A 72089-nucleotide genomic window follows, 5' to 3' on the forward strand; every position below is an offset into this window, starting at 1 on the left:
CGCGAACTGTTGATGCTTTTGAGAGATTTCTTGATAACGACACTAGGAAGACAGATGCCTATTATTATTGTAATTTTCCTTGTAGCGACCATTTTTACGTAATCGCCTAATTATATTTCTCTTTAGTAGTTGCCCAGATATTTTCATATCGTTTAATTATTTTACAACTTTCACTTTCCCACGTCATTAAGGATTCGACCTTGCGTTCTTATTCATTTTAGCTAGGGTTTTTCCTGGGACGTCCCAGCTCACGATGCTAGTCATCGTAGTCGGTGGCCGGTTAGAAACTCTCCTCTATTTTCAAAGTGGACCGCGCTCACCTGTCAAAGGTGACGTGTGGGTCTCGGGAAGGGGGAATCCAGGGAATACTTGTGGTCAGAGGTATCCTTAGTTCCCCTCCGTGGTTTTCATCTTTACCGTTCTCTCGCTTTTGGGTTTAGCGAGTTCCCAATTTCGCAAACCCTTTTACTCCCCTGCTTTTATTACCAGCCCGAATTGAGGATTGCCAATAACCAAGTTCGGAGAATTTACCTATTGTTAAGCATTGTTTAAAGTGACTTATTTTTAGTGTTATATACGACTGACCCTTTGAGGTGCCCTGCCTGTGGGACCCTTATTAAAAAGTGAACGTCACGACACGTTAGATTTTCATTGGTTGGGATCCAGCGAAAATTATCCGGGCCCAATTAATGGTTGGAGAAATTACTTTTCCTGCCAAGAACCGGATCACATGACCCGCGAGAGAACAAAACCGCGGACTTGTGGCAAAACGGGTCACTCTTTCCTGGACGCACTTCCTCGACTGGTCTCGCAGGACCCGAGGGACCAATGCCACGATAATGGCTACAGCTCGGGCCAAGTTACGAGATAACTAAGAGTCGGTAACGATATAACCACCGCCGTTCATCTAACAAACCCGGGTAATCGCGAAAAGTGCGGTTTGTGCCAACCACGGTTAGCGGCGTGAAAGATGTGCGTGTGCCCCCGTAAAGCGAGCAGCCTGGGAAGAAACAGATGGACTCCCGAACTCATGGACAAACAATAAGTACTATCTTATATATATATATGACCATTTAGTCATTGGCTTTCAGCCGTTATGAGTCGTAGTACTCGGGCCCTCGTAATGATCGGATTAAGGGACGAGAGTGGTCTCGTTGTAAATTGAAAATCACGTGTTATGTTTTTTAGTATGTCGTTACCAGTCAAGGTGCAGTGTAGTGTATTAATTATTTCCCAATGTCTAGTGTAGTGTATTAATTATTTCCCAATGTGTAGTGTAGTGTATTAATTATTTTTCCAATGCATAGTGTAGTGTGTTAATTATTTCTCAATGTGTAGTGTATTAAACTTTAATCTTATTTCTTTGACTTGGCAATCCTCAATTCAGTAACTTAAGCAATTTACCCCTAGACACCCTAATTAATCTCGCTAACCCCAAATGACAAAGTAACGCGTGAAGGGAAGACCATTGAAACTAATGTAGGCTGGGTCGCGAAGGTTCCTTTAGGCTAGGAATAGCGACTTTGAAAAGGGTTAAGAAAACCCCTTCATTTTGGGGACTCCGTTCGGGATCTAATTTGAATGTTGGGTCGAGTTTTGATGACGTATCTAGGTAATTTTTAGGCTTTTTTTTTAATGCTAAAAACAAGTCTTGATATTGGTTGTTTATGTATATCCCTTTCCTGTTTTATAACTTTTGTATTTACTCGCCAGTGTCAAGTTACGTTGACCATTGCCTTTTGGTACTTCGTAGCGGTATAGGCTCAGGGTTATTAGCAAAATTGTTTTTAACACAATTGGTTTTTTTTACTTTAACGATCTTTCTGTGTATTTTAACTGTCCATTTATGAATCGAACAGGTGACTCATCTTACGTTACTCATTGCGCTACTGGTAGAGAAATCCGCTATGCCAAACGCGTTGCTTTTCAAGAGGCTCGTGACCTTAGCGCGATCACTTGTAGCACCATGAGCCCTCCGAATCTCCCTGGTGGTTCTGGTCCGACTCAGGATAATACTGGCGGCGGAAACTCTAACTCTCTCCTTAGTCGCTAACAAACATTTCTACACCAAATTCACTAAATACTCCTCAAATCATTCGTAATTGTGTTCTGTCCCCAAATGCCACAGTGGCTGTCCCTCATGATGTCTTGGCTAATATAAATTTTCAGAGTTACCTTCTTAATTATTCTGCAAAGAATCGAATGCACAAACTTAGGCTAAAGTCATCTAGTGACTTTTAACGCTTAAAACAGGTGGCCGGGTTACAATGCGTAGGAGGATGGTGGCAAGCCCTTTCATGCCACGCGAGCCAATAGCTTCCTACACTTACTATTACCGTTAAACTCTACAAGATTTTACGAAAAAGAGAAGCCGAAAAAATCCCCTTGAGATAACTTGCCACCCAGTGCCAAAAGCAGGGATCGAACCCAGCTCTTCTTGCTGCGATTCGAAAGTGCGGACCATCTAAAAAATTCATGTGCTTAACTTCAGTTACAATGGTAACACTGACAATCGCCCTTTGAGGATCAATCGAACCAAAAGGGAAGATTGGGCAGTGGCGAATAAGGTCGCCACGCATTCCAGACTTATATGGGCTGTAAAGTAATTTAAACCCTATAAGTCCCCGGGACCGGATGGGATTTTTCCTATCCTCTTACAGGAGGGCATTGATATTCTATGCCCTATGCTGCTGAGAATCTACAGGGCTTGTATTGCTCTAGGGCATTTACCTAGCACCTGGAAGCTTTCTTAAGCCTGGTAAATCTGATTAACTGGAAGCTAAGGCATTTAGGCCAATTAGTCTTACCTCTTTTCTCCTAAACATTCTGGAGAAAATGGTGGACAACTACATTAGGGAGGAGGTTCTTTGCAACTCTCCTCTGTCGGCTGCGCAGCATGCTTACCAGAAGGGCAGGTCTACTGAGACCGCCCTGCATGGTATCAGCAGCTGCCTGGAAAAAGCAATTGAGCACAAGGAAATTGCGTTAGCAGTTTTTCTTGATATTGAGGGAGCCTTTGATAAGTTATACTTAAGGCTGCGAAAAGGTTTGGTATCAATGACATATTGTGCCTTTGGATAAAATCTATGTTAACTGACCGAAAAGTGGTATCCTCCTTGCTGGGTGACTCCCTTATGGTCTCCACCAGTCATGGTTGCCCACAGAGGGGCGTTCTTTCTCCCCTTCTGTGGTGCCTGGTGGTGGATGAACTCTTTCGGAGGTTGAACAGGGGAGGATGCCGCTGTTTCGGTTACGCCGATGATATTGCTATCATCATTACTGGGAAATTCCTGGCAACAGTGAAGGACGTAATGAGGAGGGCCCTATCATCAGTTGAGAGCTGGTGCAGGGAGGTCAACCTCATGGTTAATCCTAATAAAACTGTCTTGGTTCCTTTTACTCGTAGAAGGATAGAAGGTATGTTTGAGGGTATTTCCTTATTTGGAAAGGACCTAGTGGAGAGCACCGAGGTGAAGTACCTCGGGGTCATCCTGGATAGCAAACTAACATGGAAACCACACCTTGACTACATAGTCAAGAGGGGCAAAATGTTATTTTGGAGAACTAGAAGTGCAGTTAGCAAGACCTGGGGCTTAAGCCCCAGGGCAGTGTACTGGCTGTACACCATGATCATCAGACCTATCCTGTCTTATGCAGCTGTGGTCTGGCGGCCAAGGGTTACTTTAAGGACTGTGCAGTTTGATCTGCGCACTCTGCAAAGGCTGGCTTGTGTCGGCATTACAGAAGCCATGAGAACAGCCCCAAGCGCTTCTCTGGAAATACTCCTGAATATGCTTCCTCTGCACCTTTTTATTGAGGAAGCTGCCCTTTTAGGTGCCTATAGGCTTAACCAAATGGCTGGTGGAAGGCTATTAATTGGGAGCATAGCCACACCAAGCTCCTCCGAGATATGTCCAATCAGTTGCCGATTTTAACAATGGACTCTGATCTGATGGTTACTAAACTCCACTTTAGTAAACCTTTTGAGGTCAACTTCCCTAGCCATGCGGAGTGGAGTCACTTGACCCTCGGTACCAGAGGAGAGATCGTCTGGTTCACTGATGGGTCTAAGACACACTATGGCACTGGTGCGGGGATGTATTGCCTTACTAATAATTTTGGCTTTTATGAAAGCCTAGGGATACACACTAGTGTATTCCAGGCTGAAATTTTTGCCATTTGCTCCTGTGTTGCTCACTGTTTACCTCAGGGGTATCATGGGAAGGTTATCCAGATTTATTCAGATAGCCAGGCTGCTCTTAGAGCTCTCAGCCAGTATAGTATTCTTTCTAAACTGGTTTTTAGCTGCTTAGATCTCCTCTGCACTCTTGGGTTGCACAATAAAGTTCAACTTTGTTAGGTACCTGGGCATAAGGGGCATCTTGGGAACGAAAGGGCCGATGCCTTGGCCAAGGAAGGTGCGAGGGCTGGGTTCATTGGTCCAGAACCTGCTCTCCCCATCTCCCGAGGACTTGTACGCGGCTTAATCTCCAAGTTTATGTCGGATCGTTAACTCAGACAATGGTCTGAAATTGAGGGTCAAAGGCAGGCCAAAGAGTTCACTCTTAGCCCATCTAGGGAGAGAGCTAGAGAATTACTCTCGCTCTCTAGGTCCCGTATTAGGATTGTTACTGGCCTACTTACAGGCCACTGCCATCTTAACAGACATTAAACGCTTATTGGGGTCAGTGATGACCCGATTTGCAGATCTTGTCTAGCTGAGGAGGAAACTGCCTCACATGTACTCTGTAGCTGCGATTACTATGCAGCCCAGAGGTTTGAGCATTTGGGTATGCACCGGTTGGAGACGTATGACGTCTCTAATATCACGGCCGGGCAGATTTTAAGCTTTATGTCGGCAATAGGACTTATTTAAGTCACCCAGTTTGGGGATGCTTAATGGACCTTAGGTCGAAGTGTTTGGCTTGCCACCCCACTCAATAATAGTAACCAATATCTGCAGGTACTTTTTGAAGCAAGAACACGATTCCTTGTCCAAAATACACCTAGAAAACAAATTTTAGATAGTTTAAAGGTATTTCGCTGGAAGATATCGCCAAAAATGTTGATTTTTGGGTCGGCGGAGCCTTTGGTGTGGGTAAATTTCAATTGTTCATAAAATGGCCAATTTTATCGATAGAGGGCCAAAATTTTGGAAATTGTCATTATTTCAAGGCTACTTACGCACCAAAATTTGATGTACAAATCGGTGAGGTAGTGCCTCCCAACCTCTCGATTTGACATGGACTGACCCTATATCTAGCCCTCATTACTTCGTAAGACGACGTGGCTGATGACAGAAAGTGAAGGTTGTTTCGTTTTGAAATAAAACATGCAAAGTATTATATTCTGCATTTTTTATTTGAAATAAATAGTATGAAATGAATTTAATCGTTTTCGACGATTTGAAACTCGATTATATTTATATTTTAGTCAATATAGACGTTTTTCGAGTTATTTATCGATCTTACCTATAAAACCTAAAAGCGGGAAACACGTTTTTCAAGCCTTAAAAAGAATCACAAAAGCCTTGGTACTTCTCCTAGTACACCAGAGTGCTGCGGGTGGAACACTTCAACAGGCGCTGCTTCGGCCATTTAATTCGTTATTAAGAATAGCCGGTAGGCCATTCTTATTTAAGGGGTCAGCACGATTTCCTATGGCTAAAAATAATACAGCCAAGCGCAGGAGAATCAATAGTCTGGTCGCTAAAAATTTTAAGACTTTATTTTAAGCGATTTTCATGCCCAAGATTCAGTATTGTGGATCCCTAGCGGGATTATACTTACTGTCAACAATTATTGTCTGGCAGTACTACAGTTAATTTTAATGTATCAGCGACAAACGTATTAGAATCCCGTCATTTAACGAAAGTTAGTCGACTGTAGATAAGAAGCTTCGTACTGTTATGAGTTAGTGTACCATTTTTGACATGGAAGGCCAACTGATCAGCTCTTAGCCAGTTTCCCGGAAATATGCAAAAATAAAATTTGTCCGTCTTCGAGTTAACGTTGATTTTCGCACTTTACTCAAGAAATAATAAACCATTTCGTATGGGAACTTTATTTAAATCTCATTATTTATACGTAATTAAGTATTTTTTAAGTAACAATTATCATTTTCGTAATTTATTTAATTTCAATTTAATAGTAGTTAACATTTAACCGTTAAGCCTTGCTTCGTAGGGGAAATGAGCCTGTAGAACCCGATCATATATTCTAGGTTAAAACTAGCGTATTTAGTAGTACCAGAAATAGTTTTGTGGAAAGTTAAATTTAGTTTGAAGTTAATTTTGTTTTATCTTTTACATATTTTTTTTTTACCCAGCTAATTTTTTCAGAGTTAAAAAAAATAATCATTGAATTTTGATTTAGGTGTATCCATTTAGCATTGTGAAAATAATTTTGAGAATTTTAATTACAGTAATGAAGTATGGTAAATATTTGAATAATTTTTCATAACAATAAACGTTTTAGGCATTCAAACTTAATTCTCTATGTAAAAGCGTCTTAATTATTCAAAAGCTTAAAGAGAAATTATTGTTATACCTTACAACTTATCAAAGGCTCCCTCAATATCAAGAAAAACTGCTAACGCAATTTCCTTGTGCTCAATTGCTTTTTCCAGGCAGCTGCTGATACCATGCAGGGCGGTCTCAGTAGACCTGCCCTTCTGGTAAGCATGCTGCGCAGCCGACAGAGGAGAGTTGCAAAGAACCTCCTCCCTAATGTAGTTGTCCACCATTTTCTCCAGAATGTTTAGGAGAAAAGAGGTAAGACTAATTGGCCTAAATGCCTTAGCTTCCAGTTAATCAGATTTACCAGGCTTAAGAAAGCTTCCAGGTGCTAGGTAAATGCCCTAGAGCAATACAAGCCCTGTAGATTCTCAGCAGCATAGGGCATAGAATATCAATGCCCTCCTGTAAGAGGATAGGAAAAATCCCATCCGGTCCCGGGGACTTATAGGGTTTAAATTACTTTACAGCCCATATAAGTCTGGAATGCGTGGCGACCTTATTCGCCACTGCCCAATCTTCCCTTTTGGTTCGATTGATCCTCAAAGGGCGATTGTCAGTGTTACCATTGCTAGTGAGCTTAGAGTCCGGAAAGTGTACATCTATCATATGTGTCAGAGTGTCCTTACCGGACGTGGAAAAACTACCATCTTTCAACTTAATGGTGTCAAGATGCTTCGTATTATCGTGTGCCAAAATTTTCATTAATTTGGCCGTACTGGGAACATCCGCTATGTTCTCACAGAAGGTGGTGAGGGTGCGTTTATAGGCATCCCAATCACCCCCCTTCTTTGCCCTATTAAAGAGCCTACGAGTTCCCTTGCGCAGCCTGCCAATCTCGTTGTTCCACCAAGGCACTAGCCTTGGCCGGTTGGCAGGCTTTGCCGGACAGTTGCGCTGATAGGAGTCGATAATGGACTGTTGAACGCGTTCAACAGCCAAATCAAAATCCAACACCGATGACAGCCGTGGCTTATCACCCTTTAGGAAGAAATTTAAGTCTTACCTGTAACCGGACCAATCTGTGCCCCTAGGGTTACGAATAGTGGTACAAGCCTATACAGGTTTGACCAGAATATTGAAGCAAATGTGTCTGTGATCCGACAAAGACGGTTCGTTAGACACATGCCAGTTCTTGATTTTATCTGCGACATTCACTGTTTTCGTGGTGCGCATTAGCATCGCAACCGATGACTAGCCTCCTCCCCGAACCCTCACAGTAGCTGACAAATCTGGTCACCCCCTGCGAGGGAGGGGGGAGAGCATCGTCGTATGGTAGGTATGCCGATGCCATAGTAACCTCCCCACCTTTTATGATGAGCTTTACCGTGGCAATATCCCTGGAGGTGTGCACTGAGAGCGGAAGGGTATGAATGCCCTTGCGTGTCAGTGCACAAGCCCTGGGTGTAGCAGAGTTATAATCATAGAATATATTACCTGCATTTTGGACACCAAGTATCTTTCCATTGGTAGTCCATGGCTCCTGTATGAGAGCGACGTTGAAGCTCTCCTTTGCGAACCTCCTACAGAGAACTGCAGTGGCTGCCTTGCAGTGGTGCAAATTAATTTGCAGCACCTTTACACTCATCTTGGTTTAAGGTGAGCTCGGTTGCAGGCCTTTGATGTCTATTCACACACTGTGGTGGTTTTGTTTGTGAAAACCCCAACACACCCACCGGTCTGACTTACATCCCTAGCCTGCCCCCCTGTTGCACCCTCCAGTGGTACAACCTCTTTGATCTCGTCGGTGTCCGACAAAGGAAAGGCCTTTAGCTCCTCCACGAGATTATCTTCCATTGGAATGTCCTCTCCGGAGTCCCCGCCAGCCAGAGCCTCATCTTCCATCCTTGAGATCTCCAAGGCAGAGGGTTCGACTGAACCACCCTCCTTTACAGGATCCACCGGAGATGTCGGTCAGGTTCATGAAGTATCTTAAAGATACCACTGTCCCGACCCGTTAAGGCTCGGTTTCATTTACTTGACATTATTAGCTTTAGAATTATTGACCCTTAAGTGCGTCTTCTTGGACCATGTCTGTTTAACATAAATTGAACAATGTTCAATGTAAAGAGTTTATTTCGAAATTATATTAACTCTAAATGAATAATGTCTATGACCAAACACTTCAGGTATAATAAGTCTGAAACTAAAAGTGCCATATAATTCAAACTTTCAGGGCACATTAACCATTTAAATGGCCTAGCGATAAAGTAAATTTTGATGACCTTCAACACCTTTTTCAAGGTCATTCACAAATTATCTCTTTTATCAACAGAATCAAAAATTCAATTCGAACTAGAATTTTTCTTATAAATTTTTAACCAAACATTTCTCATTGTTGAAACATTAAATGTGTGCTTCTTTGGTCAATAGCTAAAAATATGAAAAATTAAAAAAATCAAAGGTGACGTCATTTCAATTTTTTTGGGGGTTTCTTAGACCCCCCGAAAACGTTAATATCTTCCAAACCAATATATTCAGGTAATTTTTGAAGCAAGAATACGATTCCTTGTCAAAAATACATCTAGAAAACAAATTTTCGATAGTTTAAAGGTATTTCGCTGGAAGATATGGCCAAAAATGTTGATTTTTGGGTCGGGGGAAATGGTGTGGGATAATTTCAATTGTTCATAAAATGGCCAATTTTATCGATAGAGGGCCAAAATTTTAGAAATTGTCATTATTTCAAGGCTACTTACGCACCAAAATTTGATGTACAAATCGGTGAGGTAGTGCCTCCCAACCTCTCGATTTGACATGGACTGACCCTATATCTAGCCCTCATTACTTCGTAAGACGACGTAGCTGATGACAGAAAGTGAAGGTTAAGTTTTAGTTTCGTTTTGAAATAAAACATGCAAAGTATTATATTCTGCATTTTTTATTTGAAATAAATAGTATGAAATGAATTTAATCGTTTTCGACGATTAAATTATATTTATATTTTAGTCAATATAGACGTTTTTCGCCTTATTTATCGATCTTACCTATAAAACCTAAAAGCGGGAAACACGTTCTTCAGGCCTTAAAAAGAATCACAAAAGCCTTGGTACTTCTCCTAGTACACCAGAGTGCTACTTACGCACCAAAATTTGATGTACAAATCGGTGAGGTAGTGCCTCCCAACCTCTCGATTTGACATGGACTGACCCTATAAGCAATTGCGTGATCTTAAAATTAATTTTGCACGTGAAAATACGCCGCCATGTTAGGGTATAAAAGCAGGTAAATAAGGCCGCTATGCCTCACAATGTAAAGGTACTGTCACGCGCAAAAACGTTATTTTTAAATCGATCAATTTGACCATTTTTGAAGTAATAGGGGCTAGATATAAACAATTTGAGCATTTTTTTTATTCGTCGTTTTAACCGGTTTTAAACATACGGGATTTAAACTCGCTCCGAGAGAAAACTTTTCACATATAAGACTACAATCACGCATACATACAGGTTGATTCGGGGAAAGAAGATATTGTAAGTGCGTAGGTTTGATCAAGTTAAAATACTTTTAGTGGTAACTGATAATGGTAAATAGCTGTATCCATCTTGCCGTTTTTGTATCAGAATATTTTGAAAGGTGTTGATCATGCCGCTGGGCCCCCACTCAAATCTTAATTTTTTTTAGGAAAAATAGGATTATATTTCTAAAAATATAGGACTTTATAGGACAATTTTTCAAAATTATAGGATTTTCTAGGATTCACTAACTTTATGCATTTAAAATACAAATCTATATTTAGTTAAATAAATCTTTGGTGTTCACTTAAAAAATAGAAACTATTTAACCATTTTACCACAAAAATATACTAGTAGTTAACCGTGTTAACAATAACCTAAGTATAGACAAGAATGACTTTGTATCAGAATTTATCCTAGCAATATAACTGACGACGTGAGTGGCGGAATTTGAAATGGGCAAAATATCAAAATTATATGATTTTATAGGACTTTTTGTAGATTTTTCTAAAAATAAAGGATGTTATAGGACATTTTTGAAAATATAGGATTTTATAGGAATTAAAGGACCTCTGGGGGGCCTACATTGACATGGATCGAGGGTCTTTATAGGTTAAATTAAATTATTTATATTTTACGATTGAAATGGTTATGGAGGTAAAATAAATAGCAGTAGCTTCTCAATTTTTACACCAATGAAAATAAATAAATGAAAATCACAATTCTAATAGCTTCTTGTACATAAAACTAGTCTAATACTAAATTTTCAGTAAGCATTAATCTATAAATTGTCAATTTTTCCCCCTTCTGCATTTCAAACGTTTTATTTTATTTTAAATATTTTTAAGTCCTTTGGCAGGATTTTCTGACTTCTTGTAATGTTGCAGAGAGAGTACGGCAATGGTCTTCGTCGGATCGATGCTAATTAAACCCCAGAAGGGACTCAATTACTAAACTTCGAATACCGCAAACCCATATTCGAACTCTCACGTTTTCAAATGCGATAAGTGATTGAGTTCAACACCGTAAATAAAAATTTGAGAAAAGTATGTTAAGCTTTGTTGACTATTGGGACAGAGAAGGAACCTCAATAAACTGTACGTCCTGGTGTATAATTTTGTAAACATAAATTTAAGGAACAAATGTAGATAGTATTTAGTTCTAAAAAATTAAAAATAAGATTGCTGCTTTCGTGTTTTATTGAAATAGATCAGAAATTTCTGGGTGATGCTACATTAATTTCAAGTTGTTGCTTTAGTTGTGGTGGCTGCTGCGGTAGTAGGCTTGTTTGAGTATTGGCCACTTTGGCACGTGAAGCCGGAAGCGCTCTAAAAAAGTAATACAAAACAATGAGTTCATTGATTGGGTTTAAAGAGTAACACTGATTTCGAAGAATTAACGAGTGTCTGAGGGCATTTCCCAATTAGCCGTAGCAAAAGCGTTTAATATATCTACTAAAAGAGAAATGTTCATCTCTTTATATCGCGCTAATGGTTTTCGCTTGAAACATGCTTCTTTGCAGACGTCCAAAAGATCTGTCGGTAAAAAATGAGTGTTGGGCAAACATAACAAACTTTATAAAACTTTCTTTATCGATAAAATAGGTTTTTGATATAAATATTCCTAAGGAGTGTGATTTTGGCATTTCACAAGGGGATAATTTTAAGCCTTAATGCTGTGTACACCTAATGTAAAGTGCGTAGAGTCTGCAAAGAAACTTCTTTAATTTTAAAGACCTAGCTGGATACTAAGCAAGTAAGAGATATCTTATCAAGTTATGGGGATTTAAAAAATGTTTGAGATGGACTTTGCAGAGAGGACTATTTCTTAGTTCCTCGAATACGTCACCACGTCGAAACTAAGACATTCCTTGGCAGATTAACCAATAAGTTTATGCCTTGCAACTTGGAACTTGGAACTTGCCAAGAGAAAGGGGGTTCCGAAACAAGGCCAGTTTAAGGTCAAGGGGAATTAATACAGCTCAAGACAAGGGCAGGGGGATAGTTAATTCGCCACTGGATACATTCATACACGACGATCTGCTTCCGGTGGAACACTTACTTTAGTATTGCACGGGGTGCCTTCGGCGAGATTGGGCTTTCCGCAAGTTTTCTGAGCGTCGACACCCTTGATGGTGCATTTGGCCTTGCAGTTAGTGGGGGCGGTAGAATCTGGCTCGCCTATAACGGGTGAACCGCTGTACAGAGTTTTGCAAGCCTTCACGGCGACATCGTCTGTCGCCACGCATTTTCCCTTCAAGCAACCCTGCGTTTTTCTCAATTAGAAGGGCTACTTATTCGACTCGTTTGGACTCGCATACCTGTCCACCTTCGCAAGCATCAAAGTCGTCCCTCGGCAAGTTATCAATCTTGGTCTTCTTGTTCTTCTTTTCATCCGTAATCAAACAGTCGATTTTACACTGGTCTAGATCTGACTGTTGGATGTTAAAATGGTTAAGTTCAAAATCACCTTTGTCCTAACACGCTCGTATTTGTTATTTCAGCAAATCTACAAGGAAAGATTTATCAAGGTTATTCAATATTTTTAGGTTTTATTACGCAAGCTTTTAAATAGTTTCTCATAAGTCAGATCCCAGTCTCTTTTATATCTATTGACTGAGATGCCCTATAGGTTTCCTAGTTAAAACTTTTTTTTATTACTTTTATTTTACATTTTTACTGAAAACATGTAGCTATTTTCAAAGTTATAAAAGTAAACAAATTTGTTAATTCATTTTTATACCCATTCGTCCCTACTATTGTTTTCTTATATTTTTCACGATATTCTGTTTATCCGCAATAGATATTGCTGCTGACAAATCAACATAAAATCCCCCTAATTCACCCAAGCGAGGAAAATTATATTTGACTTTTATCTCTTACTGGAATAGCGTCGTAATCTAGCCTCCTAAAAGTCGAATAACCCTGTCATTTATGCATAAGTATGAAAAAGCTAATTATATTTACCACATCTCCCTCAATTTTCATCCCTTGCACGACTGCGGTTCTAAGGGCCCCGTTTGTGCTTCTCTTGCACTGTTCAGCAATTTCAGGCTTGTTGGTCAATTTAAGGACTGGTGATTTTGGTCCAACTATATTTCAAAGGTTGTTACGCGTGTATTACCAGGAATAAATTACCGTGAAGTGAGAATATAAGGCACCACCCTGTTCACCTCGTGATTTCCCGAAGAAAACCCACGACTCTTTACTTTCCGGAGCTGAAGGGTTGAAGACCCACCGCTCCTCTCGTAGGAGCAGGCTCTCCCTTCCCGCCGTTGGCGGATACTATCATGAAAGTAGCGCCTGCGTATTCTCAGTTACGGTGAATTAAGTACCGTTCAGACTATGCAATTTTATTGGTGTCATATTAGTTGTTGATATCGGATGTACCAGTTAATTGGAAATTGTACGCTGTTCACATCTTTCCACCAATAAAGGCCTTATATTCAATTTTTGTGGATCGCAATAGCACGACAATTGCTAACGATTTGGGTTCCACCAATGAATATCAGTATTTTTTATTATCGTCTGCTATGATTTCAATGGTCGAGTCTTTATTTTTATGTTTTACTGTATTCTGTTCTGTATGAAAATTATAATTTAGAGCCTGTCATGTCCGCTTTTTCGATAATAGCGATCATAAAAGCCGACGATTGGTCGAAGTTTCATGACGTCCTGGACAACCTTAACTTTATTGGATCATTTTCAAATAGTTGTAAATCCAAACATATCATGCACCCAAAAATTGGTCACCTACCCGAAACCAATTGGCCGTTGTGGTTCGCCAACAACTATGCTATTCGCATTACTGAATTCACTGCCAAGTAGTTGTACAATTTTGGTGGCGAAATAATTGGTCCCTAAAAGAGTATAGTCTGAACGCCCCTTAACTGTTTAAAATTCAAAGAGACTTACCTCCTCCTGTGGCCAGCACAGATACTACGGCCAGCAATACAGCGACACTGATCATCATGATTGTGGATTTTGCAAAGATATCTTCTAATACCTCTTGCTTTCCAAATGCTTGGATGAGATAAGCAAACTCGGCCGTCCCTTTATATAGCAATTTTATACAAGGTCAATTTATTTCAAATGAATTGTTTCAAATAGTGTTGGACATATTTTCCAATTTAACGTATAATAGTCGAATCATATTTATTGACAGTGACCGATTTTCCATTATCCTTTATGTGTCCACTATGCTCTATAATTCTGAACGATAAAGAATATTTTTCTTTGTTGGAGGGAAATAAAAGTGAATTAAACATTTTCGTTGAATCGCTGTCACGTATACTTGTCATTGCAGTTTAACCCTATTCTGCTTTTTAGATTTCCATTTAAGAGGCGTTCAGTCTTTACAACTTTTAAGAGCCATTTAGTTTGGCCAAAAACGTTTCCAACTAATTGCCACTAGATTATTCGTATTTTTAAAACCAAATTAATTCTTATTGCAATAGTGTTTTAGTTTTATTTTCGTCTTAAATCAAGTCATAGATGAAACGACTTTCTGTGGGGTGACGGAGTGGTTAGCACTTTCGCCTTGCAGCAAGAGGAGCCGGGTTCGATCCCAACTTGTAGCACTGCTGGCTGAAAAACTCGGAACAACTCTTTCTGCGTTGAGTTTGCAGGTTCTCTCCCCACTGGCTAGATGGTTTTCCCTCTAGTTCTTCGGTTTCCCCTTCCAAAAAACTTGTTGAGGTTAACGGTAATAGTAAGTGAAGGGCTTGCCACCACCCTCCTACGCATTGTAACCCGGCCACCTGAATTAATGGCTTTAAAAGTCGCTTGATGACTTAGTCCTAAGGTGGTGCCAAGGGTATTAACCTAGCTGATTATTGTTTATATTATTATTGTTGTTGTTGTTATTGTTATATTAGTATTTAAACTTCCAAATTCTATTGGTTACATGAATTTCTTCATATTTCTTGTCGTGGAAAAGCAACGACACGGTAAATGGAGCTGCGAAAAATAAATGATATAAATTAATTTATTAATTTATTTTTTATGAATTTGCCTAAACTACCCAAATGTTTGATATAAATTTCCTAAAATAAACACATTTGAATCCCAGTTTAAGAATTTCTTTAAATCATATTTCCACTAATTTCAATAATTTAAAAGAATTATGTTCGTCGTGTTTTGCTTACCTATCTCACCTTTGATACTTTCCGTCTATCTAACGATATCCAGAGGGTGGGCGGTGCGCACTCTTTAACACAGATTGGTAAATTATATATCAAACAATAGGAAATCACATGGGCTCAACAGCTTTTATATTAGTTTGCCCACCCGGGTCTCCTGATGGTGGCGGGATCCACTCTTTAACTTAGGGTGGCAATTTATATATCAAACGATAATAAATCACGTAGTCTCAACAGCTTTTGTATTAGTTTACCTACCTTTGTCTACTAAGGGTTTATGGGTTTGCCCACTCGAATACACTGATGTGGAACTAATATTACGGTGTGGGCCGAATTGTTATAATTTTGACAATGACTTTGGTTCCAAGAATCGATTTTTTAACATCAACCAAATTACTTAAACCTAGGAGCAACAAACACAGCACCTGACACAAAGAGAACGCAACACGTCAAAAGTCGTGCATTTTCTTGTCATTGGTTAAACGCTTTAGCGCCTGCTGCCGTCGGAAGGGGAAAATTCGGAAATTGTCTTCCCCCTTTCCGTAAAACGTTCAGCGTAAAGGTTCATCCAATAAAATTGGTACACAACACTGCGTTAGCGTGTTTAAAGGCTAGCTGAGTTCTCCTTGTGTTTGCTGCTCCTAGCGGTCACTGTCGGCCATTTCGTCTCAAATGAAGTCTAACGACGGTTTTACCGTTGATTTACAGGCTGTTTTTTGCTTGAAAACGTTATTTGTTTTTATACTATGCTTTCTAGAACGTTGAAATTTTTATGGTACGTAATACCTGCCGTAGGACACTAGCTAACAAAATTTAATCGATTTCACGTTTTTCCAAAACGTAATTTTTCACCTCTAGGTGCTGGAATTAATTTGTCAATGGAAAACTTGTAGAGCGTCATCGAAAACATAAGAATATCGTTGGTTTGAAAAAATGAAACGAATTTTTTTTGAAAATTTGAACCTTTTTTTCCATAGCCTCACAGCTTAGTGAAACAATTTCCCAGATCGAGCAATTTTGGACAGCCGAGATTTTGGATCGGATAGTCAGCGTAAAACAAAGATACTTACAACGCCATTTTAGCTGCAAGTCATGGAGCACCCCTCGTTCCCATTCAATGAGGTTGTTAAGATATACGAAAATTTTTAAAAATAAATTTAAACCCTTTAAAATACTTGAACTTTAACGTACGACCTCCTTTTATAATTAAACTGTGCTTGGTGGACCATAGCCGTTTTGATTCCAGAAGGGGATAGTCTATCATGGGAAAATGCGATGAGACATCGTAAAATTAATAAAAATAGAAGAAAAGTCCACCTAAGCCGGAGTCAGTATCTAAACAAATACGAAGTGTTGTTAAGCTCAAATAAACGGATCTGTTTGTTGGATACGAAGTAGTTAGCTTAACAGTTAAAAGGAATAGATTTCCTACGATTGGTGTCAATAGAAAGTTAAATCGAACATCATTAATTGGCGTATTTTATAATAAAATTTTTAATTGAACCCAACAAGCGATTCAACACATTTTCCTGGTCGAACACCAGTGGAAAACGATAGCCGAAGTAAAAGCGGATTTGTATTTCCACGTCTTCTTACAACGCAATTAAGCAGAATCGTAATGCAGGAGCGTAAACGAAATCCGATTGTCATTTTCCCGTTTCGGTTTAGAAAAACATTTCCGCTAAAAGGGTAATAATGGTCTTTTAGTTGTAGTGACACGATGATCTAGTGTTGAGCTGGATTCATAACAACGTGAAAATAAATGGAAGAAAATTCTTAAAGGTGTAAATATCACGTGCCATTATTGGCCAATGGCAATTTTTTTTTGATATCATGACAGTCATGTGATGTTTTTATAAAGATCTACTTGTTTGCCATGAGGGCTCATCGTTTATATATCTAATGTAATTTTTTACCTGTTGTTTTGTTTGTTTTTTGAAAATAATTTTTAATGGCTTTGTATTCTTGTTCTGGTGTCGTCGATGTCCCGTATTCGTAATTGATATTATGGACGTGTGTACGTGAAGGTATACAGTTATTGTTACTTGGAAATCTATTAATCAATTTCTATGCAGATTTTGTTCTTATTTTAAGTTTTTCGAGGTTTTTTTTATTGATTTATAAGTTACAATGTTACACGGAGCAATGGAAACTATCCGCAGAATCTGACATAACGCTTCAATTATAAGGCTTAGAAGGGTCATTGATATGTCAATCGATAGAAAAAAAATCAGATCCTCAATAGAGCCCAATATTAATTTTTGCCATAAGTTGGTAATTTGCTCATATAATAATTTTAGAAGATTTTCGAATTGAAATGTATAAAAACCATTTAAGTTAGATTTCTGGCCAACTCGCAGTAAACATCATTCAACTTACGCACAATTGTGATATTTGAATTTTGGTACCAATTAATACAGGCACCATCTAACTCCAAGAACAGTTCGCATTTCGCTAAAATATTTCCAAAGCCACTTAACTCCAAAAATTCGGTTTGCGTGAAAAATAATTTAAATTTCAGTGTTCACCTTTCGCTACCTTATTTCTAAAACCAGGTAACTCAAATTAATCAATTTCGATAAAATTCCTCTTGGATTTATTAAGTACAGGATGATTGAAAATTAGTTCAAAATTAAATTTAATATTTAAAATATATCTAATACATTGGGCGATTGTGTGTATTAAAATGTCCGTGACATCTTGTTCATTTTTGTGAACCTTGTCGTCAATAACTTACTAAGCACCTGGTTCCGAAGCATTGTCCTCTTTTCGTCTGCAAAAACGGAAAGAAAGCGAGTCAGTGGTAGGAAACGATCTAAGGACACTTTTGTTATTGAAGGGGTATTCCACTTCAGTTTAGTAATAGACGAACCTACGCAGATGCGCTGTAAATCAGGTTCGAAGCGCCATATGTCAAAATGCGAACATAGAATGACCCACTCGAAAGTAAGATTGGAAACTTATCAACTAGATAAGAGGTGGGACTCATTTGTTATTGAAAGGGTCATTCCAAATCAGTTTAGACGAACCTACGCAGATGCGCTATAATCAGGTTGAAATATGTTCAAATTCGAAAGTATAAAGACCCACTCGAAAGTAAAATTAGAAACTTATCAACTGGATAAGAGGTGGGAGCCTGCGAGGCGAAGCTAAATGAGCGTAGTCATTGAAAAATAAGTTAAATATTTAAGTAAACAAGTCAGGGCAACTATAACGCCTTAAAATTTTTATCAGTGACCCTTTAAATTGAGCGAAAACCCAATGGGACAGAAACGACTTTCCAGCAGTTGGTTGTAACCACATGCCTGGCTCCATTTTGATTCGGAAACTTAAAATCCTAAACAAAAATTTCGCGTCGGCAGACGCGTATTCGCTACAGACTCCGTCCATAATTGAAGACTGCTGTTGGGGTGATGTCTTACCCCTTGTAAACAGGCGGATCCTTGTTTGTTCGGCACCTCCAGAATTGAGCCTTTGGTCCGAGTTTCCGGCATGCACAGGATAGTGCATTGTTGATTTGGTTTCTGCATTAAAGACTTAACGGCTTAGTGCTTACAACAACAAAATTACGCAGTGGACAAACAAACTATCTAACTCAAATTAGATTCCGCGTTTGGTTCTTTTACAGAAGTGTCACCGTAGATTGTAGACCATTGGACCGAAATCCCATTCGTCCGAATGTACCATTCAACCGAATTCCAATCGACCGAAAACCGCGTTTTGCGCGGTTTTCATTCAATATACCGTTAGTGATACATATTTATATATCGTAGGTTACGTGACGATAGTATATCTAATTTTGTTGAAGATAAAAAGCGTTATCGGCTTTTCTCGTTTAGTTTTTTTAATAGGTTAAAAATGTTTATTGTAAATAAGATATATTTTTAATCACTAATCTTATCTTACTATTTTTTAACCTTAAGTGTATATATATTCGCTTACAGCGTTTATTTTTACCGTCACTCCTAATATGTCGTTCATCTTGTAAAGTACTCATTCTTAATAAACGTTTGTTTTTTTAAATCACTACGTTATGATTTCTCACTAGTTTCATTAATTAGTTAGTGTAGTGTAGCTTTTCTGATTAACATTGGATTTAAAACTCCAATAGGTTATGGGCCCAGCATGCTCCCACTGCGCAACAGCAACACTGATGAACAAGTCTACTGCTTGCTGAATCCGGTATCCTGGTCCCAGTTACCATCACAGTAATCCGTATCCTGGTCAACAGTTCCCGAAAGCCACCATGGATAGCCTACTTCGCCAAGACGTTGAAAAGCTGTCTGGTCCGGAGAACTGGAGGAGTTGGAAACGACAAATAGTCGACATCCTCACCGTACGAGACGTTTACGAGATATTGACTGGTGAATGGGTTGAACCCGCGGGGCCGTTATTATCAGCAACAGCAGAAGAGAAGTCTGAATACACCTTAAACAAGAAAAAATACAGAGTGGCATTCAGTACAGTCCGTGGCATCATCTGGTCAACCTTATCCAAAAAGGTCCAAAACATGATCACAAATTGCGAGACACCAAAGGAGATGTGGGACAAACTACTTGAAATTTTCGAGCAGAAGTCGTCCAACCGTCTGCGTAAGCTTCTGGCGCAACTTATGCGAACTACGAAGTCACCAGACGTCGACATGGCCACCCACATTGCCCAGATGTGTTCTCTCTGGACAGATATCTTGTCAACGGCACAGACAGAGAAGAACGTAACATTCGACGACTGCATCCTGATTGCCTGCATCTTCGAGTCCCTACCTCAGGATGAGTATCGAGAATTCGGTATGCTCTGGGACACGCTGCCAACAGAGAAACAGACTGTCGCAGAATTAGAACGTCTGTTAATCGGCCGTGCAACTCGAGAGGGCGACGCGTTTGGAGATTCCTCTGGTCTTATGGTAAAACGCAGTAACGGAAGTTACTCTGGCACCTCAAATGAGAAAAAAACCGTAAGACGTAAGCCAAAATGTACCAATTGCCGAAAGTTTGGTCACATAGCAGAAGACTGCCGAGGACAAAGGAAAACTCCTAGAAGGACGAGCGTTGACGAAAGTAATCGCACCAGCATTGGGGGTCTGATCGCAGCAAACGGTCTCGTTGCTTGCTCATCGTCTGAAGCAGCATGGTACTTTGACTCTGGTGCTACACAGCATATTACGAACGACGCCACAAAGTTCCTAAACTTCCGCAAGTTCGCTACTCCAGCGACTCTTCATATTGGAAACAAGACGCAGATGACAGCGGATGGTGAAGGAGACATAAGGATTCAGTTCCGGATCGGAAAGAAACTCTATCAAGAGGTAGTCCACAATGTCTGGCACATCCATGACTTTGCCTGCAATGTTTTCTCGCTAAAAAGCGCAATGAAGAGAAACAAGAATCTGGAGTTCAAGGTCACAGCAAATTCTTGCGGTCTCTATGAAGTTGTCGGAGGCAAAAGGAACCTTTGTGTACCTGGCAAGGTCGAGAGTCTGTATCGTCTGGATATCAAAGTCATGCAGCCATCATGCTCCGCTCACATCGCAGCAGATCCGAGAAATGACCGGAAAGCAGATCTCCAAGTCTGGCATGAACGCATGGGTCATCAGGATAAACGGCATGTAGCAGCGACGTTACGGAGACTCGGATACGAAGTTCTAAACCAGACGTCTGACAAGCTCTGTGAAGGGTGCGTCTACGGCAAGATGACTAGGCACAGTTTCGGCACTCGTTTGGAGAAGGCTACGAAACCAGGTGAAAGGATCCATTCAGATCTCTGGGGACCATCACCAACACCGTCCATGAAAGGGAAGAAATACTACCTCCTATTCAAAGACGAGTATTCCAGTGTTCGAGCCGTATATTTCCTAACGAAGAAATCCGAAGTAGTCAATTGTTTCAAAGATTTCCTTGCCTTTTGCCGAACCCGCAATCACACAGTACAAGAGCTGGTCACGGATAATGGGAATGAATATGTCAATGAAGAGTTCCGTCAATGGACGTCTCAAGAAGGGCTACATCACCGCAAGTCCATGCCATACACGCCTGAACAGAACGGGGTCGCTGAACGAGAAAATCGTACGATCATGGAGTCTGTAAGGGCCATGTTGCATTCCAGATCGGACTTACCACCGAAACTCTGGGCTGAAGCGGTGAACACAGCCGTCTATGTCCTGAACCGAACAGCACCTACATGCATTGCTGGGAAGACGCCGTTTGAATTGTGGACAGGGAAGACAAACCCATCGATCCAGCATCTGCGTGTCTTTGGCACTGAGTGCTTTGTCCACATACCAAAAGAGAAGCGAAAGAAGCTGTCTCGGAAGGCGTATAAAGGTTTCCTGGTTGGCTATGAAGACAATGCAGACGGATATCGAGTTTATGTTCCAGAGCTGGACGACGTACTAAGATCTCGAGATGTCAAATTCAATCCCGAGACGTGCGTTCCTGATTCCTGGATTCCTGTCTCTGGGGAGTCCTCCAGCCAGGGCGAGCAATTGACCGACGATTTCGTTTGCGAAAACTGGCCTACCAGAGCCACCAACTCATCAAAAGACGGACCAGCCAGAGCCACTAATGCACCATCGGGCATGCCAACCAGAGCTGCCGACTACTCAAACGACGAGACAACCAAATCCGTCGAAGCGTCGGAAGACGTGGCTATCGGACATAATGAGGCAACAGTGTCTCTTCCTGACAATGTCCAGGACAATCAACCTGAGAAGAGCGGTCCAGTCCTTAGAGATCGTTCAACACTAAGGAAAGTCCAACCATGTCAGAGCTGCCAGCTAGCAAATAAAGCATTCCTCATCTGCGACATGTTACCACAAACGGCACGAGAAGCACGTTCAAGCAACGAATCCGCCGAGTGGGAGAAAGCGATGGTAGATGAACTTTCGGCAATGAAAAGACACGACGTCTACGAAATGGTTGATCCTCCACCTGGTCGCAAGATAATCGGAAATCGTCGGGTCTTTCGTACAAAGAATGATGAAGATGGGACGATCGTCAAGCACAAAGCCCGGCTTGTCGCAAAAGGTTTTACGCAACGAGAGGGAATCGACTTCAATGAGACTTTCGCTCCAGTTGCCCGATTCGAGACACTACGAATCTTTCTCAACCTAGTTGCCCAGAAAAATCTCAACCTCAGGTAATTCGACGTAAAGACCGCATTCCTTCATGGGAAGCTATCCGAAGAAATTTATCTGCGTCAACCTGAAGGTTTCGACAATAGTAGTGGACAAGTCTGGAAGTTAAAGAAAAGTCTCTACGGTCTTAAACAGTCTCCACGATGTTGGAATGAACGAATTGACAAATCGCTTCAGAACCATGGCTTCAAGAGTGCTGATGGAGATCACTGTCTATATATTTACTCAACCAATGACGCTTTCTTGGTCTTGATCCTCTACGTCGATGATGGATTGGTTGCCGGCAGTACCATCAAAGCAGTTGATGACTTTCTTCACGACTTCAGCGATGAATTCGAAATCATAACCGGAAAAGCGTCAACGTATCTTGGACTGAAAATCGTTCAGTTAAGCGACGGCTCCGTATTCTTACACCAAAGCGCCTACATCGAGAAGGTTCTTGAAAGGTTCAACATGGAAGACTGTAAACCAGTGAGCACTCCTATCGGCAGTCCAGACACGACCAACCAAAAGTCAGGAGAGTTTCGAGTCAACGACCATATATGCCTCGGCCATTGGAAGTCTCAGATACGCAGCGACAGGAACACGACCTGATATAGAGTACGCTGTTAATCGAGCGTCACAAGCTATGGCCAACCCCACAGTCGCCGACTGGAACTGGGTGAAAAGGATCTTTCGATATCTTAGAGGGACCTCTACACTTGGTCTCCTATTCAAGTCCGAGAATTCCATGACAACCATCCCCTACAGCGACGCTGATTACGGTGGTTGTGAGAAAACAAGACGTTCAACGTCTGGGATCGTATGCCTAATTGGCTCAACTCCAGTTACTTGGGCGAGCAGAAAGCAACAATCCGTTGCCCTATCAACCACAGAGGCTGAACTGGTAGCTGCCACTGAAGCGGCGAAAGATGTCGTCTGGATTGAACGAATCAAGTCTTTCCTGGGTCTCAACGTAGACGATGATGTACCCGTACTCCGAGTCGACAATGCAGGGGCCATTAAACTCATCAGAAATCCTGAGTTTCATCGCCGAACGAAACATATCAGTATTCGTCAGTACTACATTCGTGAACTGGTCGAAGAGGGCGTCATCGACGTTATGTATGTCCCGAGTGAAGAACAGCTGGCCGACATTTTCACAAAGCCACTACCTAAAGAAGTCTTCACCCGCCACCGTCAGAATCTCAGTTTACGGCAGTACGAGAAAGTCGTCAACGAGGGCGAGTGTTGAAGATAAAAAGCGTTATCGGCTTTTCTCGTTTAGTTTTTTTAATAGGTTAAAAATGTTTATTGTAAATAAGGTATATTTTTAATCACTAATCTTATCTTACTATTTTTTAACCATAAGTGTATATATATTCGCTTACAGCGTTTATTATTACCGTCACTCCTAATATGTCGTTCATCTTGTAAAGTACTCATTCTTAATAAACGTTTGTTTTTTTAAATCACTACGTTATGATTTCTCACTAGTTTCATTAATTAGTTAGTGTAGTGTAGCTTTGCTGATTAACATTGGATTTAAAACTCCAATAAATTTGGACTAAGCTATGTCTTAAATATTTATTATTTCGTACCGACGTGTATTTTTAGACCTTTTTCCCTTGAAATTTGATATTTTCCGGGTTTAATATTGGAAAATAACCTTGATAAGACCCGACGTGAAATAGTTGCCTAACATATCTAACCAAACCTAACCCAACCCAACCTGAACTAACCTACCCGAAGTGAAAACGAACCAGATTTAAATTTCCCATTCAACTGAATCCCGCCATGTTGGGTTATAAACGAAAATACTTTTCGGTTCAATGGGATTCGGTCGAACGGGATTCGGTTCAATTGTATACAACCGTCACCGTGTTCGATATTGGAAAAAATTCCACTCAAATATTGAATACGTGCGTAATATACTAAGCGAACAAAGTTAGGTCTAATATCTTTAAGATTGACATTTAAAATTTTTACTCACACGCGTTGAATTTGATAGAAGTGCTGGTGGGCAATGCAATTCCAATAATTGAGTTTATTAGTTTAAATGTCCAAGACGACACTTCCTTACCGCAACAGGCCATTTCAGACCCAGGAACCAGCAGACCTTTCCTTGGTCCGAATTTTCATCATCAAATCTCCTTAGACATTTACCGTGGTAACAAAACTGAAATATACGCAATTTTTTTAATAATAATAATCAGCTAGCGACTTTAATTGCCTTTCATTTAGGTGGTCGGGTTAAATTGCGAGGTAGGGTGGTGGTAAGCCCTTCATGCCACGTGAACTAACAGCTCCCTACACTAACTACCGTTAACTTCTACAGCTTTTATGGAAAGATTAAACCGAAGAACTCGGGGGAAAACCCCTTTATCCAGCGTTGAGAGAGCATGTAAACTTAACGCCGTAGAGGTTCCGTGTTTTCACCCAGTGCCACAACCTGGGATCGAACTCGGCTCCTCTTGCTGCGAGACGAAAGAGCTAGCCACTCCACTACCTTACTTTTCTGATCTGATAATATCGAAACTTATAAACAGGTAGTCTGATATCTAATTTGTCATAATTACAAGCACACATCAGACAAGACTAAGCATTCATTTTAAAGGGAGTATAAAGTGTTTTTAAGATTAGGGATAATAATTGGCGCACAGTGACTTAGAATACGAATCCGCATTTCACACTCTCCGTTACTCGCACTCTGTACAATATGACAGGAGTTTTGGACCATTGATCCATCTTTGAAAACTCTACTTAAAGACTAGACCTTCAAAAAGTTTCCTTTTTTATCCGACGAAACAATTCCTTAACCCTTTAGCCTTTTCAATTTAAATAGAGCAACGAGATATTCGTAAACTGTAGTTATTTTGTCTGCCAGACAGATGCTTTGGGTTTTGTAATCACAAATCGTGTTTGCACTTCTTTGTTGGTTCTATGTTAACTGAAAAGACTTAAGCAGCGTTCAGACTATGTGAAAATATTACGTAAGCATCGGTCGTGTCGTTTCGGTTATGTTGGTCGCGTCGGTTCGCTCATTTCACTGTTCAGAAAGGAACCAACCTTGCACGGAGATTAACATAAAGAGTGATTGTTCATCCAATCAGATCTCAGTAATAACGGCGGAAAATTTGAAATAATTTTTTATCCACCTCTGATTGGTTATAGTATTTCGATGGTTCTAAAGGTCGCCACTACCTAGAGTCAGTGCTGATGAGGCATAAGGCTAATTATCTGCTATGAACCTTTTGATCGCAACGAAATGCAAAAATGTAAACGATGACTGCATTCTGGTTGCTTGCATTTTCGAGTCCTTGCCGCATGATGAATACCGAGAGTTCAGCATGTTGTGGGATACACTGCCGGACGAAAAGCAGACTGTCGCTGAGGTTGAGCGCCTTCTAATTGGACGCGCAACACGAGATGACAACGCTTCAGCAGATTCATCCGGGCTTATAGCTCGTCGAGAAGGCAACGGAAACTCCGGACAGGCAACGAACCGGAATCCTCGGAAGAAATTGCCAAGATGCTACAACTGTAATCAGCCAGGTCATTTTTCAAAAGATTGCAAGAAGCCCAGGAAACCTGTCAGAGGCAGCCGCAACACCTCAGAGGTCAATAGTAACGACGGTTACCTAGCAGCCTGGGTCATCCACCGAAAGAAGCTGGTACTTTGACTCAGGAGCAACACAGCATGTTACGAATGATGCGACCAAGTATGTCACTTCCGACCTTTCGATAGCCCAGCTACGCTGCAAGTTGGTAACAAGGCGCACAGGATAGCAGACGGAGAAGGGGACATCCGAATACGTTACAAAGTCGGCAATACCGTTCATTGCGACGTTATCCATGACGTCTGGTATATTAGTGACTTTGCATGCACCGTCTTCTCACTCAAGGCTGCCATAAGAAGTAATCCGAAGCTGGAGTTCTGAGCGTCATCAACTACCTGTGGGCTATACAACGAGAAGAGAGGCAAGCGTCAACTATGTCTTCCTGGGAAAGTCGAATCTTTGAACCGCTTGGATGTCACGGTAGACCAGCCGCCAACTCGGGTCTACCTTGCCGCAGATCCAAGGAACGACAAGAAAGCTGATCTCCAAGTTTGACATGAACGCTTGGGTCACCAAGACAAACGCCATGTTGCTGCTACGTTGAAAAAGCTTGGATGTGAAGTCACTGATTCGAAAAAGGATACGCTATGCGAGGGCTGCGTCTATGGGAAGATGTCTCGTCAAAATTTCGGTACCCGTATTGACAAGGCCACGAAACCTGGAGAAAAAGTCCATTCAGATCTCTGGGGGCCATCACCGAGGCCATCGCTGGGAGGAAAGCACTATTACCTCCTCTTCAAAGACGAGTATTCCGGTTTACGAATGACATATTTCCTGTCGAAGAAATCTGAAGTGGTTGACTATCTCAAGGAGTTTCTCGCTGGCTGCAAGAATTACGAACATATTGTCCGCGAACTGATCACCGATAATGGGACTGAATATGTCAACGACGAATTCCACCGTATCACTATTGAAGAGGTTGGCCTTACTCATCGAAGGTCAATGCCATACACTCCGGAGCAAAATGGCGTCGCTGAAAGAGAAAACCGGACGATCATGGAATCCGTAACAGCAATGCTCCATTCCAGACCTGATCTGCCGCCGAATCTCTGGGCCGAGGCTGTTAACACGACGGTTTACATTCTCAACCGATCAGCACCGACTCGTATCGCTGGGAAGACTCCGCTTGAATTATGGTCTGGGAAAACTACCCCGTCAATCAAGCATCTGAGAGTTTTCGGAGCCGACTGCTTTGTCCATATCCCGAGGGTGAATCGCAAGAAACTATCCAAGAAGGCTAACAAGGGTTTTCTGGTTGGATATGAAGGAGATGCAGATGGATACCGGATCTACGTTCCAGAGCTAAGTAAAATTATCTGGTCCCGAGACGTAAAATTCAACCCCGAGCAATGTTCCATCGAAACTTTTATTCCTGCATGTGATGTTGCCACCAGACAGGGCGACCACTTGTCCGAAGATTGGGATTGCGGAGACGAGACCACCAGATCCGTCAATGCCCAAGAAGACGAGACTTTGAGATTCGTTGATGCCCAAAAAGACGAGACATCCAAATCGGTATCCCGAGACGTGGCCTCCACACCCGTCTGAACGCACACTGAAGTCACTGGTCCTGTCCTTCGAGATCGATCGACACTGAAGACAAGGAAGAATGTCTGCTGTACCTGTACACCAGTGGGCAAGGTCTTTCTTTTCTGCGATGAACTTCCGAAGACTGCAGAAGAGGCACGTTCCAGTCACGACTCTGAAGAATGGAAGCAAGCTATGGACGAAGAGCTATCAGCCATGGCGGAGCACGAAGTCTACGATTTGGTTGATCCACCACTGAATAAAAGCATCATTGGGAATCGCTGGGTTTTCCGTACGAAGAATGATGCAGATGGTACGGTCATCAGACACAAAGCTCGTCTTGTAGCAAAGGGTTCAGCGTGAAGGGCTTGATTACGATGAGACTTTCTTGCCTGTTGCCCGCTATGAAACGATCCGTATCTTCTTGAATATAGTCGCTCAGAAGAATCTCAAGATAAAGCAGTTTGACGTAAAGACTGCATTCCTATATGGAGATCTGACTGAAGAACTCTATTTGCGTCAACCGGAGGGTTTCGACGACGGTAGTGGGAAGGTCTGGAGACCAGGGCCGTCTTTAGATGATTGGGGGCCCCAGGGCAAAGCGATAAGCGAGGCCCCTAATAATTCCAGACAATTTCTTAACCTCCAATGCGAAGCCCATCGTTGCCCTAATCTACAAATATTGGTTCAAATAAAAAATATCACGAAAAGACATGTTTTAGATAGTTAAATAATTTTAATAATTTGCCTTACAAAAGTTGAAAATGGGGCCCTCCAGAATCTTGGGGCCCTCCAGAATCTTGGGGCCCTCCAGAATCTTGGGGCCCTAGGGCAGTGCCCTATTTGCCCAATGGGAAAGACGGCACTGCTGGAGACTTCGCAAGGGAATATATGGTTTACAGCAATCACCACGTTGCTGGAATCAACAAATTGATCAAGTATTACGAGACTATGGTTTCAGTCAAGCAGACGGTGATCGTTGTCTATACGTCCTATCGACTGGAGATTAATACCTTATCCTGGTTCTCTATTATGATGATGGTTTGATTGCTGGAGGGTCCGACGAAGGCATTGATGCTTTCCTGGAGTCTTTCAAAGACGAGTTGATAATTGATAATTTCAGACAATTTAACAAGGGAAAATCACACCACATATCTAATGACACCCACTGTGCAGATTCATATTATTATAACCAGTATCAAAATTATAACAAATCCCACAGAGAATGGCTTATTTCATATAGATGGAAAATTTGCAAATTACTAATAAACCTCCTAAGCCAATTATAGTTCAATGCATAATTAACGGAACACTGGTCGTCATGGAAATAGACAGAGGCACCGGACACTCCATGATCTCGACGAATCAAATGGATACCACAATGAATTCTCACCTACAACTGCTAGATTATGGTCTATTATTTATTGGTCATCCGATCGAAATATTAGAACAAATTCGCAAACCTCATCATTGTCATTACTAATATTTAAAGGTCCGGGAGCAAACCTGTGTGGTTGAACATGGATTCTCAACCACCATAATAGTTAACCACAAATAACACCTAAAGCTAGTGCAATAAATTTAAAAGTTCCCAGTGAGCTCTTACCTTAATAAACTCAACAACGTATTCAGCTCAAAGACTGAGTGTCTGAAAGACGTGACAGTGCACTTATATGTAAAATACAAAGCGCATTGTACAAGCAGAGAACAATTCCATATGCAATGGCGGTAATTGGTAATTGTCAGGATTGGAAGCTGAAAATATTATAACTCGTAATGCACTCTCTGGATATGCTGCACACTTACTGACACCTAATGATAATGCGATAATTTGTGGTGACTCCAAACTCCCTGCTAGCTAGGAGCAACAAACACAAGGAGAACGCAGCTAGCCTTTAAACACGCCAACGCAGTGTTGTCTACAAATTTCATTGGACGAGCCTTTATGGTGAATGTTTCACGGGCGGGGGGGGGGGGGGGGGTAAGACGATTTCCGAATTGTACAGTTCCCATGGCCGCAGGCGCTAAAGCGTCTAACCAATGAAAACTGTACACAAGAAAATGCACGACTTCTGACGGGTTGCGTTCTCCTTGTGTGGGGTGCTGTGTTTGTTGCTCCTAGCTGCTAATAGGGTTAAAATCGTAGAGAAGTATCCAAGAACCGACGACATGTTTGCCAAGTAAGCAGGCAGCGTAGTATTTCAAGGCTATATTTACGGGAATCATACAGCCCACTTTGTTTACACGATGAATCTAAGAAGAGTGTAGTAGTGAACACCACCCAGGGTTTTTATCAGTTGAACCGACTAACGTTTGGTATTGCATCGGCGCGGCATCCGTAGTTTTTCAGAGGCAAATGGAGACCCTATTTCGAGACCAAAAGCATATATCTCTATTTTAAGATTATTAGGAGGGTCTTCTGTTGAAAAATATTTGAAAATTTTGGACAAGCCTCAAACTAAATAAGGACAAATGTCAATTTTTAAATCCGGTGATTTATTTTTCGGGTCATATCAATTGGACGTTAGAGTATTACGTCCGCAGGATGGAAACTTTAAAGCAATTAAAAGCCGCTCCTTCGCTTAAACAGTTGAGATCCTTTTTTGGGACTATTTAATTATTATGACAAGTTCTAATCAAATAATGCAACTTTGTTCGAACCACTTCATTAATTTCTAAGCAAATCACAGCCATGGAATTGGACTTCTGTACTTGAACAAACTTTTCAGAAGGACGTGTTCGTGACAGAATACCAAAAAGAATTGACGACGGTCCAAAAATACTGAACTTATTTATTTAATTTTAAAAGATAATTTACAAGGTTGAACTGTTTGATTATAACAATCCTATAGGGTTTATATACAGTTCTTAAAACATCTTATTGAATGTTTAGACAAAAAGACCTTATATAGGCAGGTTGATAAGCGTTAGATATTGTTATAACAAATTTCAAAAAACAACTAAGACTGAACATTCCGGCAAAGTTACAATGTCGGATTTTAACTTGAGCGTACAGCTTATTACGAGTTTCAAGGTAATTTTCAAAGTTTGGTGACATGTCATTTCAGCTCCTTGTTTTTACTGTGACGACGCGTACTAGTTGATTTTCGCCAGGATGTACTTGGGTGATTCTGGGCATTTTCCATTTGGTTGGAGGTAGCTCTTCTTTAAGTAGAACTAACGTCGTAAGTCACCGACTTGTAGGTTACGAGTATTTTTAGTCCATTTCAGTCGTTGTTGGAGTCGAGAGAGGAAATCTTGATTGCCAGCGTCGCCAAAAGTGTTGAAGTAGTTGTTGTCCGAATTGCCACCGAGAAAGACCGTTGATTTTGATGGACGTGAGGTTGGGTTCTGGAATGGCTTTCAAGGAATCCCCGATCAGGAAATGTCCAGGAGTCAATTCTGCTAGGTCGGTTGGATCTGACGTCATCGGAGTGAGTGGAAGAGAATTCAGGCAGGCTTTGACATGAGATAGAAGGGTCTGCATCTCTTCGAAGGGTAGTCGTGTCTCACCGAGGACTCTCTTTAGTGGTATTTGACAGATTTTACACCTGCCTCCCAAAGTCCACCAAAATGAGGAACGATTCCTTCGTCACTCATCCAGCGTACTATGGTCTGGTCCTTCGAGTTGGTTGTGACTATTTTGATAAATTCCTTAAGTTCTTTGTTGGCGCGAACGAAATTTGTCCCACGGTCACTGTAGACGTCTGTGCATTTGCCTCGACGGGAGACGAAGCGCTTGAAGGCGGCCAGGAACGCAGCAGTTGACATGTCACAGACAAGTTCGAGGTGCAACGCACGTGTTGTGAAATATGCAAATATGGCGATGTAGTCCTTGAAAGATCAGCATCCTCGGCCCTTTATAACCTTGAGACTGAAAAGCCCCGCATAATCGACTCCGCCCATGAGTTGAGTGAATCAGTGCTTCAACATGTGGGGAATTTTTTCCGTTTCCGGGATTTTTAAACCTTCCAAAATGCTAAAAGGGATTAATGCAATTTAAGAGGGAAAACGGGAAAAGTGAGGGAAAACCGCCTATTGTGGAAATGAGGGAAATCTGTTCTTTGAACGGGAAGACAGGGATTTTTTAGCTTATGATAACATTGTCTTTTCTAGTATACTCTAATTATACATTTAGTCCATGGATATGTTATGAGTTACAGATGTTAAGAAACATTTTTAATACGTTCCTAAAATGCTTGTCATCTTGATAGTAATGAAAGTCATGATATAAATATCCATTTGCGGCTTTTGAGGATATATTTTTACAAAATTATTAAAATGTAAGTAATAAAACCTTATATGTGGACTACTTTTCAGAATTAAATTTAATATTTATATACAATAGTCAAAAAAGGGAAAAAAGGGATTTTTAGTTCAACGAAATTATCGCAAGAGGGAAATTTTAGGTATCAAATGTGGAAGCCCTGGAATGACTGTCTTCGCCTGTTGTCAAACACCTAGCAAGCACCTTCGGACGGCATTACGGAGTCCTATGATCCTGAATTTTGACTGTAGCAACTAAGCGACCTTTACCAAAAAAGGACTCTTATTTAAGGATAAAATAGTACGAAGTCTTTTTGAGGTAAGCTTTTAGTCTGATTTAAAAATACACAGAAAATAGACTTTATAAACTGTAAATAAAACTTATTTGTACCTTAAATATGTCTCATATAAAGCATGTATTGTAAGACTTAATTTAACACCCAATTAAGACTTATTTTACTCTTTAATAGCGCTATTCCTTTCAGTCTCGTTTTCGATTAAATTGACACTTAAATAACACTAAATAAGACCAAAATGAGTCTTAAATACCGTTTAAAGTTTAGAACTTATTACTCCTAGGTGTACATTTAAAATGCAGTTTTGAATATTCTATATTTAACCTTAATATAGTCTTAAATAAAGCTTGACAATACTGACTTTTGAATATAAATGCTACACTAAAATAAGACTTAATAAGGTCTTAAATGCTTCTGTTTATTTTAGCTGCAGTTAAAGTTAGATTATTTGTTTAAATAATTAAAGCATATAAAACAATACTTCTAATTAAAATTCGTAGAAGGGGAGTTGTGTGAAAGAAAGGACTTCTAGAAGGGGAGGTTTAGTTGGGATTTTGAAGTAGTTCAGGACTTTTTACGTTTTTGCTACGCGTGTTGCATTTTTGCTACAGCGTTTATCTTTCTTACGTACAAAACAGACCTAATCCATTAAAACTAAGATCCCGGGCGAAGCCGGGTATTAAAGCTAGTATCTTATAATTCTTCCCTTTCGTTGTAAGTTTCGTACAAAAGTTATAAACTTTTGACTCTAGATTCATATTTTCCATAAACGATGGAATATGCAATAAAATGTTAATTGCATTTGCAATCTGACTAAGACAAAATTTAACACTGTCCCTTTAATATCTTCATAAGAAAAACAAGAAGTGGCCCATAATGGTCCTAAATAATAAACAGAATCTGCGATATGCTACAATTGGTGAACGTTGGCCGTCATAAATTGGCTACCATAGAGCTTTTCAAAATCCATTATGTACTGCACCAGTTGTGCACAATAGGGGTGCGGGAATACATGGGAGATTTAATATCCAGCAATGGGAATTTCGACTTTCGAACATTGGCAACACTGAATTCTGGAGTAGTAGAGATGTAGACTCTTGGAGAACGAAAGACAGAAAGGGCACGCGGAATACTTTTCTTGAGTTCTAAATTAAATCTAATTATGTTTTATTAAGACTAAAGAACAAGTCAGAGGTTTATTAGAGAGTAATTCGAACCCTTGTGATGCAGAGGCTACGCATGTGCTAATTTTTTGCGGAAAAAACAAAGCAATAAACTGCTATGCCTTAGTGCCTATAAGACATGTAAAGGTTAAAGACCGAAAAGTTGGAATAAAAGCGTTAATCCAATGGAGAAACAGCCGATGTAAGGGAACAATATACGAATTAGGTCCAGATATGTATCTATTTCTTTTTCACATTATAATTGCATTGAGAAGAACAATAATCGATAATATCATTTGTTATTATTTTATTTTTTAATAGTAAATTTATGATAATTAGTTATATATAATTCGGAAAAAAAGTATATCTCAAATTCTATTAACCAACCTAGAAACTCGATTCTGGTCGATTCTGGACCAGAAAGCAAAAACAATTCAAATTTGAAATTTAACAAGAGTTCCTCATTTCAAGTACCAAAATATCCCTTAAAATATTGTATTTCCTCTCAAAAAGCATGAATCATCCTTAAAATAGAGCTGATGTTTTAACCATTACGTTGCAAATCCGTTAGCATTAAAAATTTCCTCATAAAATATAATAGATTTTTGGCTGTAATTTGTTTTCGGCGCCAATGTACAGTAGGATACGCGACGAAAGGTAAAAGCTCTTCGAACTATTCTATATTTATAAACAGATTTGGTGTAAACAGAATTTGCATCTACCCGGTTTGCATCTACTCGGTTCACATCTACTCGGTTCACATCTACTCGGTTCGCATCTACTCTGTTCGCATCTACTCTGTTCGCATCTACTCTGTTCGGATCTACTATAGTCTAGAAGTACTTTATTGTCATCCACTTAAAGTTGATGTAAATAAACTTTTCCACCGCTTAGGGTGATGGATAAAAATACACTTTTCTCTTGAAAAATAATGCCTGTTCCTAAAAAACCTAATTTCGACCCTTAATAGAATGGATTTTTCTCCCCGACCAAATCCCCTATTATTAACCCAGGTCCCACTTAGATTTTTGGATAAAATAACCCTTTTATATCTTAAGCGCCATCTATTGAAGGATATGTACAAAGCTATAAATAATTACTCACAGTGTAAATAGTGAATAAATAATATTAATATGAACGCGTTTTTCACTCGATCCCGATAATTAATTTTGTGGAAGCAACGTAATTTTTATATGTATTTTATTAGAGAAAGAAATGATATCAAAAGAAGCGAAATATGTAGAAGACCTGATGTTACAAATGACCCCATTACCCCAAAAACCTCAGAGCAAAGCTTTGACAAAAGCGAAAATTGCTGCAAGAAGTGACAGTTCAGTACTGAATATTAATACAATCCGTGATATGTGGCAAAGCCCAAGCCAATTGGACTTAAATATGATTTCCCTGCCGGAAAATGTTGAATGTCATTACAGTAAAGTACTGTCAGAAGCTATCGTTGACCCAGCGATTCTGGTAGCTAGTGCTAACAATGAAATTCAAAATATTGGAAATTCTGAAGTACAGATATAATTTAAAATCACTTTCAATTGTACAATTATTTCCAAATACGTAATATATCATATAAAAAGAAATTTTAAACGATGATAATCCAAAACAGTTAGACGCCGTTCCAGAAGTTTGTACTAAGTACATGGTTTTAGTTTCATATTTCATAGATAAATTGATATTTTTAGGTTTTTAAGAGGAATAACTCTTCATTAGTCAGCTAGCCAACTCCAGCCTGATTCAATAAGGAGAGATACTGAAACTGTTTTCGAACCAAGGACAAGTTATTACGATTTAGATTCGAGCCACTCGAGCGGAAAAAAATCTAGTGAAATATCAGTATCGAATAATACGGAATTATCACCAATAAATAGGTATTCATGGATAAAGGTAGGGTTTCATTAAAAAAATTATTTACTCTAATATATCATTTAGAAATTGCTCCTCTGTTGAAGAAGAAATAAAATTTATCGTCAGTACTGGTATGATATATTTAAAAACTTTTATTAAAACCAAAGTCATTAAAACATCATTTCACAATAACTCCGGAAAACATATGGAAAGGTTTTTGTCAGTTTTAAAAATGGGATTGGGAGGCGAATCTAATCTCTCACAACTATCGTCTCCGATCGTTGTAAAAGATTTCGTTAAAGAGAAAAAACAATTGTTCAAAATCAACCTTAAAATCTCTCCTATAAAAAATTTCGAATTTTTATCTGCTGAATTAGGTTCCTCTTGTTCCAGGATATAACGTATTCATTTCGGAAGGTCAAAAACAGACTACAGAAATATTAGGAGTTAAAGACGAAGGGAAAATGATGAGACTCATTTTGGATGCACTTTTTCCTTTCTCACAACTTGCAGAATTTTACTCAGAGGGAAAACGGGGGACAAAGGCAGGTACTAAATGCGATTAAAGGTAAAAGTTGCTGTCATCCGTATCAAATAACCAGTGGCGGCTTAAGATGGCTGGATCCCCTTTATCGGCCATGTTTCGTCCACCCCTGCCTAGCTATGGTCCGCCACCCTACCGAGCTTTTTGACAGGCAAATGGCACCCCTAGCTACCCTGCCACCCGGGCCGGACCACCCCCATCGCCCCCCATACGCCGCCACTGCAAATAATCGATGACAATACTAAACTCATTTTAATTATTTTCAGTATATATTAAAACCACAATTGGCAAATTTGAAATTAGTAAGAGTGAGTTCAATAGAATAGTTAACAATAAATGTGGAGCGGTAAAACGGAAGAACAAAGACGCCTCACAAATTGAATGCCCGTCCAAAAAGATAAATTTATCGTCTAGTTAATAAGTGACTGATGAATAAAATTGTCATTGTTTGAAATATTTCCTTTTTTATAATTAATGAAATAAATTTTCTTAAAAATTCCTATTTCAATTATTCCCTTTATTATATACATTTATAAATCGTTAGTTACTGATTAGTTTTCACTCTAATTAAACCAAAGTCTGTAGATTGAAATGTTTAAAGCTCGGCATATTTAAATTATAGGTCCAAATAAGACAACTATATGCCGATTTCATTGGGACTAAAATATAAAATTTTGCAGTTCATTTTCAGATTAAAACAAACCCTATTTTAAATTGATAAAATTGTTCTTTTTAATATGTACATACGTGCTCCTAAGACCACACCTGATGATGCCTCCGAAGTGAGTGCGAAACTAGTCGTCTCTTTTAATTAATTTTTTGTTAATTAAAATTTTATTGCGTAAACAAAGTGGTTATTTCATTCTTAAATCATTAAACCCTATTTTTGTAGATTATATTCAGATTAAATTATCACCTAAATTCTCAGCTTAAACTCGGACTTAATCTAACCTTATTTTGTAATTTAGATTAAGACTAAATTAACACTTAATCTTAAATTAGGGGTTTAAATTGAGACTAAAAACACTCTCATAGTTACAGCTCATATCAAGGCTTATTCAGGATTGCCACGGTACCTGGAAAACCTGGAATTCCTTGAAAAGTCAGGGAATTTGAATGTGGGTATGAAAATCAGGAAGAAGTCAGGGAATTTTAAAAATTAGTTTAAAAATCACGGAAAAGTCAGGAAATTTTAAAAATTAGTCCATAAATCAGGGAAAAGTCAGGGAATTTTAAAAATTAGTTCAAAAATCAGGGAAAAGTCAGGGAATTTGAAAAATTAGTCCAAAAATCAGGAAAAAGTCAGGGAATTTTAAAAATTAGTTCAAAAATCAGGGAAAAGTCAGGGAATTTTAAAAATTAGTCCAAAAATCAGGAAAATGTCAGGGAAGTTTTACTAAATTTTGGGTTTAAAATTTAAATACAATATCTTGGCGCAAAATAAGTCAGGGAAAACCTGGAAAAGACAGGGAATTTGATAGTTAAAAAAACTGTGTCTACCCTGTTATTTGAATATATAAATTGAAGCGATCTTCTCTTTTAGATAAAGATCTGGAGCTCGGGCTCGCGATTTTCTTTCTAAGAGCTGCAGCTCGCACCCTTCTTTCCTTAATCCTTCCTGCAATTTGTCAACGTGACCTCACCTGTTAGTCCATCATTGCCTAAGTGCCAAGTTTCCCGCTAAATTGTCAGTTTGCCCCACAAAACTAATTGGACAGAATCGTCAAACACTAGAATTGTACCGTCCTCGTCGCGGGCTACGAGTATTATACTTCTCCTACACGCAGCGTAATGAGTGGCGCCCTCTGCCAGAGACCCACCGAGTCGGGGAATTCACGTTAAGAAAAAACCACTTGATTCGTGAACGAAGCGTTTTTAAAACTTCGCTGTCTTTTGTTCGTAGATATTTTCTTATCTCTCGGGCAGCTGAAGCCTTCGCATGCGATCTCCTGAGTCTTATCTGTATTTTCCAGTGACTGAGCTCACGCTATAAAATAACCCTGGGGCTCTTTCAAAAGAAGAGCTCACTCATCTAGGTCCGGATGTAGTCAACGAAGGGGCTAATGATATACTTCTGATAATATAATAAATAAAATGGTTTAAGGACCGACTCAAAACTTAAATTTTACACGTAGATGTATAGTAGTAATTATTTGGAGCTCTATCACTCAAAACCGATTTTAATTTTATTAGCAACATTGGTTTAAAAAATCTTGAAACCATTCTCAGATGTTAAAAATAAAATTTTAAATCCCGTTATTTAGGAAATGTCCGACAACGAGATTCGTGAATTAAATTAAATATAAAACATACCCAAAAGAAGAGTTGATGTGATTGTAGAATGTACTTCACCGAGTATACAGGATGTCCACTAAAAACGATACAGAGCCTAAAAATAATTTGAATTACGGTGTTCGCGTTTCGTTACCTTATTTCAAAGTACAGGTAACTCAAAAAATCATATTTCGATAAAATTCCTCTTGGGTTTATTAAGTACAAGATGATTGAAAATCGGTTCAAAATTAAATATAATAATTCAAATATATTTAATACATCGGGGGATTGTGTTTTTAAATGTCTATAACATCTTGTTCTTTTTTGTGAAACGAGTCGTTAACCAATTGAAGAGCACTTGCCTCCGAGGCATTGTCCTCTTTTCGTCTGCAAAAACGGAAAGAAAGTAAGTCAGTGGTAGGAAACGATCTAAGAACACTTTTGTTATTGAATGGGTATTCCACTTTAGTTAAGTCATAGACGAACCTACGCAGATGCGCTGTAAATCAGGTTCAATTTTAGAACCATAAAAATTACGATTAACTGTATATCCATAGATATTATCCATGGCTATATAGCAATTTAACATGTAAAATAATCGGATTTTTTTGGATAATTTTCGTTTGTGGATAAAAAGAAACCAAGTGATTATTTCTTATCTAAACGCCGAGCTCTAGGTTCAAATATGTTCAAATTCGAACGTATGAAGACCCACTCGAAAGTAAGATTAAGAAACTTATCAACTGGATTAGAGGTGGGAGCCTGCAAGGCGAAACTAAATGAGCGTAATCAATGAACATTGAGTTAAATGTATAAATCAACAAGTCAGGACTACTATGACGCCTTAAAAATGTTATCGGTGACCCTTTAAATTGACCGAAAAAAGTAGCTCCCTTTAGATTCGTAAATTTAAAATTTTTACAGAAAGATTTCGCGTTGGTAAACGCGTATCCGCTATAGATTCCGTCCAAAATTGAACACTGCTTTCTTAACAAACTGCTGTTGGGGCTGATGTCTTACCCCTAGGAAACAGGCTTCTCCTTGTTTGTTCGGCACCTCCAGAATTGAGCCTTTGGTCCGAGTTTCCGGCATGCACAGGATAGTGCACGGTTGATTTGGTTTCTGAATTAAAGACTTAGTTTAGTGCTTGCAGCAACGAAATTACGCAGTGGACAAAGAAACTATTTAACTCAAAATTAGATTGCGCGTTTGGTTCTTTAAAAGAAGTGCCACCGTGCCCGATATTGGAAAGATGACCACTCAAATATTGAATCCGGGCGTGGTATACTAAGCGAAGGAAGTTAGGTCTAATATCTTTTAGATTGACATTTTACTCACGCGCTTTGAATTTGATAGAAGTGCTGGTGGGCAATGCGATTCCAATAATTGAGTTTATTAGTTTAAATGTCCAAGACGACAATTCCTTACCGCAATAGGCCATTTCAGTCCCAGGAACCAGCAGACCTTTCCTTGGTCCGAATTTTCATCAGAAAATCTCCTTAGACATTGACCGTTGAAACAAAACTGAAATATACGCCATTTTTTTAATAATAATAATCAGCTAGGCTAATACTCAAATCATCTAGCGACATTTATGGCCTTTAATTCAGGTGGTCAGGTTACAATGCGTAGGAGGGTGGTAGTAAGCCCTTCATGCCACGCGAGCCAACAGCTCCCTACACTTACTATTATCGTTAACCTCTGCAAGCTTTTATAGAAAGAGGAAAACAAGGACTCGATCTAAAACACCTTCATCCAGCGGTGAGATAACTTGCAAACTTAACGCAGAAAGAGTTTTTCCGTGCTTTCACCCAGTGCCACAATCTGCGATCGAACCCAGCTCCTCTTGTTGCGTGGCGAAAGAGCTAGCCACTCCACCACCCTACTTTTGTGATCTGATATTTTCTGAACTTAAATACAGGTAGTCTGATATCTGATTTGTCATAATTATAAGCTCAGGTCGTAACTGTCTTCCTAAAATCAGTTGGAAGATCCAAGTCGTTAAGACTAATCACCGTTTTCAAAATCCCTATCGTAAGAACAGCAACCGTTACAAAAGGAAACAGATTTCAAACGACTTCCGTCGAAAGTACATCGTCGCGTTATCATTTCTTCCCCCTCGAAAATGCGCATTGGACGACGCTACGAAATGCACGCTTTTACTGTAGAATGATATATCTGATTTGACAATATCGTATATTAGATCTGATTTGTCATAATTATTAGCTCAGATCAGACAACACAACGTTTCTCTAAGAATTAGTTGGAAGTACTATACTAGCGGCCGAAGTTTATTGGAAGACTTAGCATTCATTTTAATGGGAGTATAAAGTAATTTTAAGATTAGGGATAATAATTGGGGGAGAGTGACTTAAAATGCTAATCCCCGTTTCGCACTCCCCGTAACATGCACTCCGTACAGTATGACAGGAGTTTTGGACCATTGATCCATCTTTGAAAACTCTACTATACATTCCCTTTAAAGACTAGACCTTCAAAAGGTATAATTTTTTATCCGACGAAACCATTCCTTCACCCTTTAGCCTTTTCAATTTAAATAGAGCCACGAGTAAACTGCAGGTATTTTGTCAGCTAGACAGGTACTTTGTGTTTTGTAATCACAAATCGTGTTTGCACTTCTTTGGTGGTTCTATGTTAACTGAAACGACTAAGAAGTTTGTAGAAGGGCACCATGAATATGTCACGTCAATTCGGTTCTTACCGAGGTGGGGGCATTGTTGGTACGTTCGCAGTATTCCCCGTCCGGTTGGTTGGTCGTGGTTTGCCTGGCACCGCTCAGGCAGGTAATCTTGCAAGGGTTGGCTGGACTCTGTAACGATACGAAGTTTTAAAAGAACGAAATAAGAAGTACTTTTTCTTTGGGTTTTTCAATAGATCCGGAGTTTCAGAATTAAAATTTTTTATTATATATGTTGATTTTTGTTTTTTCGGGTTTCTTGAATTTATGAACTTTATTTGACTGGATTCGTCAAAGATTCCGTCAAACATTTTGGGAATTGTTAACTGTTTGGCTTGTTTCGTTGAATATTGGATTTAAAACGAGGTTAAGCATGAGCTAGAAAACGAGTTGAGGATTGTACAGGAGTGAAAACTATAACTGCTTTCCACTCTGACTTTTTATAGCAAGATCAGGTTGAGGGACGTTCTTGTGAAGTTTAGTCGATTATCTTGACCCTAATATTATTTTCCCGTCATTATTTTATTTATATAAAATTAGATTAATTTCAGTTTATTTCAGAATAATTGCATAATATCGTTTTCATAATTTGACCATAATAACTATTTTAATTTTCTTGTTTCACTCAGCTACCCTAAATACATACTTATTGGAACTGAACGCAAATAAAGTAAAAAGTTATCTACCAAATTTCCTACAGCCGAATCGTCTTGCGTTCTTTCCCGGCACAATTTGTTTATGTCATCGGCTGAATCCGTGGGTGCCACGTACAAGTGCTGAGCCCGTACTTGTTGAATAACTGCTATGAAACCTTAGGAAATATAATTCACGTATAATTTTAGAAGGATAAATAACGTCTGATATTAAAGAATTAAATAAAAATTAAATTTAATACAGAATTATCAAAACGAGTGGTTCGGATACTTGCCTTGTTCCGTACGAGATTTATAATTTTTTAAATAGTTTTTTAAAGTTCTTTTAATTTAAAAAATTTTAAATCTTATTTTTAAGATAATTCCCAAATTTAAGGATTTTTAAGAAACAATACAAACTCCAAGGATTTTAATTTAATCCGGAAATTTAACGAAATGTTCGACCTCACGGTTTGAAAAATGGTTTAATTACTTTCTATAATAATGTATCAGAGTTGAACTCCTAGTTTAAAAGGGGATCAGAATAAGTGGGGTGGAGGAGTGGTTAGCGCTTTCGTCTCGCAGCACTTGTGGCACTGGGTGAAAACTCGCAACTACTCCTTCTGCGTTGAGTTGGCAAGTTCTCTCCCCATTGGATAAAGGGGTTTTCCCCTTCCATAAAAACTTGTCGAGGTTAACGGTAATAGTTAGTGTAGGGAGCTGTTGCCTCGCGTTGCATGAAGGGCTTGCCACCACCCTCCTACGCATTGTAACCCGGCTACCTGTTTAAAGGCATTATAAGTCGCTAGATCACTTGGGCCTAAGGTGGTGCCTTGGGTATTAGCCTAGCCGATTATAATAGTTTTTAATTTAACCATGGCTGCGTTCAGCGATAAACCGCTCCGCACCGTTTGGTTCGTTGGGAAACCGAACTGAGAATGTACCGGAACTGAACTGAGCGAACCTGCTTTTAATTTTGATCTCTTCGGTGCGTACCGGGCACGGACCGGACTTTAGGAACCGAAAGTTAAAAAAGTCGTTCAACGGCGTACCGAACTTTTCATTACCTTCCGTACAGCTCCGGTGCTTCGGCTGAACGCAGGCCATAAGCAGAAGATTAAATTCCTAGGTTAGAAATGGCGTAGGGACTAAAGAAAGTTCTTCACGAGGACCGATGATCAACACTGGCGTAATATGGTCTTTGTTGACTTTGGATTTCGTGATTTCGCAGTCATTGCCTACTGGAATTGTGTAGTATCGCACGCGTTGAGAAAATAGAAAACGAGCGTTTATCAACGCACTAAGGTTTAACCATTTTTCGGACTTTTCAGGTTGTGCACATACGCTAGCTATACCTTTTTCCTTCAACATTCATTTTTAACAATGGTTGAACAAAGCTTTTAAAAAATTTTAAACGGACAAAGGTGGCTTAAAAACCAACTAAATATCAGTCGAAAATAATTTCAAACTAAATATCGACCCAAAATCTATAAATCCTGCTTATAAATATCAAAACCCTTAATCGTAGTTTAAAACTGTAAACGTATTTTAAAATATCAAAATATCAAAAAAAACTATGTTAAAAACATACCCAAAAGAAGAGCTGGTGCGATTATAGCTTTCATTTCTGCTTTTCTGTTGAATTTCGTTTGAACGTCGTAAAAGTTTACGTAAGAAATGTATTTTCTCGTTTCAGGCGCTTTGCTGAGTATATATAGGAAAAATTTCCTTCCATTGTAACGGGGAACTATAGCAGTTATTTGCCCTCACGTCAAGCAAATCAGTTCGATCTAATAATAATTAATCCGCCATGTAGGAAATAGCAGCTTGTTGGAGAACCGAACGGAGTCAGACAATTAGAAAGTAGGATGTTTATTAAAATCGATGAGAGATTCGTCATTTGGCTGTTTTAGGATTTGGTGTAGTTCTGGTATCACGAGTATCTCCTTGAATAGGAGATAATTTCATTTATTCACAATATTGGCGAACTGGGCGTAAGTCGCTTTTTATACTTTTTAAATATTGTATTCAATAAATACAGTAGTTTGAGTTTGGCACAAGAAGCCAAACATAATTTATCGTTTTTTTTATACCATAGTACTCTATACACACTTAACCGTAACACCCTGTATATATGGAAATCTTAATATAGTACAAAGAGTTAATATATATTGGGTAAAATGACACCTGCTTAATTCGAGATTAGCCTGTTTACTTCTTAAAGCGCCAAAATGAACTTTTGCCACTCTTTATTAATTTTATCGTTTCACTGATAAAAAAACAACTGCTCATTTTATGAAACAGTTCCGGGAAAAATAAATGTTATTAGTCTCAAGGCTGTCTACTGGTTTTGGAGGTCGTTTTTTGAAGCACTATCTCCGGAACATTTTCACTTTCTGAAAATGAAAGGAGGAGATTACGCTGGAGGAAAACTCTACAGTTTCTGACGATTTTAATTACCGATGGCGATTGAGTATTGAATGTAGATGATATTTAAGGGTCAGTACCTTTCGGAGAGTGGCACACAAATTCTAATTATTGGTAGCAAATATAATGTTTGTGCTATTGCTTTCTGGCAATGGAAACTCATTGTTGAAAATGTACCCGTTCGTTTAAAGATAAGAAAATTTTAATGTGACATTGAAATATCTTAACACTTTTACTGTTTTGGCTTTATTTGACATAAGATATAAACGTAGAGTTGAAAGCGTTGATGTTAACCGGTTTCAACTGGGTGACGCTTACGATGCTTTAGTTGACGTTTCCGTAACTTCAAATGACCCTAAATATAAAACTGAAGCAACTGGTTTAGCCACGGTTTATAAGTCTTCGCCGAGTAATGTCGCCTGACGGCGACGCGCACTCACTTCGCTCGAGCGCCGGGGACGCACGGCACCCTCCAACCCCATACTAAAAAATGCTACGGGCCATCTATAACGCAACCTAGAGGACAGTACCAAGCCTTACGCACCAGGTAAAGTCGGGCGTGGAATGTATTTATCCCTACGAATCTCGACAAAAAGAGCTATGCCTGATACAAAACAACAACGCCTTATAAATAGTGATTCCGCTCCTTGATTTACTTGCTATAGTAGCAACGTTTACGGTAGTAAATCGACCTATGCCGGAACTATGCCAACTATGTCACCTATGCATTTTAGTGAGTAGCAGGAGGGTCCATTACTCGCTACTCTTGGGTTTAGAAAATTGAAATCAGACTATGGTGCCGGAAGCGCCATCTGGCGGAAACTAGTGATACAATTCCACTAAATTATTTCGGGACTCCGACTCCGGTGGTTTATTATTCGTGCGAAGATATTCTGAATTTTATATTTAACTAAAGTAAATATTAAAGGAAAAGTCCAGGTTCGGTAAAACTTGGGTCTATTTGAAAGATCATGTCTAAATATATTCAAAAATATCAGTCGTAAAATTGTATCTTTTTTTAATGACAAGAAATTAATTTTTAAACGATTGAAATCTACCCGCCAAGCGAGCTGCCATTTTCTTCCGTCTTCCCTCCGCAGACCGCACGCGGAGCAAGCGCGCGCAGGGAACAGAGCGCTGGTATAGCGCGAACAGCGCGTGATTAAAGTCCTAAAAGTCACCGCGAAAGAAAATGGTAGATCGCTTGCCATAATAATGAATTAATTCGTCAATTAATTAATTAATACTTGAAGTTATTCAAATAATTATTCATTAATTAATATTAATTGTATGAGAGGGGGCTAAAGTTTTTTTTTCGCCCCGGGTGACCATAGGTTTAGTTACGCCACTGTATAAGGATTATCGTGTACTAGTTTCACGTTTCGAAAACCCTCTTCACCATTGTTAGTTATTTTGAAATCGGACATACAGAAGACAGAAGTTTAAGCGGAAAAATTTTCGCTCCTCTCTTTCCCCTCTTTTTTCAGCGGTAAAATTTTCGCTCCTCTCTTCCCGCTCTTTTTTTGAGCGGTAAAATTGGCGCTCCTCTCATTTTTGTTTTACGCTCTTTTAAAAAGATATTTTACCGCTCATTTTCGCTCATAATAACAAATCCGCTCACAATGAGATGAGCGGTGCCCAACACTGCACATGTGGATTGTTTTTATCTATAATCCTAATTACTTTGTTTTTAATTAGGATGTATTTCTCAGTTTTTAAATGTCCTTCTGGAAATATATAAATTAAATAAAAAAAGGTGAAACTTTGTTGTATTTAGATTTCAAATTATTTTTAACCAATTTATTTATATATGAAATAAATTAGTTATCTTTATAACAGACAGGAGGGGCATATATAGCTTAGTCTGGAACAGGGTTGGCAGGCAGTAAAAAATAAGGAGATCTAATCGCTAGCAAGTACGAAGGAACAGGGAGCTTCCAGCCTGTGTAGATTCTATAAACCATAGCCTCCTTTATTTATCAAGGCCCGTGCGTGCAATTTTTAAAATTTTCAGAAGCGACATTTTATTTCGTGTCGTTTGGCCGCAACACGGCGGTCGTTTTCATTCGAATTACGTCATTCAACACTTGCCTGTGACGTTTTCCATCGATTTGGTAGCAGACGGGCTCAAGCGAAGAAATCAAGCTAGAAACATTTTGTTTGTCGTTTTCATGATTTCAAAAGCTTTTATTGGGTATATTGTGTGAGTCAAAAAATAAAATGTAAAATTTTTGCAGACTTTGCTTATGACCCTAGTCTTAGTGAGGTAAAAGATATATATGCCAAATTTCAAGAAGATTGGATAATATTTAGGGGTTGCACACTTTGATCAGTTTTATAAAAGTAGGCAAAAAATACTATTTTTCAATGTGAATTACTTTTATTTGGAAAACTAGAAATCACAAACTTAAAAAAATATTAAAACTAGACACTAAGATTAATAGATAGTATGATAGGCAAAAATGTGTTATATTAATCAAAGTGAATATGAACCACCAGTGGCGTAGCGTGCATTTATTCCACCCGGGGCCAACCCTAAATTCGCCGGCCGTTTTCTTTGCAACTACATGTCGGCAAAAATTCGGTCAAAATTCTGTGAGACTCTGTTGATCCGTTAATTGCCCAAACGATTTAAGTCGTTTTAAAATTAAAAATTTATTCTGCGTGTTTTTTTTGCAACGCGAACTATTTAATGTAATGGTCAATAGTAATTTTTACCTCTTGTTCTAAGCCGGCTGGGGCCACGGCCCCTATGGCCCTATTGCAACCCCACCCCACCCCACGCTACGCCACTGCGAACCACCGATGGACTTAAATTTGGTATAACAAGACGTCAAATTATAAAAAGTCCATCAAAAAAGAGGACAAGAAAGCTAAACCCTAACAAATTTGGAAACATTAAAAAACTAGGCGAAATACTCGGGCCGATAGGTCTGCAAGCAAAAATCAAAAGCGTGAAACTCGGATCACATAGGCCTTCAAAGTGAAAAACTATAAAAAAATACTTAAAATGCCAGAAAATCCAACCGTAGACCGGTTTCGCCCTAGTTGGGGCTCATCAGTGCTGTGTATCTGATGAACGACTTACAAACCGATCTTGAAGTTAAGCCTAACATTAAACAAATTTCAAAACACGCGCCGAAGCAACAGATAGTCGAAAGAAGGAGGGGGTGTAGATGAGAATATAGGATAGTAAAAGTGAATACTAACCACCGATGGACTGATATTTATTTAATATTAGGCTAAGCTTCAAGATCGGGATGTAAGTCGCTCTCAAGATACCTACACAATACTGATGAGAGAGATAACTGAGTGGGTATACCGATTTATGAGTCCCTTTGGGGAGAAGCAGTCCCCCCTCCGACAGCCCCCCATTTGCGAACATTTTCGGCAGGTCAATAGGTCAACTATGGATAGCTGGGGGGCACCACATTTTGACGTTATGTAAACAGCTATAAACCCGAGTAGGTCAATAGGTCCCTCAACAACTTGTCATGTCCCCCTAGGGCACCTGTCTTTCGTGTCGAGCCTTTGATGTTCCCGCCGGGCAAACCATTATTTTCAAACACTTTCGCGCAAAGCTGTCCGTCATGTCACCCCTAGGGCATCTGTCAAACACTTTCTCCACGTGCGGGTGGTGGTAATAAATAGTTCAATGGGTTTTTCGCCGACAAACCATTATTTTCAAACACTTTCGCTGTCTTACGGCCCCCTAAGGGGTAAAGGGTAGCTTGCCCCATAAAATAGCCACAGCGGGTGCCCTAGCTAAAAATGGTGTGAAAAAAAGAGCCGAGTGTATACAAATTATAAGGTTTTATTGATATATTTTTCAAGTACAGGTTGTATAATACGATTTACATTGAAAATACGTCTTTGGAAATGTATTTTATTTATATCATGGTAATTACGTCGATCTTCGTAGTGTATATAGCGAAGTTCACTCAAAGGGGCGAAACGAACCATCTGAAATGAGTGTTTTTACGAGCATTTTCATTAAATGTTCTACCTCGAGGCGTTTGACGGTAAGAGTTACGATTTCGTCACCGTGATCCTCGGCAGGGCTGGTTGTGGGTCCGCCCGAGATGTATTTTTCGGTTGGCGGGATATCTTGGCCCTCCAAAGCGGCGGGTGACGGACAGTTGGGATAAAATTTGTCGTGTTCCGCTTGGGGTACGTCGCCGGCTTCCCAGCTGCCTAACTGCCCGTGGCAGAGATAGCATTCGACTATGCCTTCCGAATCTACGGCGAAAAGTAGACTTCGTTAAAAGGACACGGTTGTCGGGTGTTTAAAGTCTGATGTCTGAATAGACATTTTACTGGCGGTGGCGTGTCAATAGTCGCAGCTCGGGGACAATCAAAAGTTTCCAAATCGTATATGGTGGTCTCCGTATAATCGGATAAAAATTTACACTTTACGTCTCCTTTTGTAAAAATCATATCCGCACTCGATACAGCAGATATAAGGCAGGCTGGTAACTTATAATAGGGCAGATAACCCGCGGTCCAACCAATCCCGTGAAGGTTCCTAGACACCCAGCCGTTTTGTCTTTTAATGGCGTTCGGAAGTTGATGTAGGGGATAGGGTTGTTCGAAAGTCCAAGCTTGAACGGCGGGTGGTGTCGAGACTGTTGATATAGCTAGTTCCTTCACGACAATGTCGGTTGCCTCTCCGCCGGAGCGCGAGGCGGATTTTCCGAGTAGAAAGTCAAATTCGACAACGGCCATTCTCGCCATGCCACCGACCCGATACTGAGGGTTTAGTTAGGAATAAAACGGGGTATAGTCGCGCGACGGGAATTTATACTCCGTTTATGATGACGTAACAGGTTGTTAAATTTTCTCGTGGTCATTATATCATTTTTGACGTATCTTCGTGAAAAACCCTTAAGGAAGCTTTGGTGGCTTCTACGTTTTGATCGGTGACGTATATAAATCACGCAATAATGTCCGCAAATGACGCTCGTTGTCGATTCCCCAGTAGCAAAAAACAGTCGGGCCGACTGATAAAAAAGGAGTCGGGTGGCCTGCTTTTTTGAAAAGTCGGCCGGCCTTACTCGATGTCCGAGGCAACGGCTAGCCGATGGACAGTCGGTAAAGATGACTGTTGGACTGTTAGCCGACTCTAAAACGGAAACTGATAAGGCGGTCGGCTGAGAGACTATTCAGAAGTCTTGTCGACTTCGAGCCGACTCTAAAACGGACACCGATAAAGCAGTCGGCTACGTGACTGTTAAGAGCCCTTGTCGAATTCGAGCCGACTCTAAAACGGACACTGATAAAGCAGCCGGCTGAGATACTGTTCCGAAGCCTGGTCGACTTTGACCCGACGTTTAAACGGATACTGATTAAACGGACGCTTTAGTGACTTTTAGATGACTTTCCGACTTCGAGCCGACTTAAAAAGTATATTCATTTATTGCTCTGCCTAAAAGCGGCTTAAAAGTTTACCAAGTTCAAACTTACTCTAGAAACGAATTTACCCACTGCTCTTAAGAACGCAAGCCAACTTTTAAATTGTAATATAAGTTAGAAATAGACAAAAATTCAAAACAAAATTTCTTTATTTTTTATTTATTTCCAGCAAATTTGAGATTAGCCGACTATTGTGCACTTCTTCCTTCCGCCATTTCTGTCCTTAGAGTGCTTTACCCAATCCTTAATCAGTTGCTCTATTTCGTTGTCGGTTGCACGAAGACATTTGTGGTTAGAACGTACAGCGTCTACAAAAAAGTTTATTTAGTTTCAATTCTGTGTATGATTGCGATAAAAGTTAAAAATAAAAGATACATTATGGGTGAATTAAAATGATTAAATTAAATATTATTCCCTCTATTTTAGACTAGAATAATCTTAATATATTTAGTATGTTTTTATTATAATCATACCAGAAATATCAACTAACACTCAAAATTATATTTAGACTTGTTTAAATACACTATTCTTAACAATCTAAATTTGTAATTTTTTCATTTAAAATTTAAATAAATGGAGTTTTTACATTAAAATATGTTTGCTACTAGCTTTCTCAGTTACAGACTGATATATCAGACTAGAAATATGATAGTTTACCCTTAAAATTTGATTGTGGCATGATGAAGTAGACTGAATCTTGGAAAATTTTCAATTTTGGTGTCCGACGGAGGATTTAACAAACTAAAGTTTTCAAATTTGGAGAATACAAATTAAATTAATTCTAACACATAGTGCTATTAGCTTTCTCAGTTACAGAGTGATATATCAGACCAGAAATATCAACTCTAACCCTCAAAATTATATTTGGACTTGTTTAAATACACTATTCTTAACAATCTAAATTTGTCATTTTTTCATTAAAAATTTAAATAAATTGAGTTATTACATTAAAATATGTTAGGTTTCTCAGTTACAGACTGATATATCAGACCAGAAATATAAAAGTCCCTTAAAATTTGATTGTGGCATGATAAAGTAGACTGAATCTTAGAAAATTTAAAAATTTTGTGTCCAACGGAGGATTTGAAATAACTTACCTTTTTCTCTGTTTCAGTGTTAATAAGTCCTTCCATAACTGCTTACCAATTATTCCAAAATATCCATACACCTATTTAATTATACGCGACTTTTAATTATTAATTATACCAGAAACTTAATTAACATATAAAAATAACTGGGTGTCTAGCAGGTAAGATTAAAAAACAGAAAATACATTTTTTATAATCTGTTTTTAGTTTATTTAGCTAGATCATGGCCTTAGATATTTTAAATTGCGAAATAGGTGTAAGTGTGGCCTACCATTATTATACTCTTTACAGACGAGCCTTATAAACCCGGGTTTAGATCCCGTTTTTGAAACCAGAGCTTATTTAGCTATACTGAAATGTGCTATAAAAATTTAACTTTGGTTTACTGAACCACGGCCAACTTCGATCGATCACGCGCTGTTCGCGCTATAGCGGCCATATCATTCGCGTATTTTAAGTGAGCAAGGATTTTCCCGCCAGGGAAATTTTTTGCTGCACTCATACACATTTTTTACATTGGCGTCTATATAAAAACTGGTGTCGAAACCACCAAAACAAGATTTAAAAACACGTTTTTAATTATATTTTATTAAAACAAAGTAAATGTTAATTTTTAAATGTCGTTGAAATAGTTTTTATATTCCTGTAATTTTTTTTATTATATTTATAATTTTAAAAAGTAAAACAAATAGTCATGTGTAGTCACGAGATGATGCTCTCAAAGTTTATTGCACAGTAACATCATGGTAACATAAACCATCTTAAGCCACATGTTTCTCGAAATAAATAATGGATACTGAATTATAAATATAAAATAAATAATTAATTCAATTTATGAATTTTTCTTGAAAGAGGTTTGTATTTAACTTCCTTAACTTTTTCAAATCGTGCTGAAACTGTACGTGTGATGTTATCTAATATGGGTGGAATTAATTTTTTACAGATTATTTTGGCAATGGTTTTGGCATGGTTTTCGAGAAGGGAAGTTAATATAGGGCATAGCTCTAGTTTGGGTAATACATGCGACTCGATTTCAGAGTACATACCTTGAGAATGTTTTATGAATGGAAACGCATGTTCTACAAAATTAACAATTGTCGATATGACCAACACAAATTGATGACTGGGATATCGAAGGTTTCCTCTGTCTACATCCTTGATTAAGTTAAGAAGAGGAGAGCTACCACATGGTTGTGAAATGTTACCTATGCAAGAGCTACATAAATCCTTCTTCTCCAGTTCTTTCAAAATGTATCCAGCTATGTAAGCTAAACTAGCTAATTTCAAGGTAGAGCGTTGGTTTTCGGGGTACACTAAAAGGGTGTCTAAAATTTTTAGGCAATCTTCAGAAATCTGCCTATTAGAATTTTCAAGTGGTCTTTGGTCAATCCTCGAATCCACGCAGTTATCTCTGTAGGCTTCAATTGCACAAAAAGTATCAGCTGCTACATTTGAAGAAATCACTGATGACATAATGGTTCCCTTTTTAAGAATGTTTTCTATGGAGAAAACGACTGCCCTAGCATCTAGCATGTCGTTGGCTCCTGACATTTGTCTCAAAATACTAAAAAACATCTCTACAGGGTCACTTGTTAGTTTCCGAGTCAACACAAATTCAAATCCATGTTTCAGTAAATATTTTGTGCAGGCTACTGTAGACTCGGTTGTCAATTTAATTGCTTGGTAAGTTTCATTAGTTAATATTTGTTGCTGGTGAACACATATAACTTGATTTAAATATTCCAAAAAGGTTGTCTGAAGCCATGAAAGTCTTTCATCATTGAGGGAGAAAAAATGATTTTTGTTGGGGTTCCTAGATTCAATGCCGTGATGCCTATTACAAACGTTGTGGATATCAAACCATTTTTGAATTATTTCCATGTACTCGATGGTAGGTCCTGCGGTTTTGAAATGTGCTGCTTTAGGGTGACTAAAACTGTATTTTTCTAAGTATTTTAGAGCTGCAATGACTTCTGGTGAAAAAATGACAATAGCTCTTTTGACATTCATTTTCTCGAAATTTGTTGGCTCTACACATTTCCTGGTCAAATTCCTCACGGCTTTGATGTTCTCATGGTTCTGCATTTCATAAAGTTGGTTGACATATTTCTCTGAAATTTCTTTTGATCCTTCTTCTGATTTTGTGTCCATTAATTTGTTTCTGCAGTTCTTAATAATGTGGCTGGGATCAAAGCTAAGGAATAATGTGCGTTGATTGTCCAATGGGTGATGAATTTCTGGTTTTAGATCTCTTGATCCTCCGAGCTTTCTCATCATAGCTACATTTGACTTGTGATTGTCTGTGACAATTCTAATAATATAAAAGCCACAATTTTCTACTTCTCTAATCACAGAAAGAGTTAACAAATACAGGTCATGCCCGGTTAGTTGCTTCGAAAAGAAAAATGCTGCTGGAATAGAGAAAGATGTTGCTAAACCATTTATTAAAAAAAGCAAGAGCTGATTTGCGACAACAGGTTCTTTTTGCTGCTCAGTTTGAAATTCATCAGAGTTTTCAAAAGCAAATTTGTCTTCTATGTGTTTTTTAGTGTCTTTTAATCCGAATATTTGATCCAATTTTTTATCATAGATAATTTGAGACTTTATTGCCATTTCATCTATAATTAGCGATACAAAGAGCTCGTGTAGGTCTAACTTGCTTGCTTCAGATACTAGCCTCTCTTTTATCGCTTTAGTAAAACCAGTTTGACCATCAATTTTACCAACATATCTTTGTAAAGTTGACTTAGAAGGTAGTTTCATAAATCCCAGTTTTCTAGGTGTTTTATAACCTTTCGGAGACCCAATATTCCAGACAGCACATAGTCTCACAGTAGTTGTATTCCATGAAGGACGCTTAGCTTTGTAATTTTTAATTAGATCTAATAAAACTACCGCTTCGTCTTCCCCAGACTGCTCAGCATCTTCTATTATGTCTGATAGTTTCTGGTATGGCTTATTTTGAAATATTATAATTTTCTCTCTTAAGGTGTCAATCTGATCTTGTTGGTCTTGCAACCTTTTATTTTGACGCCATATTTTTGTTTGCAGATTATGGATTGTAATTTTGAGTTTCTGTAGTTGTGAAACTTCCTCAGTATCTAAATTTCGGTCTTTTAAATTTTGTGGAATGTCAGAAGAACTTGGCTCTGAGGAGGCTAAAGAAGGTTTTACTACATAGTCTTGTTTCTGAAGTTGTGAAACTTCCTCAGCATCTAAATTTGGGTCTTTTAAATTTTGGGGAATGTCAGAAGAACTTGGCCCTGAGGAGGCTAAAGAAGGTTTTACTTGTTTCTTTGGTATTGGATTTGAACCGCGATGCAACGGTTTTCTCTTTTTTGGAATCTTAGGCTGGAGATAAGAAGGATATCCCGGGAAAATACTTGGAATACTCCCTTTTTTCAGTCTACGTACTTTGAGACCTAAAATAAATATGATATTTATCTAGCTAATGTAAATGTTTATATTAAAATTTTAAAATTATAATGTCTAAATGTTATAATAAAATGGTTCAGGTATAAAGGTTCACGGAGAGAGGTAGGATAAAGCAATATTAACAAACCTTCCCAGTAGTCAGAAGGCAAGAAATGCAAGCTGCATACAACATCTGATGCACTTTTATCATTTACTGAGAAGTCTTTTCTTCTAATGTTGTTAAGCCACAATTTGCGAAGATTTTCATCCGTGGGAATATAATGAAATGCTAAATGTTTGCTGTTTCGCGTGTTGGATGTGCATTTTGGCACACAACAAGATGGCATTTTCTCTAATTAGTATGCAAAAAAAACCATTAAAACACATTTTTAAAGTTTTTCAATTATTCAGCAATTAATCTTACCTAACTGTGGACCAAAAAACTTTAAGATTTTACATAATTTATATTTATGTTTGGTAAATAAAAAACGCGTCTCCCATATACATGCTTTAAAAATAGCGCCAAGAACACCGCCCAAAAAAAATCCACTTAGCTTATTAACGCGTTTTTCTCACGGTATTTAAAATATTCGATATATTTTGGCGTTAATATTTCGGTAGAATATGTTAAATATGTTACTTTAGTAATAATAAAATTTTTGTGATTGAAATTTGGGTAAAAACGACGAAAACACAGTTTTGATTCGAAAGGTTCGAATTTCCCCCCTTTATCCAATGTAAAAAAAGATATAATTTGTGTATGATTTGAACGCCCTAGCGGGAGTTTTTCTGCTCACTCGATTACATTGGAACTTACGCGAATGATATGGCCGCTATAGCGCGAACAGCGCGCAATCGAAGTTGGCCGTGACTGAACCCAGTTTTATTAGCCTCGTCTGTATAGGGTATTACTGTACAGTTAGGCTTAATGCGATACGGGTCTAAAATTATGGTCTCATAGGCTTAGCAAGATGAATTTATTTGGCAAATGTTAGGCCTTAAACAAGAAATATATGAAATTATGTTTATCGAAAACCCTACATCATAAACCTGCTTTTCAACAAATAGGTTTTAAACAATAAAATAATCAATGTTACCTTAAATCCCGCAAGTGCACAAAGGACCTTTATGCGAAGACCAAGACGCGCATATGGCAGATAGCCAAAATCAAATTAGAGACACAAGGACTAAAACTTATAAATTTCCACTCCAAATTATTGAACAAATTGTATTTGACTTTAATTTCAATTTTGCATAGGATATCAGTAGGATATGCCCCAATCATCAAGGGTTTTTCAATGTAGAGGTAGAAAGGGGGTCGGCACCGGAAGTCCCCGCTTCCTTCCCCCTTCCGGCAGGTGGCGCGGGGGGGTCGACATTTTCCCCGGGGTCATTGACCTCCGCAGAGTGGCGCGCGCGCTGATTGGCTGGCGCGGGGAGCACGTGGTTACCTGCGCGCTGATTGGCGCGTAACTACGCGGCGCGGGAACCACGTGGTTACCACGCGCGTGTACTGCGCGCTAATTGGCTGGCGCGAAATTATTCAAAATGGCGCCGATTGGTTGGTGTTTTGGCGCGAAAAGGGGTCAGTACTCCTTTAAAGGAATTCCGAGGCTCGCTATACTCGGGCATTGTTAAAGTGGTGACAGGTTTGATTGATTACGAGCAGGTGTTTATCGAGGAATGCGCCGTTGCTAGGTTACTCCGCGCGCTGTTAGAGACTCGGGGAATGTGTGACCTTGTAGCTATATAATAAAAACATTTTTTGGCGGGAATTTAGACAAAGGCTTAACATAAGTTTGTAACTCTTTTAACGGTTATTATATGAACTCTTAGTAATTTGGAAAATTCACGTGATTTGGCCGCCATCTTTAATGTCGCATATTCAAACGGGTAGGGTGGCCATATTTGTTATTTTTACGAAATTTACCATATTTACGTCAATTTTTTAACGCTTTTTAAACAAGTTGTTCCTAACGGATTTTTATATCGTTACGTACCTAGATGGCTCGAACTTGATTATTATGACATATACATCATATATTACCGTCACTTAACCTTTAATAACGACGCGAGGGAAAGCTTTCTAATTTATATTCAATACATTAACACTATATGAAATATTTACATAAATTAAACAAGGTCGGTTCGCGCTCGTGTAATTTAAATAAACGTAATAAGTAATTACATTGGTATAATAACAAACAAAACGGATTATCTTACATCCTTCTATGTTTAAAATAAAAAACTCTGATTTAAATTTAAACTTTATTTTACAACATTTGTTGTTGACACAAAGGAACTATCGTTAATAACATTTAACACGCTATCAATAAAAACCACTAACTCGTCTATCGCCTTTAAGAATCCAGTTTTTGGGGTCGTTCCAAATGCATTTCGTGAGAATTATGCTCTTTTTGAAAATATCTCATTCTTTGTGCAATCAAATCCATTTCAAGTTGACGATTAATTTTTTTCAATTCTTTATTTATATGTTTAATCAGTTCATAGTCCTTGTTTTCTTTATAAGTCATTATTCCACAACAAAAACAAAGCGAAACTAGTTTGTATAAAACGCGATGTGGTTAGTTCAGTACAGGTCGGACACAAAGGAATCTGATTAACTATCTCTCTACGCCGTTAGAGCTCCTCTGATTACCGCGAACTATATCTCTCTCCACGGCGTTAGCGCTCCTCTGATTACCACGAACTATCTCTCTCTCCGCGTTTATCTCCATTGTTGATTTATTTAGAACAGGTGTTGAGCGGAGAATCCCCCGTTGCTATGGTGACTTCGGCGCGACGTTTATTTGAGTATCAACAAACTTAGCAAATACCTTTAGATTGTTTCAATGTTAAATTCGTTAACCTCGCAGTTTGAAACAAGTTGTCCCTATATTAAGAATCAGCTTGGTATACAATTTGCAGATCTGGCCTTATAAATGTTTCACCATAGACCAAGGAAGGTTTCACAAGGACATTTCGCGCGTGGTAGCACGCACCCCCTTTCTGCCTTTCACTGTGTACTGAGGGAGTTTCTGGGGCGAACAGCCGCGCGCCTAGCGGATTTGTGGTGAAACGGCGATCACGTGGGTTATTTTTTATTATTTTTTTAAATTTCCGTCTGCTATTTATTTTCGGCTAGGCATTTCGAAATTCGAAAGTATCTTCGCCTGCTTACATTAGAGTAGATATCTCATAAAATAGTTAAAAAATCTTTGGAAAACATTATGATTTTAAGAGTTAAGCTTAAAGTTAGGTTACTTTGTATATTAAAACAGTGTTATAAGGTGTTTTTTGTTTTCTTTTAGGGTATTATTCTATCATTGAATATGCCTAAACACAAAGGGTGCACTCACCCAAGATGCAGAAATGAAAGTTGCTATGAGAAATTGCTTTATTTTAGATTCATCATTTAATATAATTTTGACCTTTTGCCAATATTTTGCTTGCAATATTCCAGTTAAATTCTAGGAAATTAAAGGAGTCCAGTACATGATATCTGCAACAGACATCTGCGAGACCCAAGAATATACAGATTTATATTATCTTGTATAACGGACGCAGGGTTACAATTAACTAGCAACCACCCTTCCGTTATAACCAGAAAGAATTCGGGTTAATCTTAAGTGAATAATTCTCAGGGACTCACCTGAGGTGTAAGAATAACAACAATAATGTCTTAGATATTTAAAATAATTTAATAATTCTTGAAACTTACAAGACTTTCCATTTGGATTAGTTTACACGTCGTATTGTATGAGAACACTTCTCATTAACAAAATTAAATAATTTTTGGCTTGTCCGACCGTCTGTACACAACTACGAGCTCCAACCAGTCTCTCTCTTTTCACGTGGCACAAACCTTTTTATATCTTACCGTGCTTCGGTATATAAAACAAGTTGGCAAGCCAAAATATACCTCTCCTCGGAAGCATTGTCCCTAGTGGTATTAATTTCTCGAGATGACCCTCTAAGTTATATCTCCCCAATTCAGAGTTGTTTACTAATAACGTAATCCCGGTTCAATCCCGCCCGGTATAAAATTTTAATTTGAATTAAAATAATTGAAACGAAACAACCGAGATTAATTTGTTCAGAATATTATAAATTAAGTAGTTACAACAGTGAGTTAGACGTACTAAAACAATGCACAATTGACTTTAACCCTATTTACGGTACAAGTTTAGCAGTTAAATATAATACGAAGCCAATTTTAATGAAAGAAATATCTACAGAGGGTATTTGTATTTTTGTCGCTTACGAAATACTTGCCGCATAGTTAACGCTCATTTTATTTCAACATTCGCCCGATCAAGATACCGTAGATATCTGGTAGTGGACGACTCGTAAACTGTCGGAACCATCCTGTTGACGTTGTGACACATACCGCATGAAAAAGACCAAAACCGTCCAATTTCCAATATCATATAATGACTCGCACACCCAGGATATCAATGACTGCATTAGGAATCGTAGATATCCAAATATCCACACCACCAAAAAACTTATTAACAAGAAGCGAAAAACTTACCATTCACAAAGCACAGAAAACCACTTGACTAAACGTATATCAATAAATGACCGTAGAGGGAATAGTTAGGGTTCTTTATAAATAAACACAAACGAACCCAATTGATGAACTGCATTAAACATCTTAATCAGCCGAGAAAACGTTTAAAATAAATTACGACCGAGTTGAAAACCAGACCAACTCGATATGTTGTTAATAAATGAATTATTAAGCTTGAAAACCAATACGCTAAACCTAATAGATAAGAATATACGACTGAAAAAAATAAATAAATTACAAAAAACTAACGGGTTCTACCCTTTATCTTATCTGCTGACTGCGCTAAAACAAGATTTGACCATTAAATTTTTTGAAAATGCGACGTATACACTTTGAAGGTTCCGTCAAAAATTATCCTTTCCCAAACGTAAAGGTTCTCAAAACATTAATACACAAAAAATAAGTAAAAAGGTTCCTCCAAAAATTGAACCATTTTGCGGAAGAAGTAAATAATTTTAAAAGAATAAAAGATAAAACAAATATACAACCGCAAAAATAAAACGTCAAATAATAGAAGAAAAAAATCTTTAACTCCATTCATTAAAAAAACCCTAAACAAAAGTACCAAATTGAAATAAAGCAACTTATTATATTAAACAAGATTAAGTCTTTATAATTTTTTCGTAAAAAAACCACATTAGGCCTTCACAATTTCATTCGTAAAAAAATTCAAGACTTTGTTAACTATTATGCTTACAATGAGTGTCTTATTTGCAATATAGCTTGAAGTTATCGTTGGTTCTGTGGTAGAGCGCTCGACTGCCTAACTGAATGGCCCGGGTTCGAAACCTGGGTGACGCATTTGTTTTTAATCAAATGAGAAATCGCTAAATTAGAATTTCTTCGATGCAATAATTTAAATCTTCCACGAAATCTTGCTCTATTTCAATTAAACCAAAATTTCATACTCTATTAAATACGCTTTCGATAAAGCTGAAGGTCTAATTTTCAATGAAACGTAATAAGTGTCGGTGGTTCTGTGGTAGAACGTCCGCCTGTCAAACAGGCGGTCTCGGGTTCGAAACCCGCCCGATGCGATCGCAAATTGATACTAAGACGAATACCGTGAACAATTGGTGGAAACCCTGCCATTGGATGTTGAGAGGTAGCATTACACTCAGCACTCGGTCCGTCCCAAAAGTCAATAAGAAAGAGTTGGAGAGATACCACCCGTACATACACACCACAAACTCAACACCCACAAACGTCATAACAATAACACAACATTACCACCCTACACATAAACATTTCAATAGCGAAATATCCGAACCACTGAATTAAACCAGTCGTGACGGCGAGCGTTGACAAAAAAAAAACCACCAAACCAACCCCGACTGCAAATTAATCCGTTAACGCTCACCGTCCCACGGTGGTTTTGCAAACACGGTTTTTCGACTTTGTTCCCTAATTACTAGCAACTGCGAACACAGAGATCTCGAGAAACTGCGTACGCAGTGATTACACTTTGTACCGAAAATGCGAACGCGTTCGCAGGCCTGACAGACCCACAGACCCACCCACAGACAGACACGGTCGTTGTATAACCCCTCCTAGGGGACTTTGTCCCCTCGGAGAGGTAAAAATGTTTAAACAACTAACGTTTTTTTCAAGGAGGTAGCGCCATCCAGGGAGTGAAGCCTACAACGGGCGGCGGGACATTCAAACTTTGAATGTCCCTCCGTCCGTTGTACTTGTATGACATGTTTGTGCAGCGTTATTAATATTCCGAAGGCATTCTTTGAAGAAGTCTTTCGCATCTGGCTTAAATTTCTTTGCTGAAAAATTATATGAAATTTTTTATTAATAACCTGAAATGTAAATTAAATTCATAGAAAATTCTAAAGTACTTGTTACGGTGAGGTTTACGGCCTTCTTCGTTCTTGGTTTTTTTACCCCCAAAGTTAAAATTGAAATTTTACAATATAATATCAGTCAAGTAAATAACTTGGCTTACTTACTTCGCATTTTCTGGCTCCAGGGCATTTTTTCTTGAGAGACATTCTTTACAAGTTATAGGAACTGATGATATCTTGTTCATTAGCGACATTTCCATAATGATCACCGGTGAAGAATGATTGAGACTCTAATCCATATAAATTATATTTAGTATTATTTCATCAACGAATTTGATATACATTTAGTCATTTACCATTACAAATTTGATCAGGAACCAATGTTATTGGTTCATTCTCACCAACTGATGATAATGATGACATTGAATCTGAAACAATTGATATGTTAATGAATTACCTTAGAGATATAATATTTAAAAATTTGGTTATTAAATAGGCTTTCAAAGTCATCTTCAATGGAAATCATTATTAAATTCTCACTACTGTTCACCACCAAAACCAAGATTTAAGTCCCTAAAGTGTATATGGTGTATGCTTCGCTGTTCACTAGTCTATGGTTCGCACCAGCATTTTGATATACGTGGCGCCATCCCGTGCTGAGACTTTACATGGTTATAAATTCGCGCGCGAAATGTCCTTGTGAAACTTTTCTTAGTCTATGGTTTCACTGTATACAATGTCTTTACCCACATTGTGTACATTTAGTAATATTAGTTTACGTATAACCGTAACCTTTTAGTTATACCAATCGACCATGGTTAGGTAAATATAATGCATTTATAAGTTCGCGTGTTGAACACATAATAGTATTCAGAACTTTCTAATTAAATTGAATACATTGCCAATATACGAAATATTTACATACATTAAACAAGATTGGTTCGCGCTCATGAAATTTATATAATAGTAAACTTTGTAGGGTAAATTACTTGACTTTGTAATGGATATTTCAATAACCGTTCATCATTTTAATAGACCAATGACGGTATAATTAACAACGTCTGAATTTTCGACGCTAAAAGATATGTCCATAAAGATTGATTATAAAAAGTTTAATACGCAGGTATCTATGGATTCGGATTACCTAAACAAGTCGCCCCTATATGAACTTTTAAACGGTTATTCGTGTTAAACGTGTACATTAATACTATAACTTTTTCAAAAAGCAGCAGTCGATAAGTATGACATTCTAATTACCGTCAAATACAGAGCTAGAAGTTACTTGGTTAACCATTTTTAGGTTATTTTTATGGTCAGTTATTGAGCGTTTTACTCCTATACGGTTCAATGGGAATTATTATTGATCGCTATTGTCAGTTATAATAAGAATGAAAATAGAGTTGCAATTTATTCCGGCGATATGTACTTTTAAATTTTAACAGATTTGACATACATTATAAAGTCTAGCACCTTATATCCTATGAACAATATTTTTGGAAAAAGTACAGCTAGATAAATGGCCAAACAAATTTTACATAACCGAAATACTACATTATTATAGATAATAAATAATACTATAAATATAGAACTCAGTTAATCAAGTTAACGAAACATGCAAACAATTACCAGCCTATCAATTTGATATTTTAATTATTGTTATTGGCAATTAAACTTTGGGGTAATTTCACCGAAAATCATGTTTTGTTATCACAACAACTTGAACACAAGTTTTTTAACTAATGTTTGATACCTATTTAATGTAAAAGTAGCTTCATGATTTGTGGCGCTTTGGGTTTAATTTAATAGACTAGTTTCTTAATCTTTCAGGGCTCTTTTGTTAGTAGATTTCTGTAGTTATTTGTCATAATATCGCGGTAAAGAATACGTTTCCCAGTATAATAAGCGAATAAGAAAAAAATCGTTGTGTTTTACGACTACCTATCGCGGACTAAAGGAGTAGAATCTACAAAGTATAGCAACCTTGTAAATTAATCCTATAATTCTTCTCTCCTACTTCAGTCTTCTGAATTGAAACGTCGTTGTCCTGTTTCTCCAACAGATAGCTATCGGGATCGGCCAGACCAGACACGACCGACTTCGAAGGACGATAAAGAAAACCATATATAAATAATGTAAAAAACTTAAAATATACCCTAGGCTGGTTTATTTTTCCAAGACAGAAAGGGCTCTAAATATAGTTTATATGAAACTTAAGGAAAATTTAAATATAGTTTATATGAAACTTAAGGAAAATTTATTAACACTCAACATAAATAAAACTAATTACATTTGTTTCTCCGCGAGAACGACTATAGATTTGTTACATGAATAAAAAATTCACGAAAATAATAATTGTAGAAACTGCACTGGAAAATGTTTAAAGTTAGAAAGAGTAAATAAACTAAAATATCTGGGGGTAATAATAGACAGTAATCTAAAGTGGAATGAACATGTGACCTATATCACTAATAAAATTCGACTATGTATAAATTCCGTGAAATTAAAAACTTTTTAGAAATACCGTGGTTAAAAACAGTATATTACGCCCTAATTCAATCAATTATATCATACGGAATAATCGGCTGGGGTCGTACTTATGAAACTACAATCGTACCATTGGAAATATTACAAAGAGAAATTCTACGCATATGTACGAAATTATTATTACCCAAATCAATTACTAAATGATGAATTTAAAGTTTTTCTGCTAAAGAAATTTTATTATACCCTTTCAAACACAAACAACTTATCGACTTGACTAAAACTTACGACAACAGATATGTAGAAGTAGGAAATTTATTTACGCCAAGATCCTATAAAACTATCGGTCAAAAACATGCTCGCTATCTAGGCCCTAAAATATATAAGGCAAAAAGTTTTGATAAAGTGTAACAAAAGATGATAAATTTGGCTGTTATTTCCATTGTTAACAGGGTTTGATTGAGTGATAAGGAAAATAACGAACTGAGGTACGATATTACCCAAAGGTACGACTCATATAGCGGTGAACTCTTTGTAGCGCGTGCTACGAAAAAGTGGTCGAAAATTACAATTTGAAGGAGGATAAAAGACTGTTTTCATTGTACCCATTTTTGAATTGCGAAAATTTATCTACCGGTATAAGCATTCAATCATTAGCGTTTATATCTCTTCCGATTTTAGTCGCTAACGGTTGAGTATTGTACGCGGTCTTACTATTAATTAGTACTCTTTTAATATTATTACTATTTAGTAAATATATATTTAGCAGGACACCCTATCAGCATTGTCGTCATATTTCAAAAAACATCATGAATTCGGATACCAGAGAGCCCATGCCTAACAAATGCGACGTGTGTAAAAAAAAATACGACTTGCACAAAAAAGGATCGAGATGACGATGGACAGTGGTACGATTTGTGTTGCAAATGTAGTTCTATTCATCAGTATTACTGGAAAAGAAAGGCTCGCGTAGTAAAGTGCGAACATCAAGTGCCGTAGTGGTGGGAATGACGCGTCGGTCATGGACACGTTTTCTCCAAGCGTCTCCGTCGAAAAGACTGCGATATTTTTGTTATGGTCTTGACATTATAAATCCAGCGCCTGTAATTATTACTGGATATGTATGAGTTTTCTTTTTCTTTGGTTAATAAAATATTTGGATCCCAGCAGTTATGGTTTTTTTTTTTTCCGTGGGGGAAAATTTTCGAAAAACTTACTAACAATATATTTGAAAACATTGCATCTGAATTGTTGTCTGTTTAGCGTGAAACTTATTCCATCAATGGGCACTTTACGCTGTAACGTGTAAAGGAACTAATAATGGAAGAGCGCAAGGGCGTTATTATTAGACAACTCGAAATACATCTCCAACGTATTTTGCAATGGTTTAATTCGTACGTTACATCAACCAAACCCAACCTAAACTTGAGTTTTTAGAGTGACATTGTTATTTTTCACCACCAGGGGTAAATTGACATTTTTTAAAGTACCAACGTTATTTAATTCGTTGACCGTGGGTATGAAAGACCATTATTGTTTTGCCATTTTAAATTAAGAACTTAGTGGCACTACACTGATTGTAACGACTGCATTATTGAGAATGTAAGCATTGTTTAAATACTTATCTTTTAGCCAAAGAAATGCCCCTTTTAGTTTAATGTTGATATTTCGGTAACCCTACGAAGCCAGAATTACACATTTCATTTTACAGAACAAAATTGGACGACAGTTGGATAATGAGTGATAAGGAAATTAACGAACCGTGTACGGAACTATTGAAAAGTATCAATATATTGAAAAAACAGAGTCAAAAACAAAACTAAAAAAGTAATTGAAATTACTGTTAATTTTACTTGCAATAGTAAAATACTAAACCAAATGTATAATTTATATTTTGTTTTATTTAATAAATTTAAACTATAATACTAAACTTTTTCAAAAAAAACTTTTACAAACAAAATTTAAAATACACATTTTTAAAATTTAACTACACCAGCTCCAAGTCAGCTAGCGACTTTTTTTTTAAGTAACTATTAACTACAATTAAAATCAAAGGATCTGCTATATTTTTCATGCTTTGAAAACAATTCATTAAAATCTCGAGTTTTTAAATATATGTAAAACACGAAGGAGCAGATCTTTTATCACAAATTTTCAAAAATTATATTTAATTTAGTTTATAATAATATAGGGAACTCAAAAATTAAAAAACGAAAAATCAAAAAAATTACTTACTTCAACCTTTCTCCCAGTTATTAGTCTCGTTTTAAACTTGGTTTACGTTTTAGTTTTACTTTGCTATTCTAGAAAATTCCAAAATTCCATTAGAGTTTATCAGTAAAACCACTTACTTTAAGTATTTTTAATCCGTTCGGTCTAATAGTAGATTACGCACCTATAATCCATGATGTTTTCATTTAAATTCAAATTATAACGAATTGAAAGTTTGAGGAAAATATTAATTTAGTTTGTAAATGAAATCCTTTTATAGTACTCTGAAGGGCTCTTAATACGTTTTGAACTTCCAAAATAAATTAATGTACTAAGTTACGTTTAAAAGAACCTTTTGTAACAATTCCAATATGTAAATATAGGTAAAAGGATTGAAAAATACTTAATTATCCACTCTAAAGTCTATTTTTCAGGTATTAGTAAGTATTTCATACAAACTAACTTCTAAGTTTGAAAAAAAAAATTGGATTATATAGTGAATAAAAAAATTGTCTTATATATGTTAAAAATAATAGCATGTTTCTTAAATATTTTTATTATTAGTAAAAAATATATGTTAAATTTAAACGATTAGAATTTTATTATCAATGATCGTTATCTAGTTATCTAATCTCATTGTATGCCATTTCTTATTCTGATAAGTTTACGTTTCACGGATATTTAAAATATCAATCTGTCAAAACCCGTATAATACATAGAAACGTAGAATTTCTTAGTGCCGAAAATTCTCGATAGGGGTAGCCATTATCACGTTACAACGTGGTTCTTGTTATGGAACTAATGACAATAAGGTATAAACTTGGCTTATCTTTGATAAAAACGTCTCTTATTCCAAAGAACTTGTATAATTATCGAGAATGTACTTGCCCTTTTAGATATTTTGGAGGAAAAGGCCCTCAGAAATTTATGCTTTTTTACTTAAATATTCCATTTCAATCTATCCTTAACCTAAGCAGTGTTTATCCTTTATATTTAAATATAGCATATGATGTTTTTTATATTGACAACATTCGGATTAATCAGAAGCGATGATATAGGAAAAAGGTTTTATTGGAATATCCATTTCAGAAGATCAACGCCCGTGAATGAATTAGACTAAATTTGGAATGATGTAATGAATAAGGGAATTGTACATAGCATAAAACTGAATTGTAGGAAGATACAAGGTTATATCAAATTAATGTGAAAAAATGGATGGAAGGTGCGGAATAAGTAAACGTTATCTGAAACACTTAACTTGGAAAAGGGGCATTTCTTTGGCTAAAAGATAAGTATTTAAACAATGCTTACATTCTCAATAATGCAGTCGTTACAATCAGTGTAGTGCCACTAAGTTCTTAATTTAAAATGGCAAAACAATAATGGTCTTTCATACCCACGGTCAACGAATTAAATAACGTTGGTACTTTAAAAAATGTCAATTTACCCCTGGTGGTGAAAAATAACAATGCCACTCTAAAAACTCAAGTTTAGGTTGGGTTTGGTTGATGTAACGTACGAATTAAACCATTGCAAAATACGTTGGAGATGTATTTCGAGTTGTCTAATAATAACGCCCTTGCGCTCTTCCATTATTAGTTCCTTTACACGTTACAGCGTAAAGTGCCCATTGATGGAATAAGTTTCACGCTAAACAGACAACAATTCAGATGCAATGTTTTCAAATATATTGTTAGTAAGTTTTTCGAAAATTTTCCCCCACGGAAAAAAAAAACAATAACTGCTGGGATCCAAATATTTTATTAACCAAAGAAAAAGAAAACTCATACATATCCAGTAATAATTACAGGCGCTGGATTTATAATGTCAAGACCATAACAAAAATATCGCAGTCTTTTCGACGGAGACGCTTGGAGAAAACGTGTCCATGACCGACGCGTCATTCCCACCACTACGGCACTTGATGTTCGCACTTTACTACGCGAGCCTTTCTTTTCCAGTAATACTGATGAATAGAACTACATTTGCAACACAAATCGTACCACTGTCCATCGTCATCTCGATCCTTTTTTGTGCAAGTCGTATTTTTTTTTACACACGTCGCATTTGTTAGGCATGGGCTCTCTGGTATCCGAATTCATGATGTTTTTTGAAATATGACGACAATGCTGATAGGGTGTCCTGCTAAATATATATTTACTAAATAGTAATAATATTAAAAGAGTACTAATTAATAGTAAGACCGCGTACAATACTCAACCGTTAGCGACTAAAATCGGAAGAGATATAAACGCTAATGATTGAATGCTTATACCGGTAGATAAATTTTCGCAATTCAAAAATGGGTACAATGAAAACAGTCTTTTATCCTCCTTCAAATTGTAATTTTCGACCACTTTTTCGTAGCACGCGCTACAAAGAGTTCACCGCTATATGAGTCGTACCTTTGGGTAATATCGTACCTCAGTTCGTTATTTTCCTTATCACTCAATCAAACCCTGTTAACAATGGAAATAACAGCCAAATTTATCATCTTTTGTTACACTTTATCAAAACTTTTTGCCTTATATATTTTAGGGCCTAGATAGCGAGCATGTTTTTGACCGATAGTTTTATAGGATCTTGGCGTAAATAAATTTCCTACTTCTACATATCTGTTGTCGTAAGTTTTAGTCAAGTCGATAAGTTGTTTGTGTTTGAAAGGGTATAATAAAATTTCTTTAGCAGAAAAACTTTAAATTCATCATTTAGTAATTGATTTGGGTAATAATAATTTCGTACATATGCGTAGAATTTCTCTTTGTAATATTTCCAATGGTACGATTGTAGTTTCATAAGTACGACCCCAGCCGATTATTCCGTATGATATAATTGATTGAATTAGGGCGTAATATACTGTTTTTAACCACGGTATTTCTAAAAAGTTTTTAATTTCACGGAATTTATACATAGTCGAATTTTATTAGTGATATAGGTCACATGTTCATTCCACTTTAGATTACTGTCTATTATTACCCCCAGATATTTTAGTTTATTTACTCTTTCTAACTTTAAACATTTTCCAGTGCAGTTTCTACAATTATTATTTTCGTGAATTTTTTATTCATGTAACAAATCTATAGTCGTTCTCGCGGAGAAACAAATGTAATTAGTTTTATTTATGTTGAGTGTTAATAAATTTTCCTTAAGTTTCATATAAACTATATTTAAATTTTCCTTAAGTTTCATATAAACTATATTTAGAGCCCTTTCTGTCTTGGAAAAATAAACCAGCCTAGGGAATATTTCAAGTTTTTTACATTATTTATATATGGTTTTCTTTATCGTCCTTCGAAGTCGGTCGTGTCTGGTCTGGCCGATCCCGATTTTTTTGGCCATTTATCTAGCTGTACTTTTTCCAAAAATATTGTTCATAGGATATAAGGTGCTAGACTTTATAATGTATGTCAAATCTGTTAAAATTTAAAAGTACATATCGCCGGAATAAATTGCAACTCTATTTTCATTCTTATTATAACTGACAATAGCGATCAATAATAATTCCCATTGAACCGTATAGGAGTAAAACGCTCAATAACTGACCATAAAAATAACCTAAAAATGGTTAACCAAGTAACTTCTAGCTCTGTATTTGACGGTAATTAGAATGTCATACTTATCGACTGCTGCTTTTTGAAAAAGTTATAGTATTAATGTACACGTTTAACACGAATAACCGTTTAAAAGTTCATATAGGGGCGACTTGTTTAGGTAATCCGAATCCATAGATACCTGCGTATTAAACTTTTTATAATCAATCTTTATGGACATATCTTTTAGCGTCGAAAATTCAGACGTTGTTAATTATACCGTCATTGGTCTATTAAAATGATGAACGGTTATTGAAATATCCATTACAAAGTCAAGTAATTTACCCTACAAAGTTTACTATTATATAAATTTCATGAGCGCGAACCAATCTTGTTTAAAGTATGTAAATATTTCGTATATTGGCAATGTATTCAATTTAATTAGAAAGTTCTGAATACTATTATGTGTTCAACACGCGAACTTATAAATGCATTATATTTACCTAACCATGGTCGATTGGTATAACTAAAAGGTTACGGTTATACGTAAACTAATATTACTAAATGTACACAATGTGGGTAAAGACATTGTATACAGTGAAACATTTATAAGGCCAGATCTGCAAATTGTATACCAAGCTGATTCTTAATATAGGGACAACTTGTTTCAAACTGCGAGGTTAACGAATTTAACATTGAAACAATCTAAAGGTATTTGCTAAGTTTGTTGATACTCAAATAAACGTCGCGCCGAAGTCACCATAGCAACGGGGAGAGAGAGATAGTTCGTGGTAATCAGAGGAGCGCTAACGCCGTGGAGAGAGATATAGTTCGCGGTAATCAGAGGAGCTCTAACGGCGTAGAGAGATAGTTAATCAGATTCCTTTGTGTCCGACCTGTACTGAACTAACCACATCGCGTTTTATACAAACTAGTTTCGCTTTGTTTTTGTTGTGGAATAATGACTTATAAAGAAAACAAGGACTATGAACTGATTAAACATATAAATAAAGAATTGAAAAAAATTAATCGTCAACTTGAAATGGATTTGATTGCACAAAGAATGAGATATTTTCAAAAAGAGCATAATTCTCACGAAATGCATTTGGAACGACCCCAAAAACTGGATTCTTAAAGGCGATAGACGAGTTAGTGGTTTTTATTGATAGCGTGTTAAATGTTATTAACGATAGTTCCTTTGTGTCAACAACAAATGTTGTAAAATAAAGTTTAAATTTAAATCAGAGTTTTTTATTTTAAACATAGAAGGATGTAAGATAATCCGTTTTGTTTGTTATTATACCAATGTAATTACTTATTACGTTTATTTAAATTACACGAGCGCGAACCGACCTTGTTTAATTTATGTAAATATTTCGTATAGTGTTAATGTATTGAATATAAATTAGAAAGCTTTCCCTCGCGTCGTTATTAAAGGTTAAGTGACGGTAATATATGATGTATATGTCATAATAATCAAGTTCGAGCCATCTAGGTACGTAACGATATAAAAATCCGTTAGGAACAACTTGTTTAAAAAGCGTTAAAAAATTGACGTAAATATGGTAAATTTCGTAAAAATAACAAATATGGCCACCCTACCCGTTTGAATATGCGACATTAAAGATGGCGGCCAAATCACGTGAATTTTCCAAATTACTAAGAGTTCATATAATAACCGTTAAAAGAGAGTTACAAACTTATGTTAACCCTTTGTCTAAATTCCCGCCAAAAAATGTTTTTATTATATAGCTACAAGGTCACACATTCCCCGAGTCTCTAACAGCGCGCGGAGTAACCTAGCAACGGCGCATTCCTCGATAAACACCTGCTCGTAATCAATCAAACCTGTCACCACTTTAACAATGCCCGAGTATAGCGAGCCTCGGAATTCCTTTAAAGGAGTACTGACCCCTTTTCGCGCCAAAACACCAACCAATCGGCGCCATTTTGAATAATTTCGCGCCAGCCAATTAGCGCGCAGTACACGCGCGTGGTAACCACGTGGTTCCCGCGCCGCGTAGTTACGCGCCAATCAGCGCGCAGGTAACCACGTGCTCCCCGCGCCAGCCAATCAGCGCGCGCGCCACTCTGCGGAGGTCAATGACCCCGGGGAAAATGTCGACCCCCCCGCGCCACCTGCCGGAAGGGGGAAGGAAGCGGGGACTTCCGGTGCCGACCCCCTTTCTACCTCTACATTGAAAAACCCTTGATGATTGGGGCATATCCTACTGATATCCCACTGATGTTTGATGTAAATTCAGTTTTAAATAAACCCATTGACGTATGTTAAAAAAACTTTTAAAATAAAAAATTAAAATTATTGGATGTCTTGCAACGCTGTTCTCCTGACTTCTAACTGCTAGGGACTACGGGGTCCCCAAAGTAAAATCAAAATCACGCTACTTGTTTATTTCCGCATTGACTTTTTTGAGTCGCAACCCGACTCTTCCCCGACTGTCGGGTAATAGTCGAACTTCGACTGCACGCCATTTTAAGGTCTTCCACCGACTCAATGCCGACTTCGACTCCTATCCGACTGTTTCGACAGATAACCGACAAAAAACGGAAACACAATGCTACTGGGGTTGAAGTCGCCGCTTGTTGGGCGTGATTTTTCTCGAATTTTGTTTTAAAAAAAGTTTAAAGGCTGGCAAAATGGGCCGTAGCGCCAACGAGTCAAAATACCAAGCCCGTTTCAATTTATCAATGAAAATCGCGACCCAATGACATCGTGGGGGTCGAGATTTACAACCAGTGACACTGGAAAACTATTAATCTTATCGGGTAGACAATCCGAGGCGAATACGCCCATAAAATTGCGCGTATTTCTCAAAATGTCTAAAATCTCGGATCCGCGCATAATTACACGTTTTCAATAGAAACGTTACGATCTTTGTCTACGCTAAAGCTGGCTTGAAATTCGGCAAAAACTACGCAGCTTAACGTTTGCGGGACTTGTTTAGCGAACGAAAGCTCCAAACGCATCTGCCCCTGTCGGTATGGGTTCCAATAATGACTTTCACCCGCGCTATGGTCGTTTGAAATGTCGAAGACGTAAAACGCGTACCCCTGTGCATAATCTCACCGGGAAATATCGATCCCGGTGTTTCTATAATGAATTCCGCTACACGTGAATAAAGTATGATAGGCTTGAATATGTTGGCCAGCGTCGTAGTTTGGTGTAATAGGTTTCGAATCCACACCATCAGAATCCACATAAAGAGCTAAACTCGATAAATCTTGATGTTCGAAAGCGTACGGGTTTTTTGCCATGGTTCCATTGTAGGCTTCGTGGTCCACCAGCGTGACAATCAAGCGAACCGGGAGGGTACCCAAATACATGTTGGGAATAACTGTGTTTCGGATATTCGAGGTGATGGTAAATATTTTAGTTTCGGTGCGTGTAAAAGCGTACTTTGCGGCTGCTCGTGACAAGGCGTTTTCGTGAGCGATAAGTATTTTGGGGGCAATTTGGACTCGGCAGCTCTCGTCCGTAATGATAATTTTATAATCAACCCCGGCCTTCGGCGTACCCATTAACGCAAAACTCGCTTTACTTCGCGATAGTTTAATACGTAAATCTACTCCATTATTTAAATATTTTTCGACATTCAGCGCGTCAAGAAACAGCGGACCAATTAAATCTATTTCTTTCGACTGCTCCGTGAATCCTTTCCGTTGTTTAAAACCTTCGTTGGCCGTGACCGAATTCATTTCGCCGGGCGTATCCTTGTACCACAGCGAGCCTGTTAAATGGGACGATTTGGCTCCCTTGTCAAAATTTAACAACGTTTCAATGTACGCCCGATAAGCGTATGAACAAGCTGACGGCGACAGTAGGGTTCCGTAAAGGTAAACTTCGGCGTGATTAAATAACGTGTGTAAAAAATTATTACACCCGCCCACAACGTCCGACGCGGATAAACTTTTACCCGCGTCATCGGCTACGATTTTAGCTTTAACAAGTATGTAAGTAAGCGGTAAATCAATGTATTCGTGCCTGCCTCCAGGAATATTAAACTCCACCGTGTCGCTTCTCAGCGACGAGATGGGTTTGAAG

The 72089-nt window shown here is 38.0% G+C and overlaps 3 protein-coding genes across 3 annotated transcripts; all 3 read right to left on the reverse strand.

Moving 5' to 3' along the window:
* Positions 1 to 11150: 11150 nt before the first annotated feature.
* LOC149939268 (uncharacterized) lies at positions 11151 to 14010 on the reverse strand. Its single transcript, XM_090178163.1, has 5 exons — positions 13884 to 14010; positions 12936 to 13060; positions 12290 to 12403; positions 12031 to 12234; positions 11151 to 11297 (listed from the first exon to the last, which is right to left on the reverse strand). The coding sequence occupies exons 1-5, from the start codon at positions 13939 to 13941 to the stop codon at positions 11211 to 11213; spliced, it is 588 nt and encodes a 195-aa protein (XP_090034289.1). The 5' UTR covers positions 13942 to 14010; the 3' UTR covers positions 11151 to 11210.
* A 3824-nt stretch (positions 14011 to 17834) lies between these two features.
* Positions 17835 to 25549, reverse strand: LOC149939269 (uncharacterized). Its single transcript, XM_090179087.1, has 4 exons — positions 25472 to 25549; positions 24304 to 24399; positions 18532 to 18633; positions 17835 to 17882 (listed from the first exon to the last, which is right to left on the reverse strand). Exons 1-4 carry the CDS (start codon positions 25547 to 25549, stop codon positions 17835 to 17837), a joined length of 324 nt encoding a protein of 107 aa, XP_090035213.1.
* Positions 25550 to 37951: 12402 nt separating this feature from the next.
* LOC149939270 (uncharacterized) lies at positions 37952 to 42795 on the reverse strand. The gene is made up of 6 exons (XM_090178813.1): positions 42689 to 42795; positions 41152 to 41276; positions 40490 to 40597; positions 39196 to 39291; positions 38788 to 38889; positions 37952 to 38154 (listed from the first exon to the last, which is right to left on the reverse strand). Exons 1-6 carry the CDS (start codon positions 42720 to 42722, stop codon positions 38107 to 38109), a joined length of 513 nt encoding a protein of 170 aa, XP_090034939.1. The 5' UTR covers positions 42723 to 42795; the 3' UTR covers positions 37952 to 38106.
* Positions 42796 to 72089: the final 29294 nt, after the last annotated feature.

Source organism: Leiobunum rupestre, chromosome 6, assembly GCF_980474605.1.
Source record: "Leiobunum rupestre chromosome 6, qqLeiRupe1.1.hap1, whole genome shotgun sequence".
In the NCBI taxonomy this organism is placed as follows: domain Eukaryota; kingdom Metazoa; phylum Arthropoda; class Arachnida; order Opiliones; family Sclerosomatidae; genus Leiobunum; species Leiobunum rupestre.

Bases quoted from the DNA above. Each gene is read 5' to 3' on its own strand.
- LOC149939269 (XM_090179087.1), bottom strand. From the start codon at position 25,549: ATGCGGCAAGGACTCGAAAATGCAAGCAACCAGAATGCAGTCATCGTT. The intron at 24,400-25,471 runs GTTCATAGCAGA...CGTATATTTCAG, and splicing joins CATTTCGTTGCGATCAAAAG to TTTTGTTACCACGGTAAATG. The intron at 17,883-18,531 runs GTAAGACATCAC...CCGTTTTTGCAG, and splicing joins GATCCGCCTGTTTACAAGGG to ACGAAAAGAGGACAATGCTT.
- LOC149939268 (XM_090178163.1), bottom strand. From the start codon at position 13,941: ATGATGATCAGTGTCGCTGTATTGCTGGCCGTAGTATCTGTGCTGGCC. The intron at 13,061-13,883 runs GTAAGTCTCTTT...TTTGAAATATAG, and splicing joins TGTGCTGGCCACAGGAGGAG to TTGGACCAAAATCACCAGTC. The intron at 11,298-12,030 runs GTAAGTGTTCCA...TTACTTTTTTAG, and splicing joins GCACCCCGTGCAATACTAAA to AGCGCTTCCGGCTTCACGTG.
- LOC149939270 (XM_090178813.1), bottom strand. From the start codon at position 42,722: ATGAAAGCTATAATCGCACCAGCTCTTCTTTTGG. The intron at 38,890-39,195 runs GTAAGGAATTGT...TCTTTAATTCAG, and splicing joins GACTGAAATGGCCTATTGCG to AAACCAAATCAACCGTGCAC. The intron at 38,155-38,787 runs GTAAGACATCAG...CCGTTTTTGCAG, and splicing joins GAGAAGCCTGTTTCCTAGGG to ACGAAAAGAGGACAATGCCT.